General features: G+C 40.3%; 2 protein-coding genes across 2 annotated transcripts; both read right to left on the bottom strand.

Annotated features, from left to right (window-relative positions):
* Positions 1 to 4,299: 4,299 nt before the first annotated feature.
* On the bottom strand, positions 4,300 to 16,354 carry trarg1a (trafficking regulator of GLUT4 (SLC2A4) 1a). Its single transcript, XM_085370118.1, has 3 exons — positions 15,950 to 16,354; positions 4,928 to 5,054; positions 4,300 to 4,310 (listed from the first exon to the last, which is right to left on the bottom strand). The coding sequence occupies exons 1-3, from the start codon at positions 16,352 to 16,354 to the stop codon at positions 4,300 to 4,302; spliced, it is 543 nt and encodes a 180-aa protein (XP_085226244.1).
* Positions 16,355 to 23,447: 7,093 nt separating this feature from the next.
* On the bottom strand, positions 23,448 to 29,243 carry aipl1 (aryl hydrocarbon receptor interacting protein-like 1). The gene is made up of 6 exons (XM_085371212.1): positions 29,139 to 29,243; positions 26,567 to 26,746; positions 24,906 to 25,094; positions 24,278 to 24,454; positions 24,032 to 24,173; positions 23,448 to 23,647 (listed from the first exon to the last, which is right to left on the bottom strand). The coding sequence occupies exons 1-6, from the start codon at positions 29,241 to 29,243 to the stop codon at positions 23,448 to 23,450; spliced, it is 993 nt and encodes a 330-aa protein (XP_085227338.1).
* Positions 29,244 to 54,296: the final 25,053 nt, after the last annotated feature.

Below are 54,296 nucleotides of genomic sequence, written 5' to 3'. Positions count from 1 at the left end.
AACCATGGCGACACATGTAAACAGGCCGGTGACCATGGCGACGCATGTAAACGCATGCCAACGGATCGGTAACCATGGCAATGCATGTAAACGCATGCCAACTTACCGGTAACCATGTGTTACAACCCGGCTCAAAAGCCGCAACATAAAAAAAAGGAGATGAATAACAGAGTGTGGGTGAGAAGAGGTTTCATCCTAAAATGGAAAACCAGGTTGGCTAAAATGGCTGGTGCCACCAAGGCAAAGACTAGTGCACTGCCGGAAAGCTTGCCTCAGGTATGCTTTTATCCACACCTGACTAGGTGTGGCCAATTAGCACCAGCTGAAAACACTGAGACGATTAAAAGCTGCAGAGGGACGTAACACCATGGCAATGCACAAACAAGGGCAGTTAAGCTAAGTTCAAGTCAGCAGACAACGGAGCTAACTAGCAGCAGCTAGCTAGCCCAACTCAGCAGAGGTGTTCTCAGCGAGGTGAAGAGCGCAAGAACTGAAGGATGACTGTGATGACAGCGGCTATATGGGCAGGCGGGGCCGTCCGCGTGTCATCACACGTCATCTGCTTTAAAGGCGTGAATAAAGGTTTCTTTAGCCAGAACACGCGAGGGCGTGATATCCCATACTTATGTGTTGTACCGAGTGAATCGACTGAAAGGGAACTGTTTACATTCTGCTATCCCAGTATGAGTTCTTTGCAAAAAAAGAAAGAAAGAAAGGAAAACAGTGTACGGTTATACAGTTTATGTATGTATATTGTGAATTCTGTAGAAAGGAATGCTGTGTGTGTGTGTGTGTGTGTGTGTGTGTGAGAGACCCCCACAGCAGGAGGCCCTTCAATTAGCATCCGCCCTCGTTAGCACCGCGCTTTCATTTGAGGCCCAATCCCGCTGGTTTAATGGCCACGACGCCTCTCCCTTTCCACTGCATTCTTTCCAAATCACTTCCACCACCAGCAGGAAAAGACAGAGCACTGCAAACAACAACACACACACACACACACACACACACACACACACACACACACACACACACACACACACACACAGAGAGAAACAAACACACAGGAATAGTTGTCTGAGTGTTTCAACATGTGAGCGTCCATAATAACAACGGTACCAGACATAGGCTGTGTTTGTCTTTGTAGGGGGTAATGAGTGTGTGTTTGCTTGTTGACAGTGTATTTACACTCACTGAGAGAGAAAGCAGGAAGGATCAGAGGCTTTTATGTGCTGAATGGGTGGTTTTTCTTTGTTTTGGACTGCAGGTTACCCTGCAGCATCTTGAGCAGTGTTGGCCAACAATTATGTACAATCTGTGGCGCATACTGTGTGTTCTGAAGCAGCTTGTGGATTTCACACTTTGGTTCTATTTGTACTTTTTTTCTGATTCATATGCTTCATGATGCTTTCGCAACTCTGTGAAATTCTGCAATGTTTTTCTTTTTATTGTTGTAACATTGATTTTAAATCTAGGCAATGTGAGAAGCGTGTAGATCAACCTTTTTAGATCAACCCCAACCTTTTTTGCGCCACGAACCGGTTTGTGCCCGACAATATTTTCACGTACCGGCCTTTAAGGTGTCGCGGATGAATACAACAAAACAAAACTAGTACCGGTACCGAAAAAAAAGAAGATTTATTCATAGCACACGTGAAAAGACCCAGGAAAACAGAGTTAACGAAATAACTGCTTATTTAAGCAGTTATTTAACAAACGCAGGCAGACAAGGAAAATCTGAACTTGAGCTCTTTTATCTTCATTCAGTTGTCATCAGTTTCACACTGTACGTGTCTGTGTGTGTGTGTGTATATATACATCAATAGTGAATCTGTTCACATTGACAGACAGTAGGATGATTGTGAAAGGGTTTGGGAAGTTGGATCTGCTGAAGTCTCTGCATACAAAGTCTTGCTGCCCTACCGCAGTGATGACATGCATGTGTGTAGTGTTTGTGTGACCGAAACACAACTCCTTCCAAAAACGTGTGTGAGCTCGACACCTCCTGTGGTCCTCACCATGTAGGCAAACTGGGGTCTGACCCATAAAGGTCTAAGTGACAAATGGCCTGTATTTGTATAGCGCTTTACTTAGTCCCTAAGGACCCCAAAGTGCTTTACACTACATTCAGTCATTCACACACTGGTGATGGCAAGCTACATTGTAGCCACAGCTGCCCTGGGGTGCACTGACAGAGGCGAGGCTAACGGACACTGGCGCCACCGGGTCCTCTGACCACCTCCAGTAGGCAACGGGTGAAGTGTCTTGCCCAAGGACACAACGACCGAGACTGTCCGAACCGGGGCTCGAACCGGCAACCTTCCGATTACAAGACGAACTGCCAACTCTTGAGCCACGATCGCCGTTGCGATCAACATGTTGGTGTTTTTATTGATATAATTATTGGAATATTTACATTTATTTGAAACAACATGCTATCTATAGACTACAGACTCAGAAAGTTGCTAGCATGGCTGTGGTCAACACAATTCCTTGTGAATTGGAAGTTACCATGAGAAGGCACAACTTGGACCATGCATGGTAATGTTTATTCCTGACATGCAAAATGTACACCACAGAGAGGTGAACTGGCACATACAATATACTGGAAAGGAAACACATTAATACACGGAAATGAAGTGGAAAAGTTTGAACTGTTTTACTGACAGTTGGCTTCTGCTCGCCAATTGTTCCAGATGAAAAATGTAGATGTAAGAAAAACAGTAGGGCTGTCGCCTGCACTACGTAAACAGTAGGGCATCTTTGGATTTTGCTGCTTTCGGATGTTTTGCTAAAGTGACTTTTTGTACAACCACGAGTATGAACGGGGACTTGAAAGTCTGTTAACTCGACAGTTAGCAGTTGTACATCCTTTCACTGATGATGATGACTTGGTAGTATCACTTTAGCAGCATAATATAGCTATAAGGTTTCACTTGTTTGAACTGTATGAGCAAGTGAAAACAAGCACTGCAACTTATCAAAATGAAAATGATACAAAATGTAAATTAACCCCGCCATCCAAATAACATTATTGCCCCCAAAATCTATCCAAATGATCTGAATAATGCAACATAGTGTTACTGAATTTTATCTCTGCTCACAAGCCTGGTACATGTCACTGTAACATACTTGTTATATGTATCCACAGGCAGAACAATAAACTGCATCTCTTCGATAAAATTATGAATACAGACAATTTGTCAGGCTTGAACTTTACAGAATGCTTGTGTTTTTTGTTTAAATGCTTTTCATTGTTACTAAGTTAAACTTATAGACCCGCTCGTTGTTTAAAAAAAAAGAAGCATGCGTACATATTGCATATATATTTTCCTATATAAATACATTTTATACCAATACAACAAGCTGGAAAAAACATTCAGTGAAATAATCAGTGACATTTAACAGTCATTGTATAACAATGCCAATGGTGTAGAAAGGCAGCAAACACACGTGCACACGCACGCGTGCACGCACACACGTAAAATTAATTATAAGGGAATATGGTGAGGAGAAACAACACCTGAAGGTGTAGCTGAGACTAAGTCATGTTTGTGGTAAATAATTAGATGTACACAAAACAGTCTCACATGTGCAAACCTGCTAGTCTCTCAGACTCCTGGAAAAGGTAAGAAACATGGAAATAACAGTCAAAATGAAGGCAGAGGTTCGGTGATCTACATTCAGGCATGCACTTGGTCTTGTTTTTTTTTGTTTTCAATGAAAAATTATAATAAATAAAAACAATTATGTCCCCTGCCCACTTTCACAAACCTTTGAGTTTCCACTGAGCATCCAGGTACTGACAAAGCAGCCACTATGACAGCCTTAGCAAACCCAGCACCGCTTGGCATACAAACATATAAAATGTACATATACAATGTATATATGTAATTTTTTTCTATCCACATTTCAAATATATTTGTAACTGTATATGCTTTGAATGCAAAAGATTCGATGAGGAATATATGAGGATTATATGCAGCTGTCCAAAGTTTGGCGACCAAACCCCAAATCCATTTTTCGAAAGAAGCTCCATCTCATACAGAGAAAGTCGCTCTCTCCTCATACACAGATTATTGTCTTCATTGAGAGAAGTCCATGTTCCACACTGGGAAACACACGGGGTTCCTTCTGACCACAAACAAATCTGCATTTTCTTCCTCCTCTGTTTTAACCTGACAGATTTACATCAGGATTTTCATTATTTTTGTCAAGCAAATGCTAACCAGATTCTAATACATGCATCTCTGAATGGTGTTTTTCATTTGTTTACTTGCTGAAAGATCATCTCTCGCGAGTTCATTTGGTAACTGTAAAAAAGGGAAAGAGAAGAAGTATGTTACACACTTATGATTGCAGCAAAAGTAAATGTAACACACACACAGATGTTGGCAAAGTTGAAAACAGGAAACACATCTGAAGCATGTCATTCTTTCTGTCTGTAAACAAGATCGCTTGAAAAATTTTGGATTCTGATTTCGATAAAACTTTGAGTGTAGAGGGGCCTTATCTTCAAGGTCAACTTAATGATTTATTGGTTGAAAATTGACAAAAAGCCTTATAAGAATTTAAAAGTTTTAGCGTTTGACCTCTGACCTCTCCTTCAAGATTGATATAAAAGTCAAAATGACAATAATGTAATCAATGTAAACATCTGTCATGCTACTCTTATCTCATTTTTACTGCACTACAAACTTCTTAACGTATGTTTAAAAAGAAGAAAGTAAACAAAATGAGTTACCAGGAACATTCTGCCGAGAGAGTGAGCTGCCTTGGCAGATGTTTCTTGGACTACCCTTCTGAGTAGATAGTTCCTCCTACAGCTACACTTTAAACCTCAATCTAAATCTCGGTGCAGCACACTGGACACCATCATGATAACATCACTGTCCTCAAAAATTTGTCCTGCTTGATTCAATGAATGTACCTGAAACTGAGACGTAGACTGTGATCATGACCACGCCCAAGACAATGGAGACGATACTGAGCAGACGAGCCAGTTTACCCAGCCTCTTGGCCCCGTCTATGTCCCCCGCCTGGAGACTGTTTCTGGACTGAGGACACACAAAAGCAGCAAGACTATTAAACAAATTTAATATATTAGGTAGTAGACCAAACATTTTTAGGAAGATCTGTCGAACCAGCCAAACCAAGGATACACTTAGGGTGGAGATTTTCATCTACATATTTATGAGTTCTTGGATAAAGCTAGAGATGCAAACAGTGATGTAGCAGGAACCCTATAAAGTATTATTTGTAATTAATCCAGTTCTTCCTCTAATTTCTTTATTTTTCCAGTTTGTGTAGGAAAAACTAATAAGACCAAACAGCACTAAGACTTTGTGACTGCCCCAAAACCTGAGTTATTGCACCTGCACCTGAAGAACTCCAAATTGTTTGATTATTATCAATTTTGAACACCCTGAAACTACTGAACTAATCATCCTGGATCAGTCAGGCTCATCGATGGATTTTGCTGATCTGGTGTAATGTGATTTAACATTTAAAAAAAGAAATAGGTGATTAAAAAAAACCTTTATTAACTCACGAACATACACAAGTCTTCACACACATTGAGTGTAAGGTGTGAAATTCAAGATACATATAAACCATTGCTCACTGAGCTTATGTACTAAAGTGCAATGCTTTTCCCATTTATGGGTGAAACAAATGTGAAAAGTTCTTGAAAAATGTCCAGATTAGTACATATTTTACACTGAAAACATAAAACACCCGTATGTTCTCCAGAGCTGGTTTTTCTTTCGGCATATACACTGAAGCGCTGAGGTGTACCAATAATTATTCACACTCTAACCTGTGGCTCTTTGAAAAGTCTAACCCTCAAAAGTTTTCATGGGGACAATGTAGTTAGGCAGCATCAGATGGTAGTCTGTAGAATGACTTTGGACACCAAGAACAAGTAGAAGTGAGTTGAGACAAGCTCTGGGTGGTGGGGAAAAGTTACTGGTGTTTGGGGTATCTTCTGGGCAGACGACACAGGACAAAGAGACTTGGTGGTGGAAAGAGGAAGTGCAAGAAAACACTCAAAGGTTAGTGAAGAAACAGTGGGATAGTCAGGAAGATGAATGAAGTGCACAGAGTACTGGAGGCTAATAATATAAAAAAGAGAGGTGGCAAAGCCAAAGGAAAGCAGGCAGGGGTCTCTGTGGACTCTGTGGAGCCTGGACAGGTGGAGGTATGCTCTGGAGAGAAAAGGAATGAAAGTCAGTAGTAGCAAACAGAATACGTGTGTGTGAATGAGAGAGTGGCAGGTGGAAAGATGAAAATGTAAAGAGTATCAAAGTCAAAGGGAAAGTTTACAAGATGGTAGTGAGACCTGCTGTGGCACTGACAAAGAGACCATGATGGACAGGGTTAGAAATGATTATGTCAGAGTGACATCTCACAGTGCTTTGGAAACAATGTTAGAGGCAAAGCTGTGATGGTTTTGACATGTGCAGAGAAGGGATCGTGGCTTTACTGGACAAATGATGAAGTTCCTGGCCGGAGGAAAATACTGAAGCAGCTCTTCAAGAGTTACACTTTAAAATATTTATCATATAGTTAATCAATACTTATTTTAAAAAGAAATTGATAAACATGCAGCACAGTAATGTTGACTTGTGAAATGCAGAGAGTAATTTATTTCAACTGTAAACGGGCAAATCTCATGCCGGCAGATTGGGACTGATGGAAGAATGTGACTTGCAGAGCCAATTGGATGGAGTCGGTGAGTGCAGCAGTATGAAGGGGTTGTATATCATTTTAATGCTGAACGTATATTGCTTTGCTTGTACACTGCAGATACGGAGACAGAGTGATTCATGCGTATGTGTGAAAGGTGTGATGGATGGGAATTCTCAGCCTTCTGCATTGCTTTTATGTGAGTCACCCCAAAGATCAAATCTCCCGTTACTGATGTCTCAGGCTTTTCATTGGATTGGCAGGGTTTTTTAACAGTGTATGTTTTTATTTTGTGAAAGGGAATCCACACAAAGGAACACTGCTCTTCACGGTATTGCAGCATGTACATGCACACATCAGATAAAAAATCTTATGTTGCTGTTTTTCATTTATTTAGTCATAAAACAAAATTTCATCATGTGTGTGTTTTGCCTATAGTTTACATATATCACTCCAAGTATTTGCTCTATAACTTAACAAGTTTCACTTGAGTACTAGAGCAACTAAACAACCTGATCAACCTGAATGGAGATGGCGTTTAAATACTTCAGCAGGTGTCCAGGATGAGTCTTTTCAAAGCAGAGGTGATAAAACAGAAATTGGAACTCTCACCAAAACTTATCTGGTATTAGAAGAAAGAAAGTGCTGCCCTACTGTCCTAAGACTAAAATACATATAAGCTCCACACAGGTTGGAGTTACAGATATAAAAATATGAAAAGTTAAAAAACAAAAACAAAACAAAGAAATTCATCAGTTTGACAGTTTAACTACACTATCGTATTCCTCAAAAGATTTTTCCCCATTTTACATATGAAAGTTCAAATGCTTTAAATATAAACGGCATTGTGTGTATGAAAGTGTTAATAAAACAAATATAATTAACACTGACTGAAATTAAAAGCATTTTCATCAGAATTAAAAGTAAGAGGTGATTTGCAGGTAGAAGAAGGATCATGACTCAGTCCATGTGTGACTGCAGCAATGAAACCTGCCTACACCTGAGTTTAGCAGCGATTGAGAACTTCATGCTTCATAAGAGAATTTCAGGAAGTAATCCACTATTCTTAATTTCACATTACCCTCACAATTTAGTTTGAAATCATGCTATGGTGTCTCTGTTTTCTTGCTTCATTCAGTCACTGAATACTGAAGAAATAGAGTGTTGGGGGTTAGGTGGGAACTGCCTCAAATTCAGATTGAATTACAGAGTAGTTCCCCTGATTACTAACTTGTTACTCCATCGTCTCACTCCCGTGAGATGCTCTGCCTCCAGGCTGTCTGGTAGTAAGATACTACTGTGCACTAGTACACGTGGGTTTGGGACAGTGCAACCTTAGGATAGAGTGGAAAACTACTTTTAAATATGGCATTCATCTCTTCTTTTAATAATGCCTGATGTTTGGGAAATAATAACAACAACCGAGCTCATGATATACTTTCAAAGCAGAATGTCTTCACATTCTTGCATGATAAAGGATTTCAGCTGCCCAGTGCATAATGAACTCAATATTAAGAAGATGAGGAAGTGGTACTAGGCATGGGTGAAATATGAATGTTTTGGATTATTAAAGATGCAGGAAAAAAAGGAGAAATAAATTAAATACACAGCGCTTAACAAATTTATTAGGCCAAAACAGCTGCTCTAAGTTAACAGCTCTGGTAATTATGAAAATTATGTTTTTCTTAGTTGTAGATGCAAAGATGAAATGCACTGATGGTAGTTTTTTGAGATCTTTCTGAGAAAAGCTCACGTCTGCTTTTAAGGAGGACCTTGGGACCATGTGATGAAAAATGTACATTTGTCAGAATTTTACATTGACAAATATTCTTCTTACCCCTTCAAACTTGAACCGTTAAATAATTGCCAATAAATGGAGAATTTATTAAATCTCCTGACATTTATAAAAAGATGAAATTTGCAATAATTTGCAAAAAACAAAGTTTAGCAAATATGATAGCTACACCTGGCAAAGAATTACTTCTTAAAAGTGTATTATCCAATATATTTGTATTTTTTAGGGAAAAAAAAAATCACACTGAAATGTTGAAGTCTCAAAAACTGTATGTATCAAATATAATACACTAGTCTGTTATGGGGTTAAATTACTGACTGATTTGCTCACACAGTTTATCGCAGCTTCACAAACGCCTCCCAATTTTTAATTCTAAAAGGCTCAAACTCAACTTTTGACAGATGCTGCATCGCAATTAAAACAAAGATATTTCAATATAATGCAATTGCTTTAAAACAGTCACCTAATATAATGTACTCCTATATCCTGCATGGTAAGAAACGTAATCACAAAAACTATTTAACTGGACGATTATTTCTAGGATTTATTTAAATTTGATCTAAATCTAAATATCTACTACATGCAATGTCTCATCCCACAATCCAGGCTCATGACAGTAAAACAAAAACATTACTTTTTTTTTTTTTTTTAACTCTCACTCACTCACTCTTTCACAGGGACACACTCCATCTTCTTGCTCTGAGGACTGCAATGTGAAGCTATGGTGCAAAGTCCCGCTGGAGCCTGTATTGATCTTTTCTCATAGAGAAAAGCAGCATCAGCACCTTAAATCAATGGAAGTCCCTTTCAGAAAACACAGCCTATTTGGCCAGCTTGGAGAGAAACCATCAATGGAGAATGGAGGTGATTTAAAAAGATGATATTTTACTTGCATAATGATAATAAGAAAGTAAAAAGAAACAAAGGAAGGCAATGTCAGCACTCTCATTTGGACCTAGTCTTGTTGGATGTTACCTTTGAGACCTGCGAGAGGTTTTCATTTGTGTTTGTGAATATCTGTGTGTAGTGAAAGGGAGGCACCCTTTGCTTCACTGAATCACGCCTGTATTGATTCACAGCACGACTACGGGTCATATTTGTTTTCAGAATGGGAAATTCTACCCTAATTGTAGTGTTCATTGTGCTACCTTTGTACACACACACACGCACACTCGTTCTCTCTAATGTGTTCAAATGTTCAGCAGACAAGTGTGGGTGGTAGTAAGTCAGTAAGTGCTTCTTTTCTCACTTGCCATTAATAATGGAGAACCAACAGCAGCCATGGTGGAACGCAGAAGTGTACAGTGAGAGGATGTTTTCTTCTATGAGCAAATCTGTCGTTTTCCAGGTTTATACATTATGTCTTTCAAAACTTTTAGATTATAATCCCCAAATGAATTTGTACGAGGCTTTTGCAGGGTTTTTTGTTTTGGTATGTTAAGTTAAATCACATTGGTCCGGTGAGGGATAAAGAACATCGCAGTCTCTCGGAAGCGGCTAGCAAGGCTTTTAGACTTTTTACAGAAAATGCCCATTAAAATTTCAAACCACCCATGCGACCAAATGATCAAACCTTCCAGAGCTATGATGGCACAATACCTATTCTAGCTATAAAATGCATTGTAGCTGATGGTTACATACGATTTTACTTGTGTTTATATATTTGCTTGTGAATTCAAACAAACTAACAGAGTGCTAATGCTTTTAAAGACTAGACCATCATAGTATAAACCTTTATCCATTGGCAGATCATTTATAAGTGAACCACTGCCAGGCATATTTAAATAACTCAGAGTCAGGTTTCATCGTTTAGTTCATAGCACAGTGCACTATCATCGGGATAATGTATGCTATTATTAGCAATCTGTTTGTTAAACCAAACACAGTTTATCGATATACAATTCAACTACAAAAACAAAACAGAAATGGGCTATTTGTACTAAAAAAGGGCAAACACTAAGAAACGCTTTCACCACAGGTGAGATTTCTAAAGCAAAGAGTTGTCTAGTTACACCGCTGTCATTATCTAATGTGATGCAAATCACACAATGAAAAGTAAGTTTAGCATCTGTTACTTAGCAATTGGAATGCACAGCTTAAGCTGGTGCAAATGCCATTATTACAACTTTTTTTTTGCAGGTAGTTAATCACAAATTAATGTGCTGAAGCGATTTCTGTTGCATTTGTCCAGATTTTGCTAATAAAATGAAGAATAGGTTTTACTGAAACATTTGTAAGCTCACATGCAAATACGATATATAAGGACAATATGAAGGTCCATTGAAAATATTTGGGTGTTGGCTGCCTTTTATTCCATTGTCTGTCGAGATGATCCCACACTGCTTCAGTAGTGTTGCAGTTGGAACTCTAGGGGAAGGTTAGTCCATGACTGATAGAGTTCCAATGTGTGTTTTTCTATCCAGGTATGATTTTACTGCACTGGAAGTGTTTGCGACCATTGTCATGCTGAAAATTGAAGCTATCACCAATCAGATGATTTGCAGATGGTATTGCATTAGGTATTAACATCTGATGGCACTTCTCTGTGTTTACAATTGTATCAATTAAGCACCTTGAGGCAACAGTTGTTGTCATTTATATAAATAAAAATAAATGTAATCAATTTTGTCAAGATTTCCAACACCACTGGCTGATAGGCAGCTCCAAACCATGACAGAACCTCCACCATGTTTTACAGATGGCTGTAGACACTCACTGTCGTATCTCTCTCCTGACCTCTTCTGCACATCCTGATTTCACATTTGGATTCACCACTCCACTCCACTGTTGCCACTGATTTTTCAGTACAGTTTTTGTACAATTTGGCATACCTCAGCCCTTTGTCCCAGTATCCCTTCATCAACAATGCCTTCTTGCCAGAAGAAGACAGTCCCTTCCACTGAGACCATCTCGTGAGTCTTCAGTGAACATCTGGGCCTTCAGATCAACTGGAGGGCCAGATGCATCTCTCAGGTCCTGTCAGGCTGGATCTTTTCCCCTATTAAGGACATGGCATTCAGATAACTTTATCTTCTGAAGATTCTTATTCTTTTGTTCTCCACTTCAAAATACAATTTATGTGTGTTGTCGCAGGCTGCTAGTAACAAAGTGCCTGAAGATACAGTTCTTTGCGTAGAGACAACACTGATTCATCCCCTAACTTATCATGTCTTTTTATGTTTGAATGAGTCATAGGTCAGTGTTAAGTGGCCTAACAAAAACATTGCTCTCAATATAGTGAGGTAGAAGCACTGGAATGAAAATGAATGGAAAAACAGCTAAAGAAACTTCTGGACCTTCTGGAAGGCTGGAGAACTATCATACGAGAAAGTCTTGTTCTTTGGAGGCAAAATAGAAAGAAAAGAGGGGTGGCTCAAGATTTCTGTACAATATTGTAAATAAAATGTCCCAATATTATAATTAAAACAAGTGAAGATGCATTCATTTTTAATATTAAATCATCGAGTAGTGGGATTTGAAGATTTTAAAAGCTCCTATATTATCAAATAAGCCACTCATATAGCTAGTGGCCCTTATGCTGGTAAGTGCTCTGTACTATACTTGTACTCAAAACATGACTTTCTATGCATTCAGTTGTATTATTCAGTGGATGATCACATTGTAGCATTCATTGATTTAAAATGATAAATGAGTTGTAGCACACGGCTTTTCTTTTTTCTCTGTAACACTCTGATGAGCTCACATTGGGTAAGAACAGTGTTAAATGCTCTCTGATGGTGACTGCAGCACTTGACTGCTAATAAGATCTCATTTACCTACACACACACACACACACACACACACACACACACACATACACACACAAACAAAGCCATCCCGCCAGTGCAGCATTGTGAGACCATATTTTACAGGCAAATCTGCAGCACATGCAGTAATGCTCCTGCAGTTTGGGCATTCCCATTACTGGGATAGGCTAGTGCGCACTGTAAAAACCTATTACCCCAACCTCTCCAGTAACCATAATTGACTGCGTATCTTCAACGTTTGCCAGCCGCAAGTCCTTCCCACCAAGCATCTGTCAGAGATCTTTGGCGGCAGCCAGCTGGAAGTTGGCTTTTATGTGCTCCTACTGCTGAAAGTAGTGGGAGATGATGATGGATGTAACTGTTCCTGCTGTTAGCAATGCACCATCTACAGTGTGGAAAGATGCTGACGCTTTTACAAGGGTAAATGGGACCAACACAGATGGATACTTTTACCTGTTTAAGCGATTAAAAGATGGATATACATCTTACTTAATGTTTGCACTGTCTACATACACAAAAATGTGTATTTTCTTAAATTCTGTGATATAGTTTATGTTTTGCATAATAGCAGAATCTACTGAAGTCTGCATTTACAGTTAGACACAGACAATTACACGAGTTTTGATTGTATTTAAAGCTGGAGCTGGAGACAGGTGTGTGATCTAAAAACAAAACACCTGGATATATTTGTATCCACTCCTATATTTGCGTTTCTTTCCAGCTCTGTTTGAGGTTTGAAAGATTCCTGGGGTAAATATTTGGGTCTGTTGCAGCTCAGTTTTGTGTCGAACAGGCTGGAATACTGTGGATTTGTCAAAGCTTTGTTGCTTGAATCTGCTGCTAAAAACAGCTGTATTTCTGAAGAACTAAAGCAATGAGCTGAAACAGGCTTAAATGCCACTTAGAGCTACGGGACAGTGCCACAGATACTGCTGCTTATCACTCTGATCACATTACACAGCCATTTTTGAGCCATTGCTTAGCTACAAATGTTGATTGCGTACTATACTTATAAAACAAAAGCTATATGGTTTACATCAGGTTTTAATTGAATACACAGCACACAGCACAGTTAATGTTACATAATAGCACGACTGTTAAGCACAAACCCTCTTGGCATGAAATGAAGTCTGAATCCAGATCACTGGAAGCTAAAGGCTCATCAATAATGCAAGTGACCACCAACTGTGGCATTTCATATCAGGCTACCCCTTAAGATGGTCTTTTTTGATCTTTCTGTCTTTCTGTGAATGAATTTCTAAAGTCTGTTCAGCTTCCTCTGACACCTCCCCATTGATACCATTTTAAAAGTTGCTCTTTTTTTTTTATCTGACTTTCCAGCAATATCCATTTCACAGTGGATGATGAGTAGCGAATACTGGCACTTAGCACTAATCTGGCACTCCAAAGCTGTATCGTGTGGTATCAACCACATTACTTTTGATTCATCTGCTCACAAGTGAGCGTTGTACACCTCTGTTTTTCCTGTTCTGACTCACTCGCACTTATCTGACTGTGCTATCTGATTCAGCTTCTTCTAATCAAGTGATAGGAACTACTTTATGGCTATTTGCTGTCTCTCTCATGCCCATCTGCCCTTGTAGCGAATGATGTTTTGATCTTCTTTGGGAGGCCCATATCCCCTTTCCTTACCCCCCAGGAAAGAGAGAGGATGTTGATCGCTGCTACTGAGCTGGCTAACTGCTGCAATCTGCCCTCTGCAGAGAAACTAAATTGACTTCACTCGCCTTCTATTGAGTTAGTGGCCAGCTCCAGTTTCTTCCTCCTTCGCTTTTCTCTCTTCTGCCCTCTGTGAAAACCTCCCTCTGCCACACTTTCTCTCTCTCTCTCTCTCTCTCTCTCTCACACACACACACACACACACACACTCACTCACTCACTCACTCACTCACTCACTCACTCACTCACTCACTCACTCACTCTCTCTCTCAATGCCATTAGCCAGCAACCGACTTGTGAATGTCAGTGGGTTCGTGATGATGGCTCAGGGAAGTACAGGCTGTCTTGTGGATACCGTCTGATATTCCCCTTGGTGTGTAGTCCCCGCAAGAGTGATATTACAGAACTAATGGCTTACTGCATTTCCTCTGCTTTGTTTCTCTGTAGATCTGAGAATTGGCTACTGGACAGTGTCAGAAGTAAAGTGCGCTGAAAAACACAAATGGCTTGAAACTAAGGAGCCGTCAGCCACCAGGAGTTAAAATCGTGACACAGGGAAGTTATGACTGATGGCGCTAAAAGAGTTCTGCTAGAATGGTTCCAGATACTTACTGCAAAGGTCCGTCATAGGCTGTTTGTGTCTGTACTGCTCAAGAACAGCAGTTTGCCTTTCTCTACACTTACAGTGCAGAACACATTAGATATTATGGCTAACAACACACTTTGCTAAGCTCTATTGTGGCTGTTACAGAGCTTGAAGAGCCTATATACATACGATTTGTAGTTTACAAGCCTTTTTCTTATTTTAGATGTTTTATTGTAAATGTGGAAAAGAGTAAAAATATAGTAAATATAGCTGTGGTAATTTAGGCATGAATTTGATACAGTTTCAACATATTGGTAGAGAAGAATATATACATACATAAAATTTTTGACCTTCACACTATGTTCTGTTTATGAATTACTTTATTTCAAAAGTTGTGTGTGTATATCACATGGAGGCAAATTTACATACGTGATTTAAATATACCAAGCTTTTTGAAATGTGTGTAAACACTGGACTTCCTGCTGATTGCCAGACAAATTATGTGAATGATGCCATTTTTAAATAAACACAAGCATCTTTCTTTGCATTATGCATTATGCACTTTTATAAGCTCATATGTGCAGCACACACTGGTACTGATGTATCTTTGAGAGATATAGGCATAGTATTGTGTAAAAAAACAATACTAAAAAGCAGAGCCTCAAACAACAGCTCCACCATCTTCGCTCCAGACCTCACTGCAGAGGGAGACAGCAGGAAAGTGCATCCTCAGCATCACAGATCAGTTACATGTGCTGCGTTTTGGAATGCAGCCCATACAAAGGTCTATCTGCAAAAACACAACATTTTATTTACAATTCTGTAATGCCATATCTGACTGAAGTAGCTTTAGTGTCTTAGCTGCACCCTTAAATTTCCTGTGAAGGGATACATCAAGTATCAGCCCCTCTGAAGCAGACCATCTGGCAGCTGAGTGGAAGCAGCCAGCGTGAGATCATTTAAAGCCTCAGCAATAGTGAAAGATAATGAGGCACTGAGTGTTCTGTGTGTATAAGTCAGTTTTTCACATACATTTGCACTTCTGTTATTTATATATATATTCAAAAATTTAAAACCTTTAAGTGTAAAAGTGTCAGAAACTCTTTTAAATTGTCATCCAAGCTCTGCTAAATGGTCTTTCTGTCTAAAATTAATATGACCATTCACCCAAACGCAAATGTGGTTCTTAGTTAGGGATAATAGCCATACTTAAAAAAAAAGCTTCCTTCATATATCAAAAGGCTGTAAAGGTAAAGGGCATTCTCAAATATAAAGTGAGCCTTAACTGCAAGAAGCAGTGATGGAATCTCAAGAGCCCAGTCCTCTTTTGTTCCAAGATCTTAATTTACTTAGCCTAATAGCACTGTCCCATCATGTGCACCAGCAATAACATATTTAGGGGTTTTAACACTTTTGACGAGGCAACAAGATGCTCACCATGATGGAGTACACCAGTGCCACGATGCTGATGGGCCAAACGGGGCAAATGCAGGAGATGATGACCAGGATGAGGTAATCCCGGGGCTTCGGGGTCTCCTGGACTGCGTTGCCGGTGGAGGAGCGGCTCAGACTCGCCTTGGAAGGGGAGAGAGGGGCGGAGGCGGCCAGCTGCCCGGTGGAGCCCGATCTCACGGAGACGCTGTGGCCGTTCTCCTCGGCTTCCAGACCCTTGTCGCTGCCCACGTTGACCGTGAAGGAGGTGGACATGTTCATCTGGTTCCCTCCAGGCTCAGTGGTCACTGCAAGTAGTTTCTCAGTTTCCTGGAAGTCTGGCGGCGGAGCGCCTCCTCCGCCCTCACCCAAACTGGATCTCTGGAAGTTGGCATCCGTGTTGATCGCCATGTTCACCTCTCAGTTAGAAAGATATATTTATATATTTATAAATTTGTGAAAATAAATATCTGTTAAAAATGTCTTAAGATTGATTACAAAACAGTGAATGACGGCACTTTGACTAGTCAAATTTTCGTTTTTACAACAAATCTCTAAAGCTGAGATCAACTTTGATAACGAAGAAGCTGACACGCCGAGGTGCGGTGGACGGCTTCAAATTAGATTATCTGAAAGGCGGAGAGATTTGATGGAAAAACTTCCTAAAAGCAACGAATAAAATCAGATGAAAGCAGCCTGACTCCTGTAAACATCATTTTCCTCCTTCGATCACTTGTCTTGTGTTCACACCCGACACTTGAGTCATTTCAAAAGGAGCTCACAGCACAAACCGTCCCTCCTCTTTGACACATCCAGATCAGTGAGAGGAGCTTCTGTCACCCATGCAGATCTAGATCCAGTCCCACCACTTGAGCCTGTGTCTGTTTGTTCTTGCAGAAGTAGCTTCAAGGGTTTCCTTCTCCTTTCATAAAAAAGAAAGATCAAAGTCAGACGTGATTTTCGAAGCAGACCCCCCCAAAATCGGACACTTTCTCCTCCTCTGTCTCCAGGAACACAGCCACTGCACTCTACTTGGGACCAGTGTCATGTTAACGCATTTAAACAGGGCACTTCCGGCGACGATGCACAAATAAAACTCGAGCGTTCTCAACAAAAAGCCAGTAAGGGAAAATAAACGAGTTCATCCTAACTGGTTGTACTGGCATCATGTAGGTTATTTATTTATTTTACTACGTCAGTAACAGACAAAAAAAACCCTTTTTTGTCTTTTGTTTTTTTGCACACACAGTACTGTGCAAAAGTCTTGAGCCACCCCTAAGACTTTCATTAGCCCACGTATCTGTGGAAAAATAGAAAACAGGTGCAGCAATTTACTGAAACCTGAAAACATAAATGAAAGAACAGTAGATAAGGAAAAAATATAGTTTACACAACCTAATGAAAATGAAAGTCAATATTTGGCATGATCACCTTCATCCTTCAACACAGCCTGAACTCTTTCTGGAAGCTTTCTTATAATATCTTTAAGTAGTCTTCAGGAACAGTTCTCCAGGCTTCTCGAAGGTCATTCAGAGCTCTCCTTTGAATCCTGGATGGCTTTTGTTCTTTTCTAGGTGGAGGCAAAAATTCATGATTGATAGTGTGTGTGTGTTATTAGGTCCAGGTATGCTTTGAATGCACTGGTAGAACAACTACAGGCCGATCTCAAATCTCCCATTTTTAAGTAAGATCATTGAAAAAGCAGTTTCTCAACAGCTCAATTACTTCTTAACACAGAATAACTGCTATGATGCCTTCCAGTCAGGTTTTAGACAGAACCACAGCACTGAAACCGCTCTGACAAAAGTGTTTAATGACATATGTCTGAATACAGACAGTGGAAAAATGTCAGTCCTAGTTTTACTGGATCTCAGTGCAGCATTTGATACAGTTGACCACAACATATTACTCAAACGACTGGAGAACTGGGCAGGTCTTTCAGGAACTGTACTAAACTGGTTCAAAACATACTTAGAAAACAGGAAATACTTTGTATCAATAGGTAACTTCACATCTGAGCAGACAAGTATCACATGTGGAGTTCCCCAAGGTTCCATCTTGGGACCCCCTCTGTTTAACATTTACATGCTCCCACTGGCACAGATTATAAAGAACAACAAAATAAACTACCACAGCTATGCAGATGACACACAAATATATATCACAATGTCACCAGGAGACCGAGGCCCTGTACAGGCTCTTGGTAAATGCATTGAGGAAATCAATGACTGGTTGTGCCACAATTTTCTCCAACTAAACAAAAACAAAACTGAAGTAATAGTCTTTGGCGCCAAAGAAAAACGATTACAGGTCACCAGAGAACTTCAATCTATACATCTAAAAACCACAAACCAGGCGAGAAATCTGGGTGTAGTGATGGATGCAGACCTAAACTTAGAAAAACACATTAAGACAATAACAAAGTCAGCTTACTATCACCTCAAGAATATATCAAGGATAAAAGATCTGATGTCTCAACAGGACCTGGAAAAACTAGTCCATGCATTCATCTTTAGTAGGCTTGATTACTGTAACAGCATCTTTACAGGTCTACCTAAAAAATCAGTCAGACAACTACAGCTCATTCAGAACTCTGCTGCTCGAGTCCTCACTAAGACCAAAAAAGTGGACCACATCAGTCCAGCTCTGAGGTCCTTACACTGGCTACCTGTCCGTCAGAGGATAGACTTTAAAGTTCTGATGCTGGTCTATAAAGCTCTGAATGGTTTAGGACCAAAATACATCAGTGACCTCCTGACCCAGTATGAACCTTCCAGATCCCTCAGGTCATCTGGATCCGGTCTTTTATCAGTTCCCAGAGTCAGAACCAGACACGGAGAAGCTGCATTCAGCTTTTATGCTCCTTATATCTGGAACAAACTCCCAGAAAGCCTCAGATCAGCTGAAACACTCAGTTTATTTAAATCCAGGTTGAAGACGCACCTGTTCTCAGCTGCATTTGAATAAAGCACCAAATCCACACTTTTAAGCTTAAATTTCAAAACTTACACTAACTACTGATCTTATCTATTTCTAATTTTATCTGTTTTGGTTTTATATACTGTTTTGTTTGTTTGTTAAGCTTAAATTTCAAAACTTACATTAACTACTGATTTTATCTACTGTTCTGATTTTATCTGTTTTGATTTTATATACTGTTTTGTTTGTTTGTTTGTTTGTTTGTTTGTTTGTTAAGTGGGTTTAGAGCTCTGGGTAGCTCCCCAGCTGGGTCTAGACTGGGTCTAGAGAGTATTTTAAATTCAGGGAATTTAAAATAGAAAGTAGCTCGTCCACAGAAGGACTGGTAGCTCCCCTTACGATAAGGGTTCAGATCGCGCGAACAGGTGTGAAATGTGTGTGTTTAGTTAGTTTGTTTGTTTGCTTGTTTTAATTAATTTTAAATCATGCTTTTTATTTGTTTTTGTTTCTAATGTCTCTGTAAAGCACTTTGAATCACCTTGTTGTTGAATTGTGCTATACAAATAAATTTGCCTTGCCTTGCCTTGCCTAGTGTGTTTGTGATCACTGCCATGCTGAGAAATAAAGCTGTCATCAATCACATGCTTAGATAGCATTGCATGTTGAATCAAAAGTCTGAGAATACCAATTCTGACAAGATCACCAACACCACTGGTCAATGGCTGTTCACGTTCACTGTTGTACCTCTCTCATTAAAGAGAGGCCCCGAAGGGCCAGATGCATCTCTCAGGTCCTGTGTTGGATGTTTGCTGGATTTTTTCCTACTTCTTAACAGTTTGTGTGTTTTTGTGAGCACTTGCTAGTAACACATTGCCTAAAGATAATATTTGAAATGGATTCTTTGATAAGTTGTCTGGTAAGTGTCAACACTGATTCATTGGTTGAGTTCGAATGACTCATCATTAAGTGACTTAACAAACAAGCAAGACCATTTCAAAAAAAGTCTGGCTAAAGACTTTTGCACAGATCTGTGTAACTCATGATAAATTATAATGGGCCATACTAATGTCCTTTGGCACAACCCCAAACTCATGAACACATGCCTTTACCAAGTTACTGCAACATAAGTATAAAAAATAAGAGACAACAACTTTTTTGGATACGTTAGCTACACAGTACGAAGCAGCCTACGTTCTAAAATAAAGTAAAATAAATACAAAAATCTCAGAAATCATGCTTTCATGTACTTCTCCTATAATGTGACATTCTCAGCGTTTTATTTTGCCTACATGATCGCTGTACTTCCGCCGTGTAACTAGCTCTCTGTGGCTAACTTGGCGCATTGCACTGTTGAAAGCGGGCGAAGCAGGGCTGTCGAGCCCCCTCCCTTCTACCTCCTTCCACTCCTCCTCCTCCCTTCCCTGCCCCGCTCCCAACATCAGCACCAGCGCTTTATGGACGAGAGCCAATGGCGAGTTGTGCTGCTATGCAGAATTTGCTGTTGTGGCATGTTTGGGCAGCAGTTCAGTGACACAATTCACCATAAATCAAATCTTTATAAATCAAAGTTTGCGAACAGATTTAGATACATATATTATTTATTTATTTGGAAAATACGTTGTTAGATGTGTGAAGAGGATCCTCTTGAGATAGACAGCATCCGGTTTCTAATGGGCTCTCTATTAAACCACCATGTTATTCTACTTGTTTACTTGCGTTAAACCAGGCAAACCTCCCGAAAAACAAATGCATAAAGGGGGTGATAATGGCCTGTGTTGAATGTCATGTGTGTGTGTGTGTGTGTGTGTGTGTGTGTGTGTGTGTGTGTGTGTGTGTTTCTTAATACATTTCTATTGATTTTCATCATCATTTGATGGTGCATTAGCATTCAGCGGTGACCTGTTATAGGGATGCTGGGTGGAAAGCACTGATAAACGGGGATTCCCTGAATTAAACCCAGCTCTCAGTATGATGTCATGCTATTGAGCTAGTATATTATCTCAGTGTACACGCAGAGGCACGTCTGCTTTCAGTGTATTTTCTTCTTAAAGCATTTACTTAAAATCAGTTGTGTCGTTCACGAGTGTTTCTCTCCTATTCAGTTTATGTTCAGCTTACAGCACATTTGTAAATATATGAAGGGACTAAGGAGTAGTTTTCAGTGCCCACACTCCTGTGACAGATGTGAATGCTGCTGAGACAGAGTAATTTTCCCATCAGGGATCAGGTTGCTGCAGAGGTATAGCTACAGTTAGAGCTCCATCTTGTGGACGTTCAGCGTTTCTGCAAGACTAAGAAAGTAATTTCTCAGTTTTTGACAGGACGACTTGATAATATTTAAAATTTTCCACAACATTCACACAACTCAGGTCATTGCCTCTTAGTTAAATTACTGGCACATTTAGTATTTAGTATTTATTTAGTATTTATTTATTTATTGTCATTGTCAAGAACAATGAAATTGCGTTTGGGGCTTCCATACAACCCCAAAAAAAAAAGAAGAAAATAATAAATACCCCTTAAAACCCAAGTGTACATATTTAACCCAGTGTGACTCCAATGCAATAAGACAATCCTTAGCAATAATGTTCGTAGAAATTCAGACAAAGACCTGAGAAACATGACAAAATACAACAATGCAACCCATTCAATATTATTGTACTGTGAGATATGATATCAGATATGATAGTTATCTATTTAAGAAAGAGGGGGGGGGGGGCAGGAGGGGGAAGAGAATAAAGATATGATGCACCAATGCAGACCAGTTCATTGCTATTAAGAAGTTGGATATGGTTATTGTCCGTGAGAGGGGGGCAGAGAGTTCAGGAGCCTCACAGCCTGTGGATACAGGCTGTTGGCCAGTCTGGATGTTCTGGCCTGTATAGACCTGTACCTTCTCCCTGAGGGCAGCAGATGGAAAAGGTGGCGCGCAGGGTGATGTTGGTCCCGCAGGATACTGTGCACCCTCCTCAGACAGCGAGTGGGGAAGATATTACTGATCTCTGGCAGACTTGTTCCAATAATTCTGCCAGCTTCTTTCACCACCCGCTGGAGTGCTTGCTGATCGGCCTTGGTGCAGCTGGGGAACCACACTAGAAATCCATACGTCAGAACGCTGCTGATGGCACAGTTGTAGAAGTTCAACATCAGAGATCTGGGAATGTGTGCGCTCCGCAGTCTCCTCAGGTAGTAGAGGCGCTGTTGGGCCTTCCGTACAACTGAGGTGATATGGTTGCCCCAGGACAGGTCCTCGGTCACAGTTACCCCCAAGAATTTAAAACTGCTCACCCTCTCCACCGCCTCACTGCCAATGAAGAGAGGCAGATGGTTGTTATGACCCCTCTTCCGGAAATCTACAATGATCTCCTTGGTCTTTTTGGTGTTTAAGACCAAGTTATTGTCGTGGCACCATGACTCTAGTTGTTGCACCTCTGTCCTATAGTTTGTCTCATCATTGTTGGATATAAGTCCGAGCACTGTAGTGTCATCTGCAAACTTAACAATGAGATTGGACGCGCAGGAGGAAATACAGTCATGGGTGAAGAGAGTGTATAGCAGAGGGCTCAGAACACACCCCTGAGGGGCACCGGTGTTGACCACAAGGGTGGAAGAGGTGTTCTTACCCACTCTGACACTCTGTCTACGGTTAGTGAGGAAGTCCACAATCCAGTTGCACAGAGAGGAGTTAAGTCCCAGTTGGTGGAGTTTGGGACGGAGTTTGTATGGCCGGATGGTATTAAAAGCCGAGCTGTAGTCTACAAAGAGGAGCCGTGCATAGGTGTTCCTGTGTTCCAAGTGCTTCATTCATAATGAGCATCTGGTCCCGAATCGAGTCAGTTAATGGAAAAATAAGTTCGATGAGTCAACAACGTTGCAAACCGGAACAGTAGTTTTAAAAATATTTTAATTTGTGGAAAATAAATGTACTCCCTTTCTTTGTGGCCTTTAAAAACTAAGATAACCACAACCGTGTCTCCATAGTATAGAGAGCAAATGCCAAGTTATTATAACCAGCAAATGGTTGGAATATAAATGACAGGAAAATGGTTAAAAAACAACCAGGTTAGTCCAAAGGTCACAAATTATAACCAAAGTTTTTCCGTTTTGCTGGAAGATGTCTCTTCCTTCCCAGGCTTTATGCTAAATGGCTTCTGGCTTCAGGGATATACAGTTTGGTCCACAAGGTTTTGTAATTTTGTACACCAACACAATGGAGTTTAAATCAAATAATCAAGATATGACTAAAGTACAGACTTTCAGACTTTAATCTGACTTATAGCATTTGGGTACATATTTTGGCCATGCTTAATAATGGAGTCAAAATACAAACAAATATTAATTACAATTTAATCATAATGCACATCCACAACATATAAACCACAATAAGTCAGGTTTTAACAGTGAAAAGTTCTTCGTTTCATTTTTACACACGTTGTCAGCTATAATTTGGAGTTTGATACAATCTTGCAGTTTATAAGATGGATCATTTTATCAGATACTCTCATGTAGGTGAGTATCCTGTGCAGAGGTTTGATATTTAACAGCTGAATTCTTCTTTAGTCGATCAGCTCTCAGTCTCATCAGGTCAAAACATGCCTTTGTATTTGAGCTTGTCTTCTTCGTTCTTCTCTTCCATACGCATGTTAAGTATGGCCAGTTCCTTCTTAACAGCCTTTTTCATGCCCGGGTTCAGGTCCAGCACCCTGCTGAAATCCTGCCGGGCCTCCGCCTCGTTCCACACCTCCACGTGGGCCTTCCCTCGCTGGTAGTAGGCCTTAACTATGCCTGCAGGACAAATATAAGCTTGTTTGTTTATGCATTTGCAAGCAGGCAGTCATGCGATAGAAATATGCAGCTCTGCAGTGAGAGAAGACATAACTGACATAACCGTTTAGGTCTATGAATGATAAAAACACGCACAGGCACCAGGATCAGACTTTAACGGGACTATGCAACCTGCAATTACAAGCGTCATAAAAAAATTCACACGCTCATTCTCACAGTATGAAAACATGCCCGGCATATAAAAAAGCCTGAATAAACTGTAAACCATGTGACAGTCTTTCACAACTGGCTGGAAAGTGTGATAATACTCTTGGCAGAGAATTCTCCCCCTGCTTTAAGATCCCTCGCTTGCTCGAGTTAAAAAGCTTGTGATGAGTGACAAACCTGGGTGCTGATTGATAATGTCGGTTGTGTGCTCAATGACCTCGTAGTACTCCTCCATGCGGAGCAAACATTGGCAGTAGTTAAGTGTTAAAGTGTTGGCCATCTTCTCCAGCTTCATCCATGGGACATCCCATGCTTTCTCCTGATATGGGAGGAAGAGGTTCAAAGTCATGCCTATATATATAATGGCAAATCAGTGCTTTGTAAAGGAATTTCTGCCTTGGATCAATTTTTTCAAGTATTAACCTTGGTCTGAACATTTTTAATGCAGATGATGGCCTCCTTGTATTTCTGTGTGGCTTCTTGGTAACGTCCCTGTTTGTAGAGTTTGTTTCCCTGGCCGTGCAGCACAGGAACGGCCTTCAGCCTCTCCTCATCACTCAGAGCCCACGTCTCCCTGTCGTACTCTCTGGGCTGCTGCACCTGTCAGCCACACATGCACATACACGGACTTCAGTTTTCCATCAATTATACTACAGAGCCGGGATGTCAAACATAAGGCCAGAGGGCCAAAATAGACCTGGCAAAGGCTCCAATCCCGGCTACCAGAACTTGTTCCCTAATTTTAAATATTTATTTCTCACAACTCACAAGAGTCATACTGACAGATTTCTTTCATTTGCTACAGCAGTGTTTCTTTGTTATGCAGAAAAACTGAGATATACTTTGAAATCTTTTTCTAATACTCAGACATCTCAGGGATTAAGTGTGAAATGAAACTTCTTTATACTGACAGCCCATTTATGATTAAAGTGTACAGTGAGTTTGACATCCCCGTCTAGATATGCTAAACCCCTTTAATGCAAATATATTCCTAATTTAAAAAGCATTTATTTGGTAGGCGAGCTTGCAGGTTGTCTTTCTTCTTTCTCACCTTGAGCAGCTCCAGGACGAAGTAGAGCGGCTTCGGTTCCTTCATCAGCTCATCCAGGTCTTCATAGCCAAGGCTGTGGTAGGCAAACATGTTGGCCATGCCGCATGTATGGATGTGCCAGTCGACTGGGTCTTTGCCCTCAGCGATGCGTCGCATGCTTTTGGACACCAGTGGATAGACACCAGTGTGCTGGAAAGGAGGATCACAAGGTGATACAAGACTTAAAGTGACTGAGGTGGATCACGAAACAGTCCATGACTTTTAGTCTGTGCCTCATGAGTTTGGTGTCTTTGAAATGGCTGTCTGTTAAATATTTATATGTTTTATGGCGATATGGCATCACTCAGCAACTAAAAAAACACTGTTATCGTGCTGACTGAACATTGCTCATTCATTACATAATTTACACCAAATGAACAGGTTTAAAGATGCTTAGAAGCTGAACTGTGATCACACTGATATTAATTGTGACACTATTAATTCTGCTCTAATAATCCAGCACAGAGATATAATTTTATTGCTTGAAAAGTAACAGGACAACCCTTTGCAACATTCCATACATATTACTTTTAATTGTTTCCCTATTGATCTGTCCAGGGTGTGCCCCGCCTCTCGCCCTGTGGTAGCTGGAATGAGCTCCAGGATGTTTGCCTATTTAATGTGTGTTTCTGTTTTAAATCTTGCCTGTTTTAAGCTGACACTTAAACACAAAGAATTTCATTATGTGACTGCATAATTACAATAAAGAATCTTGAAGCTTTGCACTAAACATTTTACATTGAGTTACTCAGCATTCCCTGGAGCTTGTTTTTTTCTTAACAAGTTATGTTTGCCCTCTGCTGGGTGAAGAGTGGCAGCGCACGACACAGCCAGTGGAGCAGGCTATGTCGTGCAGACGTGTTGTTCGGAGTGAATAAAAGCTCTAAGCCCCATCAAATCTAATCAGAGTGGAGGGGAGTCAGTAGTGCTGATTCAGCAGGAGTCAGAGCCGATTAGGGAAAAGTGAGGCTGCTGCGGATTAATGACAGTATGCCTCGATCCATCTGTCTCTTACACACACACACACACACACACACACACACACACACACACACACACACACACACACACACACGCTAGCATAAAAAGTTATGGATTACATAACATGTGACAACATATTCTGAGGTAGCATGTCTATATTATAAAGCCTGTTGCAGGGATCGATCTGTTTATCTGTTAGTTTTTATCTGTCTTTGTTTATCTGTATGAGATGACAATTATTCATAAAAACAATCATATATTCAGTGAATTAAAAGTAAAACTTTAGCCGGTACCCGACTTGTTATTATTGCTGCATGAATGTTTGTTTAAAACCACAAAATGATGATTTAGTTTTTCTTCTAACCCAAAAGTTATGAAGACTTGTGTGTCCCATATATACCTTAACCTTCAACCTCTATATCTGGAACACATCTCATCCTGTGTTAGTTTGTTTCCTTGTTATTTAAAGCATTGTTTATAACTCACACATCTGCAGCATGATGTCATTCTGTCTGCACGGACACACTTTTCAGACTAAGTTTGGATCAACAGGATGTAATCCACTTTGAGTTAGACGAGTGAGAAAATTAGGGAGCGTGCAATCAAATAAATACAAAACCAAAGCTTTTATTAGCACTTACAACGGTGTCACACCAGAACTCCGCCACTTCACCGATCCTCATAGAGGACAACAGGGTCTCCCAGATGTCCAGCTTAAACATGTTGCCAATCACTATCTCCATGGGTGTTCCAACCGCTTTGCTGTCATCTATCACCGTGCGCTCGTCGTCACACAGCTGCGTGCGGAAGTGGAAGGTCACCTGGATAAATAGTAAGGAGAAAAAGGCCCATGCTGTGTGAATCTGCTACATACAGTAGAGTCGCCTGTTATTTTTTCATATTTGCTAGGAAAATAGGAAATAGTTAAGTGTTTTATTGAAAACGTAATGGAAAAACACAATATAGAAGGTTTGTACAAAAATGAAACCACTGTCAATCAAATGCTTTCCTGATGGTGCTGCATGATGGATCAAAATCTGCCTGAACTCATCTGCATTCATAATTTCACCAATTTTAACAAGATCCCCAACACCCTTAAACCACTAAAGAGCCTCTGTGTTCTCCTGAGCTGAACCAAAAATGTCAAATTTGAATTCATCACTCCATCAAACCTGTTGGACCTGATTTTCAGTCCAGTTCTTGTGCAGTTTTGCACCCCTCAGCCTTTTCCCCACCTCTTTCCTTTCTATAAGAATAGCTTATTAACAGCCACCCTTCCACTGATTTCAGATGAGGCTTCAGATTTTCTCCTATTCTTAAAGACTGTTTATGTTATCCGGTGTCTTTAAAGTCTTTCAGGGACACATTGTATACCACGAGGAGATATACCAAGTTTTCAGCTAACAGCTCTTTGGCAATCACCTGTTGGTGCAAAAATAAAATTTTATGTCTGTCAAACTGTGTTATCTTTGGCATTTTCCATAGATTCAACAAAAGAAATGGGAACAAATCATTTGCTTTTGCATCCGGCTGCTGGTAAAAAAGTGCCTAAAGACACAATTTAAAATAGTCTCTTTGCTACGTTGACTGTTGTGTGTAGCCACAACACTGGTTGATCTCTTGACTTAGGTGCCTTTTTATATGATGAGGACTGGGCTGAAAATGTAAAAGCAGCCGATGTCCAAAGGAACAGTTTTAAAAGAGCTTCAGAAAGCTTCAAGACCACTTTAAAAATGACAAAAAAGTCTGACTCCTTGGAAGCAAAAGATAAAGAAATTAAGGTTGACTCAAGATTTGCGACAGACTGGCGACCTGTCCAGGGTGTACCCCGCCTTTCGCCCTATGACAGCTGGGATAGGCTCCAGCGCCCCCCGCGACCCTGAAAAGGATAAGCGGAAGCGAATGGATGGATCAAGATTTTTACACAGTACTCTACAGAATGGACAAACTGGAGAAAATGATGGCAGTACCTCCCCAAACAGGTTAGTTTACATAACATAGCGATAGCATGAGTGTAAATACCAGAAGAATAAAGTGGAAGAGGAAGTGCAAACGTATTCAAACCTCAGTGATGGGAAAAGATATTATGGTGAAATATGGGTCTGAATAACAGTGAAATTTGAGCATCTCAGCAAAAATGTTACGTCACGAGCTTCACACAGCTCAGTTACTCAACAAAGGAGACAGACAGGAGGAAGGTCACACATGCCAAGGTTGTCTGGTTCTGTAATATCCAAGGAATGGAAACCTTTTAAAAGAACTGTGTGCAAGCTGTAGTAACAAAGAAAAACCAGTTCTTTAATGCGCAGCACCAGTAAAATTCATCAATGAGTTCATGACCCTTGTGAAAGGCTTCAGTGGCACATGAGAAACGAGTAGTAAACATTATTAGGAAAACACAAGAACAGGGTATGAGACAGTCAGTTAGCCTCGATCAGTAGTGACACATAATGTAACTGAGATAAGGAGAACTTCATACGTCTTTAACGTCCAAGCCATTTTTTCAAATTCAGTTCTCATTTGAAGAATGTTCTTATAATTTATATTGTCATAAAATAAAATAAAAATCTCATTAAAATGTTATAAACCGCTACATCTTCTATCGACCTCTACTGGCAATAACTTGGGAACTACAGTAACTTGAGCATGCTCATCCCTCTTTGCCCCTCCTGCGGCAAATTATTAAATAATAAGCACACAGTATGGAGATAAAATCCACAAATATTTAAAAAGCTAAATATATGAACTTCTGTACTCTGTTGTTCAACTTTCTGAACTGTGTTCCTTTATTGTTAATTTTGTGTATATTAAAATACTACTTCAAGGAAGTGCAACACACAGTTAGCTCCTGAGCTCATTGTGCAGACAGTCATTCTGTTCCTTTGTAATTAAAAAAAGGTACATCTGCTCTGCTTAAAATCAAAATTAGCCACAGACAACAGTGTTATAACACAGAGTCGCTGCCTTTCTTCTTCTGCATGGTCTTGTGATGCTGATGACATTATGATAATTAAGTGCACATATTAAAACTGCAGTTTTAGTATGAGTTATATTTCTCGCTTTGTGAGTTATAGTTTTAATTTAACCTATCACATGAAAAATGGTCAAATACGATTAATTTTGGGCTCCGGAGACAATATGAAGTCAAATGTTTTTTTATGCCTATCCGTGGTAGAATAATCCAAAAGTTTAAATGAAGTCGGCCTACAGTACCTTCACTCCTGTGACAAACTTTGGAATGTCTCCACTCCCTCCATGCAGGATGGTTTTCTTAATTCCTTCTGATCCCAGCAGGAGTGCGTCTTTCATATCCGACATCTTTACCTCACCTTAAATTACAAAGCATATATCTCACACAGAGGTTTGTGTCTGTGTTGTGATGGGTACAATATATGTAAAAGCTTGTTGATGATTTGGCGGTATCGATTGTGGTGGATTAGTTTAGGCAGAGATAATGAGATTAGAAACTTCTCCTCCTCTCCTTATGTCCCATCATCCCTCTGTAGCACTCATCCCCAGCACTTTCTCTAAACACAAAGAGGACGATAACAAATGAAACAACAATCCAGGACTAGATTTAATTGGGATGGATTTAAGTTTCTTTAGATTTAATGTCAACATTTGCCTGGATGAAAAGTCCTAATGTGCATGTTTGTGTGTGTGTTTGTGCTAGAGATAAAACATGAAAAGAAAACTCTGTACAGGTCTACAAGAGCAAAACTGGAATGGTTTCCATTCCAGAGGAAATTTCCAGGATTTATGTGGATGTGGTGATCCAAACAATGCAGAGAATACTGAGAAATGGTGGAGCAGACAATTACTCTATGGACTCCTTGACCTTGTCTATGAAACATCTGTCTCCCATCTGTGCAGTGCCTGTGTGCATGTGTGCGGGTGTGTTATCCAAGTGCCCCGTACTGTTTGCTAACAAAGTCTGCAAGCAGTTTGAGGGGGCAATTATTCCCAAGCATTACCCAGTGTTAATGTCTTATTCCATACTAATAGCACAAATAGAAAACCCAATAACTGCACCTTGGCAACGCTCACAATTGTGTAACTTTATAGGCTTGTGTTTCCTCTGTGCAACAACATGGAAAAGTTAGTGTTTCGCATTGAATTATCAAGCGAGACAGCTGTCTAATCTCTGTTCAAATAAGACCTCTATATCCCTGGAAAATGCTGCAACCTTCTATCAGGTTTGCCTTTTCCCCCCCACTGATGTGACAAACAGGATTGGGCAATAGTTCGGTATGTACTTGGCAGCTGCTCAAGGTAAAGGAAGAGTTCACCCCCTCTTGTGGAAGAGCTGGGCAGTGCAGCAGGAGTTTGCCTGCTTCTAGATCGTATTGCCTCTGATTTGAAAGTAAAGCTCTTAGAGGGAATCACGTGTAAAGCTGGCCTTTACAAACAAACTATTTACACAGTCTTGTGGCACAGAGGTGCTTATGTTAACTAAAACCTTCACAAACACATTTAAATGCCAGTTACAAAAAAATAAATAAATAAATTTCTCCTTCTTCTACATTCTCCCTGCCCTGTCTTCTCTCCTTTTCGAAAGTGAAATGCTGAAAATGCAACATGGGTACATGGCAGAGTGCCTCCCTCGGATGGCAGATTTGTGTTGCTATAGTTACAGCCTTTTGCATCATCATATCTCTGAGTTTAGAGGAACAATCTATCGCTAGAGTCCTATAATTACTCATAAACCTGATAGCATGTCCCAAGAAAGGTTTCAGATTTAAAGTCATGTGTATCACCATTTCTGGTCATTTCTTAAATAAAAAAAACAAACAAAAAACAACAACAACAAAAAACATCTGACCTGCTGGAGAGGTAATACTATCACAGCAGTTTCTGTTATAACCGCTTTGTGTCAGAGTGACTCATATTTCTTGCGTCACAACGCCTACACCTTGTTCTATTGCTCTGCCTATGGTCCATTTGTGTGTGTGTGTGTGTGTATGTGTGTGCGTGCAAGCACGTCAGAATTTTCTGCATGTACATTGTAGCGTGGGAAATTGAATGCGCCACTTTGATGAACCACATGCTTGCATAGCTTTGAGAATGGGTTCATCTACAAGTAGTCCTTCCAACAGGCAGCACAACCCAGTCTCTGCCATATTTGGATTCTTCTGGAAACTAATTGGTGATGCAGTAGTTCCACCTTAAGTAAGTAATACTCTATTTCTGGAAAGCACAGTCATGGATTTCCTGGGGTGGAGCTGTTCACTTTGTAAAAAGCCTTTCATTCATATACATAACACACGTGGGAGGACTTCCTCCATGACGCACACTATATACGCACATAGAATAATGTTTATGGATGTGTACACCATTTGTGCTTCTGCTGCTGCTGGGAACAAAGCACAAAGAGTAAACAGGAGACAGACGAGCGATAGCTCGATTACCCTTTCTTTCTCTTTGAGATTGACACTTAGAGCTCATCAGGCAGATGCAAAAGGAGGAGGAACAGACACTGAGGGGAGGTTTGGAGCCAGCACACAAGAGCAGGAGACATCAAACATATGCATGCACATACACATATGTTTTATAGAATGGTCACTTTGAAAGTGCACCGAAGTGCTGAAACACAGAACAAAAAGAAAGGGTTTAAATAAAAAATAAAACACAAAGTGAGTAAAAATAAAACCAAATGACACCCAGTGTAAGGAAGTGTAAGGAAGCAAATATGGGGGACATGAGGGCTTGTTTGTATGTGCCAATTAACAGCCATGCCTCTGGGTTTTGGATCTAGTTAAAGTTGACTATGTAAGCAATGACACCTGGACAACTGTTACAAAAAATGAAGTCGAGATGAAACTGAGGAATGGATTACCATCTGAAAGTCTCTGAAGCTCAGAAATGGCTTTACTTTTGCAGGTAGCTGAAAAAAGCTAACTTTAACGAGAGCATTTATGTATTTATTTACGTGTTTATTTTAAAAAATATAAATCCTCAAAAGGCAGAGATTGTGGAGGTTAGGAGTTCCAGTCACAATGATTAACAAAATTATGTGTTAACATCATGGGCCACAACAACCAACTTTGATCCTAAGTGGGCTGGAACGAACTATGTGATTACATAAAACGTTCTCTTAGTTCATTGCTCACATCGTACTGTAATTATGAAATATAACGTTTTTCTTAATTCACAGAAAATGTAATTGTTTATCTATTACTTTGGTGTAGTATGAATGGCAATGGCAGGGTTGGTCTTTATCAATAGAAACAGCTTTAAAACTGTGAAAACGCAGGTAAAAATCTATGCAGTTGTTCACATTTTCCAAAGGTGTCCAGTGGGCTGGATTGGAGTCTTTGCCAGGCCAGTTCTGGCCCCCAGGCTGTAAATTTGACACCCCTGCTTTACACAGTCCACTGAGGCCCTTGGAGGAGTCATGGATTTACGTTTCAGTAGCTGGTAAATCAGTGAGTCATCTGCATAACAATGAAACAATGATATGCATGCTGGGTCAAGGATGGACTGTGATAAAAAACAAATCTTTAAGTAAACTGACCTACTTTACAAATTTAATAGTAATTTTAATGTCAGACATCCTCGTTTACCTGATAAGTGCTTTCACTTTTGAAACAATGGTTTGATTTTGCCACCAAAAGATTGTCTCATTTTACTGAAACCTATCATCCCATTTTCTCCTGCTTACCCAATTCAACTCCTCACTGCAGGCATGTCATGTGCCTGCCTGCTTCAAGTCCTCTACCATAATCCCTGTCCCCAAGAAACCTAGGATCACTGGACTAAATGACTACAGACCCATGGCTCTGACATCTGTGGTCATGAAGTCATTTGAGCGCCTAGTTCGCTCCCATCTCAAGACCCTCACGGCCCCCCTCCTGGACCCCCTGCAGTTTGCATATAGAGCCAACAGGTCTGTAGACGACGCCATCAACATGGCCCTACACTTCATCCTGCAGCATCTGGACTCCCCAGGAACCTACGCCAGGATCCTGTTTGTGGACTTCAGCTCTGCCTTCAACACCATCCTTCCAGACCATCTCCGAGGCAAGCTTTCCCAGATGAATGTGCCTGATCCCATCTGCCGGTGGATCACTGACTTCCTGACGGACAGGAAGCAGCACGTGAGGCTGGGAAAGAATGTCTCGGACTCCCGGACCATCAGCACCGGCTCCCCTCAGGGCTGTGTTCTTTCTCCTCTGCTCTTCTCCCTGTACACCAACTGCTGCACCTCCACCCACCAGTCTGTCAAGCTAATCAAGTTCGCAGATGACACCACCGTCATTGGGCTCATCTCGGACGGGGACGAGTCTGCCTACAGGAGAGAGGTTGAACGTCTGGTGTCTTGGTGCAGCCACAACAACCTGGTGCTGAATGCCCAGAAGACAGTGGAGATTATTGTGGACTTCAGGAAGCACACAGCCCCACTCCCCCCCATCATCCTGACTGACACCCCCATCACCTCTGTGGACTCATTCCGCTTCCTGGGTACCACCATCACCCAGGACCTGAAGTGGGAGCCCACCATCACCTCCGTCATCAAGAAAGCCCAGCAGAGGATGTACTTCCTGAGGCAGCTGAAGAAATTCAACCTGCCAACACGGACGATGATGCAATTCTACACTGCAATCATCGAGTCCATCCTCACCTCCTCCATCACCGTGTGGTACGCTGGAGCCACTATCAGGGACAAACAGAGACTGCAGCGTGTTGTGCGCTCTGCTGAGAAGGTGATTAGCTGCAGACTCCCATCTCTGCAGGACCTGTACACTTCCAGGACACTGCGGCGTGCAGCCCGGATCTCAGCTGACCCTTCTCACCCTGGACACAGTCTGTTTGACCTGCTCCCCTCAGGCAGGAGGCTCCGGTCCATTCGCACCAGAACCTCTCGCCACAAGAACAGTTTCTTCCCCTCTGCTGTTGGACACATGAACAATAACCACATGATTGTCCCCGCCACTAACACATGACCCTACGCTGTGTCACTGCATCATTTCATGTTTGGCACTGATCACCACCTGCACTCATGTATATATCTTTCTACGTAGCACTCATAATTCTTATTCTCATGTATATATCTCATGTATATCTCATGCACATATCTTTCTTTCTACATAGCACTTTAATTCTTATTGTCTGCACTGAAGCACCGCAGCAATTTCCTAATGTTGTAAACCTCAACATCTGGCAATAAACCCATTCTGGTCTTGGGGGGGCTGGAGACTATCCCAGCTGCCATGGGTTGAGAGGTGAGGCACAGCCTAGACAGGTTGTCAGTCTGTCGGAGGGCTAACACAGAGACACAGACAACCACTGAGGCTCACATTCACACCCATGGTCAATACAGCCGGAGAACGCACAGGGAGAAGGTAGAATGGCCTCTGCTGGCCTTTGACACAGCAGACATGAAGCATTAGAAGTTATTTAGTCAGGTGTATTTTCACCTCAGAGTCAGTTCAGTATTCAGTTATTTTAATTCTGTTATATTATATTACTGAAGGAGTTATCTGAAGGAAATATCTGAGACTTCTTGAAAAAAATATATTTAAAAATATTTTGCTATGCTTTAAGATTTAACGACATACAGCAAAAGCAGCCATACACTGTATGCATGCAAAGCTTGTACTTTTTGGTGAAGGATCGAAATAGTTCTCCCACTGCTGACAATACAGAGCGGGTTCATGGGACTGCGTCACAGACCGTCTATCGCTTCTGTGTTTATGCATGTGCACATCTCTCAGGTTTAGGAGAAGTGACAGAATCGATGGTTACGTGGCGAATCACAGCCTCCCTGGTCACTTCCACAGAAATGCTTCCTCGAATCGCCAGAGAAAAACTGATCGAGTGTAAACCTCTCTGCAAAGCACATGCAAGCGTCCCGTTCAGCCCAGAGTCAGTAACCTCAACTGGAAGTCTTGATCATACACAAATGCGAAGGCTCATGCACACTAGTGTTTTGAGGTTTGATCTGCTTTGACTTTGAAAGGAAAACTTTCAACCTACCCTTTTTCCTACTTAGTTGAATAGATGAATGTTTTTTTATTATTTCATTATTTCTTTTGGAAAGCTAATTGCATAAGAGATGTCTTACATTTAGAATCTAGGTTAGAGAACCTCAACCTTTTTGTTTAGATTAATGATAATTTGAGACCTGCCAAATACTTATGTAAAGAATGACTTTGTTCAGGCCAGTGCATTGGCCAACCCCAGCAAAAACAATGATTAAGAGGAGGAGAGAGGAGAATACATCTGTCCATACAGTGTAAGTCAATGTGTTGCCTGAACAGGTAAAGAGGCAAATGTCTGAATAACTGATGGAATAATAGTGTTTGCACCACAATCCACAATAACACCTTAGGTCAAAAGCACATACAGTGGGGCAAAAAAGTATTTAGTCAGCCACCGATTGTGCAAGTTCCCCCACTTAAAATGATGACAGAGGTCAGTAATTTGCACCTGAGGTACACTTCAACTGTGAGAGACAGAATGTGAAAAAAAAATCCATGAATTCACATGGTAGGATTTGTAAAGAATTTATTCGTAAATTAGGGTGGAAAAGAAGTATTTGGTCACCTCAAACAAGGAAAATCTCTGGCTCTCACAGACCTGTAACGTCTTCTGTAAGAAGCTTTTCTGTCCCCCACTCGTTACCTGTATGAATGGCACCTGTTTGAACTCATCATCTGTATAAAAGACACCTGTCCACAGCCTCAAACAGTCAGACTCCAAACTCCGCCATGGCCAAGACCAAAGAGCTTTCGAAGGACACCAGGAAAAGTATTGTAGACCTGCACCAGACTGGGAAGAGTGAATCTACTATAGGCAAGCAGCTTGGTGTGAAAAAATCAACTGTGGGAGCAATCATCAGAAAATGGAAGACATACAAGACCACTGATAATCTCCCTCGATCTGGGGCTCCACGCAAGATCTCATCCCGTGGGGTCAAAATGATCATGAGAACGGTGAGCAAAGATCCCAGAACCACACGGGGGGACCTGGTGAATGACCTGCAGAGAGCTGGGACCAAAGTAACAAAGGTCACCATCAGTAACACACTACAACGGCAGGGAATCAAATCCCGCAGTGCCAGACGTGTTCCGCTGCTGAAGCCAGTGCATGTCCAGGCCCGTCTGAAGTTTGCCAGAGAGCACATGGATGATACAGCAGAGGATTGGGAGAATGTCATGTGGTCAGATGAAACCAAAGTAGAACTTTTTGGTATAAACTCAACTCGTCGTGTTTGGAGGAAGAAGAATACTGAGTTGCATCCCAAGAACACCATACCTACTGTGAAGCATGGGGGTGGAAACATCATGCTATGGGGCTGTTTTTCTGCCAAGGGGACAGGACGACTGATCCGTGTTAAGGACAGAATGAATGGGGCCATGTATCGTGAGATTTTGAGCCAAAACCTCCTTCCATCAGTGAGAACTTTGAAGATGAAACGAGGCTGGGTCTTCCAACATGACAATGATCCAAAACACACCGCCCGGGCAACAAAGGAGTGGCTCCGTAAGAAGCATTTGAAAGTCCTGGAGTGGCCTAGCCAGTCTCCAGACCTCAACCCCATAGAAAATCTGTGGCGGGAGTTGAAAGTCCGTGTTGCTCGGCGACAGCCCCAAAACATCACTGCTCTCGAGAAGATCTGCATGGAGGAATGGGCCAAAATACCAGCTACTGTGTGTGCAAACCTGGTAAAGACCTATAGTAAACGTTTGACCTCTGTTATTGCCAACAAAGGTTATGTTACAAAGTATTGAGTTGTATTTTTGTTATTGACCAAATACTTATTTTCCACCCTGATTTACGAATAAATTCTTTACAAATCCTACCATGTGAATTCATGGATTTTTTTTTTCACATTCTGTCTCTCACAGTTGAAGTGTACCTCTGGTGCAAATTACTGACCTCTGTCATCATTTTAAGTGGGGGAACTTGCACAATCGGTGGCTGACTAAATACTTTTTTGCCCCACTGTAATAATAATGGATTGGATTTATATAGTGCTTTTCTAGGCACCCAAAGCGCTTTACAATACCACTATTCATTCACTCACACATTCATACACTGGTGGAGGCAGCTACAGTTGTAGCCACAGCTGCCCTGGGGCAGACTGACAGAAGCCAGGCTGCCATATCGCGCCATCGGCCCCTCTGGCCAACACCAGTAGGCAAGTAGGGTAAAGTGTCTTGCCCAAGGACACAACGACCAGGACAGAGAGCCCGGGGATCGAACCGGCGACCTTCTGGTTACAGATGCGATTCCCAACCCCCTGAGCCACGGTCGCCCATATGTTGCATTAGATCATCCAAATATGTGGTGCAAAAAGTTAGCATAAAAAAATAGGGGCAATTATGTGCTTTAATACCCTTTTAGGTTCCTACCATTTGCAGCCTTTTTAGTGCCTTTGCTTTGTGCTAGCAGATGATGGTGCACGTGAATCTACAATGGTACATTTTAGTCTGTGTAAGGTTACTAATCACTCAAGTGCTACTTAAGCAGAATAAATGTGCGGGCTTTCTTGTGTGTGAATTCAAAACTGCTGTTAAAAATAATGGCATATTTCCTTAGATTAGAACTGTTAAGATTCCCAATGCATCGCTCATATTTCCTCTAAAGATTTCAAAAGGATAAGTAAGATGGCAGCAGTTCAACCAAGCCAGTCAAATCCTTCAGCCACAAGGGATTTCATATTTGGATCTCATATTGAATGTGTTTTTAAAACTGCGTGTACACTATATTTACCAAATGGAGGAAAGCTGTGGACAAAAATGACATTCATAGATTACAGATGACTGTGGAATTCAAGCAATCATGTTCAGGACTAAAGCTGTGGATAAATTGCTTCCAGTCCTTACTTCCATATATTTTTCCACATATTTCTAAACTCCAAGTGTTTTAAAAGGATTGTCACAAATCTAAAAAGACTGTGTAACTTCCAACTAGCCTTACAAAATGTAGCTTTGAGTCAATAAGAAGGGGAAACAAAAACAAAACAAAAGCCAAAAGTAATATTTGTTTTTCCATATTTAACGAATAAGGAAATTATATGAGAGATACGTTTTTGTCTCTTGTTTAAATCCACTCATGGAGCAGAAGATTCTTGTGACTGTGGCGTCTTGTCATGCAGAGAAGACAAAATCAGAGGTGACTGCTTTCTAAACCACTGAGACAGAGGACTTTTGGCCCTGCAGTACCTTTTCCGACCAACAGGAGGACTTCTAGGTTGCTGGCTGTGTGTGTGTTTGCATGTGTGTACATTTTGTGCAGTAGCTGTCTTGACTTGCAAATTTCTCAGGAACAGCCTGCACTGGAGTCTTGTGAAGTCATGCAGCGGGTAACGAGAGGTGAGAAGTTTCTAGAATATCACATTTGCTGAGATTCGTGAGGTGCACACATCAGTACCTGCACTTTGATGACACCTCAGTTTACATGGAGGAAATTAAATACACAGTGCTCACTAACTGATTATTTCCTCACACGAGCTATATTTTGTACATAAATGTGTGTATTGTTTTGCTCTGATATTCACGGCTCCATCCTAATCTCTGCTCTCGTCAGTGCAGCTGGACTTCGGCCCTGCAGCTCTTCCCAGCCTCAGCTCCCCCTGAGAGGGCCCCTGCTGTCCTGCTTGCTGCCTGGCCCCGACCTTTAGCTACATACCAGAACACATAGCAGCAAGGACAAAGGGCAAATGCACATGACACATAAATACACTCTTACAGTACATGCAGGCTCTTGCTTTCTTCTATAATGCAAAGGTGACTATGTGGCACAGGAAATATTGGATATCAGAGTCTGTGATTAGAATCTATGATAAAAATAAACACACACATATATAATAAATAATACATGCAATTTAATTCCATCCCTTTATCTATCCATCCTCGTCTGCTGATCTAATTCACCAATGAGGGGGAGGGGGCCTGGTGCCCATCCCAGCTGCCATGTGGGTACAAGGCCAGGTACACCCTTGGGCAGGTAACATGTCTACCACAGGCCTAACACATAGAGACAGACACCTTTCACGCGCACATTAATACCTGCGGCCAATTTATAATCACTAGTAAACCAAAGATTGATGTCTTTGGACTGTGGGAGGAAGCTGGAGTACCCGGAGAAGTCCCCAAGTGAAAAGCACTTTCAAAATGCCACATGCACTACCTGCCAATCCAGGGCCTTAGTCAGACACTAAGACTTAATAATTTGGTATTTCTGTGTTTTTCATTGTTTTTTGGGCATTTTGTCCACACGTTTACTATGTTTTAAGCCACTAAAGGCACTAGAGCTTTTGTAGAAAGCTTTTACGTGTGGATACGGAAAACAAATATTTTGCCTTGCAACATCAGAGGTGTCCTGTGTTATTGTTCATAGGCTTTAGGGTTGCCAACTTTTTAGCTATCAAATACAGGACACTCTGGCGTGCCAGTGGCACAGTGTACAACCAGCTGGGCATAGTGTAAATATGCACTGTATGTTCATATTCTTATAATAAAAATGCAGCAATGTGTTGGGATTCAGTTTAATCAATACCTCATCTAAAAGAAAGAAAACTACAGTAAATGATAACTGAAATCACATGGGCATTTCCTTTGTAAAATAAGCAAATACTGTAAATATGGGCTTCAATTACCCAGTTTATTAACCTACACAGACCAAACAGCCCCTTATTTTTACGACTACTTTATTGTGTAATATGTTATTAGATTATACTTGATGGCTTGGGCCCCAGGAAGACTATTGTGGAAGCTAATGGGGTTCCTTATATATGAATAAACAAATAAATAAATCTGGTGAGCGTAACGTCAAAAAGTGCAGGTAATGGTCAATATACGGGACATTTAAGGATGTCCCGTATAAAACGGGACAGTTGGCAACCCTAATAGGCTTCAAACTGACCTGCCTTTCTAAGGCTTGAGTTGTATTACTAGCTGCTGCTTTGGCATGCTATGGATTGCACATGACACTGTTTTTCCCTTTTTCAGTTTGTGTGTACATAGCCTAGAAGGGTACTGAACTAAATATAGAAGAAAGTATGGAACAGCTGCCATTTTGTTTTTAGCTTACGCCAGTGCTTCCAGTCTTCCATAGTGGCATATGCTAGTCTAACCACAGTGTTGGGAAGATTACTTTTAAATTGCATTTCACTGCAGATTACAGAATACATGGCCCAAAATGTAGTTTGTAACTTATTCCATGAAGTTACTCAATGTTGAGTAATGTATTCTGAATACTTTGGATTACTTGATATATTGTCATGCTTTTTACAACTGCATCAATGTACTATTGCTGTGTGATTTATTACTATTACTGAAGGTTACTCACCACCGAGCTAACATTGTTAGCTGAAGGTAGTTCATAGACTGCAGACTTTTAGACTTGATGGATAGCATCAACAATCTGCTAGCTGCAAATAATCATGTGCAGTTCTGAAAGCAATACCAGCTAGATTTTAAAATCTTAATAAAAATGAGTAACAGTTTGTTGCAGTGATCTTGTATAGAAAACTATTTCTGTATCAGTAATATATTTTCTTTATGTCTACTTTCAGAACTGCACATGATTATTTGTAGCTAGCTGCTTGTAATGCAGCCTTCAGTAATAGTAATAAATAACACAGCAATAGTACATTGAAGATACTGAAGTGGCACATAACCCAGGTAGCTACCACTAAAACAAGGTAGTTGCAGTAGGCTAATGTTAGTTTTTTAAAAAGAAGTTACTTACAGATGTTTCTTTATGTTGCAGTCTTTTGACACTGAGAGCAGCTTGGTTGCTGGCAAACAGAGTTTGCGTTGGACGATCAGATCAGATTTCGCCCATTCCTTTCTTCTTTAAATGTGAAGTAGTGTTGGAATTTCCAAGTAAGAAATGCATTCCTGCCCTTGCACTGCTGGCTCTGTTGTGCTGGCTTTGAGTCCATTGTGTAACTGACGCCACCAACATTAACAGGGTGCTTACATTAGAGCCACTTTTTTTGTTTTGTTTTGTTTGGGTTTCCAGCAATATGTGGAATTACTAAAATTAGAGAGGGGATAGCCTAACATGAAACAGGAAAAGACCACCGCGTAATCCATTTATTTCAACAAAGTAATTGTATTCTAATGATCACCCATTTAAGTGGTAATACATAACGCTGGTACATGTATTCTGTTTCTCCCCAACTCTGTCTAGCCACTATAACTGTAAGCATTGTGGGATATCCTCTAACCTGGATGACAAGAGTGTTAGAATTGTACACCATAAAAAAAGACTGTCCCTGCTGCGGGCCTGGTTGGAGACAACGATTGGACACAACAGTGATTCAGAATTGCCCTTGAGGGACAAAGTGATATTACCAGATGATGTGAACCTATGCTAGCTGATTAGCATGCTAAATCTGGTAAATATCAGTACAACAAACCCCTAGGCATATTGAAAATTATCTATTAGTTATGTTTTTGATGTTTAAATATAAAAGTTTGACCCTTTTTCCCAGTAAACAAAGAATTTATACTTCTATGCAAAATCTATGCCACAGGTAGGTCATAACAGCAAACCCTTCACGTAGGCTACGTCATAGTTGCTCCATAGATTCACTGCAGAAATATAAATTAAGTGTAAATGCATTTTACCTTTTCCTTATTATTTAGGTTTAAGTGATTCTTTGCAGAGCATGTTAAAACTGACAATGATTTGGAAGAATTGTGGGATTGAGATAGAACTATAGCAAAAAATAAATAAATTAATGCATCAAAGGCTCTTTTAATCTAATTTCCTATCTCCCTTCATCTTAATTAGTTATCTCAAAAGTCCTCAAAAAACACTGGACCCTGCAGTTTCTTTTGACACAACTTGATTATTTCTACTAGCACATGGAATTTTTAAGCTCCAGTCATAGGATTTCCATTAACCAAAGTGTCTTAGTGCAAACCCAGATTCTGCCAATGGGTTATTTCTTCCTTTCTTTACAAAGCTCCTCCAAAGTCAGCAAAGACTTTACACAACTGAATAGGCTACTCTTTTCTGACTAGTAACTTTAACATTCAACTCAGTGGAGTTTTAATTTAAGAACAAAGCAGATTAAATGAGCCCTGTTATGAAATCCTACAATGAACATATCCTTGAGATTAGTGCTTGGTAAAATGAAGTTTAAGCATCATCTTTAAACTTAAACGAGCTTTAAAATACTCATTTATCTATTATTATTTATAATGGTTTTACTGAAAGTTTGTAATTCAAGTGGGTAACTTGTAGATCACACATCTGTACCTTTAACAACTCATAATAACTCATGATTGTAAATTGTCAAAGGTAACTGGCAGTACAGTTTTGATGAGACAAACACAAAGACATGGAAAATCCTCTTGTGCCATGCTGCGAGCTAATAGAGCTAATTGACCCGACAGATCTATACAGACCTAATCCTATTGCTTACTTTCAACAACAGCTTATTCGACTATTAAGATAAGCCACGCAGATCGCTTTCTCTACCTGCATGACATACAAAATGGAAAAAGAATCCCGTACACAGAGACATATAAGAGAAAAAAACAGTAATTACAGGATGTTTCTTGTGACAGAACAAAAGAACAAACAGGTCAGAACATTAAAAATTTTGTCCATACCATATATGTGTGAAGTGCGTCAGCAAAACTGAAGTTCTGGCTTCGCCTGTTGCTACAGTAGCATGGCAACAAACCCTGATTTCACTGACTGTTTTTCATTTAAGAGCACGCAAGGGCAGAAACATTAAAGGCAATTAAACACATTTTTTAATTTAACAACAAAATTCTTTGCTATAAACAGAGTTCTCCAAATGAGGCACATGCTAGATGCATGATGTTACTTTCCTACTTTTTCACTTATGGTACAAACATTTTTGATGCTATTAACGGCTACAAACAAATACAAAACAACAGATAATTTGTTTTCTACAGAAAACTATATCAATGGTACTTATGCACAATACTTTGTCTCTTTCTTTGCATATGTTTCAGATCATAGAAGAAAATTTTAATCTTAGACGAGGGCAACCAGTTTTTAAATGATAAATTTCATTTATTAAGGAAAAAAAAAACACTTACTTGGCTCTGTCTGAAAAATAGTATCCCCCTAAACCTAATATAACTGGCTGCGACAGCTTTGCAGCAAAAACCGCAATCAGCTGCTTGTGATAACTGAAATGAGTCTTTTAGTTGCTGGAGAGGAATTTTTGTTTTTGGACTTTTGGCCCACTCTTCAGAATTGTTTTATTTCAGCCACACTTTTCACACACACAGATTGATTTTCTGGTGTGTTTTGGATCATTGTCCTGTTGCATTACCTGTGTGTTTGAGTGTGTTTCAGGATTTTCTCGTAGAGATCAGAACTCATGGTTCCACCAATTACAGCAAGTCATCCAGGTCCTGAAGCAGCAAAACAGGCCCAGGCCATCACACTACCACCACCACGTTTGACTGCTGGTATGACCAAGTTTTTTCCGTTTGTGGAGAATGTCTCTTACTGTGGTTCACTGGAGTCCCAGAGCCTCAGAAATGGCTTTTTAACCCTTTCCAGATTAATAGATGTCAATGACTTTGGTTTTCAGCTTCTTCTATAGATTGTGGCATCATGTGTTGCTTTTTGCAATCTTTTAGCCTGCTTCACTTTGTCAGACAGGTTCTACTTCAGTAATTTCGACAGGTCTGGGAGTAATCATACTCGAAGAACTCCAAAGAATGTGGTTAATACTTAATTAATTAATTGGGGCAGGTAATTACTTTTTTCACATTGGGCCAGGTAGGTTTGGATTACGTTTCCCCCTCAGTTAATTAAATCACGATTTAAAAACTATATATTGTATTTGCTCATGAAAAATATGCAAAACTTAAGAAGGGGGATAAATACTTTTTCAAAGCACTGTAGTTGTTATAATTGCTATAACATCAAGTTTGGAACTGCTAATATTAGCAATCTTTATAATATTAAAAAAGGCAAAGCTAACTTTAGAGCTTTTTTTTTTTTTTTTAAATCTTGTGACTAACATCAGTTAGTCTCCTTCTGCAGTCTATCCAAATAGAAACTATAGTAAATTTGAAATCAATAAAAAAATATATGGCTTATATTTGTGATGCAGCCTCTTGCTGTAGCATTATTGTTTTGTTCTGGCTTGTGTTTTATTATATCTTTGTGTTGTCTGTGTAAGGTATTGTCTGCCCTTTTCTGGTTTAAATTACTTAATGCCATGAAGTCATCCGGTTACCAAGCCCTGCCTGTTCTGAGAGTTCTCTGCTGTGATCAAGCTATGCCATCATGACCTTTCCTTCTGGGTCAGTGAGAACATGGGAGAGAAAAGCAGAATATTGAATGCGATTGAAGTGAATCCAACAGAGAGCGACAGGATCGACCTGAGTATTTTCCCTCAACAAGCTGGTCTAATCTGTTGGTTAGACCAGGTCAAGGGATTAAATGGTTGCTGTCCGGTGGCCAACCTATCTGATCTCAACAAACTTAACCTGGCCCAGTCCTTACGACAAAAAGTCTGTCTTACTATCCAATAGAAAAGTGTGTTGTTAAAAACAAACAAATCAACCAAACAAATTAAAAAACAGGCAATAAGTGGGTGTTTGTAACACACCTAAATTTGATTAAAAGGTCTTGAAATGTGTATAATATTATTGTACTGTATGGACAAATAACAGGTGAAAGTAAACCTCTTTATTAAAAAAACAACAACAACTTTAACCTGTTGTATTCAGACAAATGCTACAAATGAGAAATCTCTAGTCTATTAGGTTTTGAAATGTGCAACCTGTAGATTGACTCCTACTGATTTTTAGTTTGAACAGCTTCAGGCCTACTACATATCTTTAAAAGGAGATTGAGCCTTGCTTTTGGAGCTCTGGAGCTAAACCAAGATATGTGAATAATGCATCGATCCCAGCCTTACAGTATCACAGTTCACTGGTACACTCTGCATGACTGAACACAAACCCAGTGAACTTGGAAGTGTCTGCACTGCCGGGAGAGATTATCCACTCAGAAGCTCCGTTTCAAACCCAGAGTCATTTCCTGACCGTGGAAGACCACTGAAATAGCCAGACATTGGACTGGAGAGCCTGATGGCAAGCACGCCCTTGTGGGAGTCTGCAGCATCTGACCGGCTTTAATGTGGACCATGTGCTCTCAGCTGGTCCTGGTCTTTATGAGCAACTATTGACAATTTCCTCAAGTATGCGTGAGATGCACACAAAGAGGGGCACTCCCTGACACACACGCACAATGTTTTCCATCTCAGTGATGATGCTGCATGCGGCTAGAATAAAAGCTCAGCCTGCTTGAAAATGGATGCTGCATCTAGCAAGCTAGCTAGCTAGCTTTACTTCTTCATGGCTGCTGAATTTGCTCACTTCAAACACCTAAAAGCTTCCTCTGGTAATGTGCACGCATCCAGAGGACACTAGAGGTTCTGGTACTTTACTTGCGTAAAAGTAGAGGAAGCAAGGAGGTGGCTTATATTCAATACTTACAGTAAGAGAGGAAAAAATGAAGCTACAGGCAGACAGCTGGCTTAGCATAAACACAGGAAATACACTGACACATATAGCTTGGCTCTATCTTATGATATAAGAGTACATCTCGATTCACTCATCAGCACCTCGTATATTATTTACTTAACAAAAACCCCCCAATATAATAAGCACGTTTTTCAAAATGTCAAACTATACTATAAAAAAACTATTAATGTGAGTGGAAAAATATAGCAGAACTATGTTCATCTTGCACATAAGTAAATGTGTCAGTGGTTTTCACTCGTGTAACACAAGCTGAGCTGTATCCAAAAAAACAAAAAACGAAACTTTGCTGTTCCTGTCTGAGTGCTAATAAGTAACAGTAGCTTGGAAATCCTAGACGGCCCCCACGTTCACCAATCTTCCTCTGTCTCCCTGTCTCTTACAAGGGATTAAGTTGTCAGGTTACATTGAACTCTGAGCGCCCTCCACCCAGACAAAACCGTCTTAAGGTGCAGGCCGTCCAGTTATTTATAACTCTGCTGATAAGCCTCCGCTCTCCACGGCCTACTTCAGCGCATAGACATGTATGGGCGTCTGAGCTCTAATTATGTGGATTCGAGGGTAACACATCATAGTGGTCGTTTTAGCGAGTGTGTTTAAAGTATGTTGGACTATATCTACATGCCTCATGCTGTGGCAGTGTGTGTGTGTGTGTGTGTGTGTGTGTCTGCACATCACAGCTATTTAATAAGATTGTCTAGCCACTACTGGTCAGACTTTCCAAAGAATTACATAATGGGTGCTTCGCTGAAGAGCACCAGACTGACAAGAGCACCGTTCCTTACGTCACTGCACACTAAAACTCACACACACACTAACACACGGTGAAATAGTAGTGCGGGCAGCAGATTTGAGACACACAATCCTGGTCTTTTCTTCTTTTGTTAAAATATCCTATGTCTCACTTCCTTTCCCACTTTCTCTCTCTTTTTCCCCCCTCACAGCCCACCTATCTGGAACTACCATCTATTTTCAGAGCTCAGTGCAAGCCAAGTATCTGCTGCAATGTGTAGAACACATCACAAGCAAAGGGGCCCTGTTGAGACAGGATGAGTCCTAGTTTGAGCTATGTGATGAGTGAGTGAGTGAGGCTACTTTTTAATATCTCACAATGCTTTCAGAATGCCTGACCTTACACCTTTTTACAACACATTTAATACACTCTGCACTTGATTGATTTACTCTTATAATATCATTGACGAATGCAGGATTTAAATCTGACTTTTTCTACACTATCCTTCCATTTTTAATTATCTCTGATTGGATTTACACCTGTTTGCTTCAACATTAACAGCATTCACAGAAAAAAATCAAACAACTGCTTTTACGTCTATATGAAAGGTGAGCTGTTTTGCTGAGATTGACGTTAGTGGTATTCTTCTTGTTCTGAGGGGCTTCAATAATTTATGGCCATCTCCTTTACTGGTACTAAAAGATGACAAAAAAAGCTCTAAAGACTGACTGTTTCAATAAGTATTCCCCCATAAAACAGCTGTCTGAGACAAAACAGAGCGCCATTGCGCCACATTCCCTGCATTCAAAAGAAGATGACCCCGAAGAAAGACAGCATGAGTAAAACCAGACCTCGCCACATTTCAGCTGCTGCCATTTCTACAATAATTCTTCAGTGTTTGGCTGACAGTGTCACGGTCCTGGGTCTCCTGACCCAGCGTTTTTAGTTCTTTGTGATTTTTGTATTATTGTACTTGTGTGTGATTTATTCTATGGCTTCTAGTTTTGATCCCTTGCCCTTCATGTCTCTCTGTGTCCCCTCTGTTCTGTGTAATTGTGTGTCTTTGCATGTTTGAGTTTCTTGTTTTCTGTCACTCTGCATTGTGCATTATGTTCTCATGGTTGGTTTTTTGTTACTCTCTCTAGTCTAGTCTCTTGTGTTCCCAGCTGAGTATTTCCCTGTGTATTTTGGTTCTTAGACCTCTGCCTTATGGTTTATGTCTCTGTATTTCTTAGTTGCTGTCTCCACTGTGTCAAGTTCGCGTCTCTGTGTGATACTTCCTGTTTTACTTTGATGGTCCGTGTCTCATGTGAATGCGTCCTGCTTTGCTTGTCTCGTCAGTCCTGATTTCTCCCAGCTGTGCCCTCCTTCTGTGTCTCATTCCCCTCGTTACTTCCCAGTGTATTTAAACCCTGTGTTTCTCTGAGTCAGTGTCGCGTCGTCCCTCATGCTGTGTGTGGATCTCCCTGTGTCTCCCTGTGAGTTCTTAGTTTATGGTTTCCCAGTTTAGTCTAGTTTTGTATGTTTGTTCTACCAGCAAATAAAGCTGTGTTTTGAGTTCACCTCCCCGAGTCTGTGAGTCCTGCATTTTGGGTCCAACTCCTGCCTGCCGCACAGCGATTCATGACAGACAGTTTATGCACACATCACAAATTTCACCCAAAATTTCATGACTCAGTTTAGAAAATCTTTTAAACAGTGTGGTAATTTCATATCTGCATTTTCTCCCAGATACATTAGGTAATTTCTGGAGCATGATCAGTAGTATAAATTTATAGCTTTAAAGTAGACAACTGACACTTTAAAAATTATCATTTTATTAGCAGTATATAGCCTGTGATCTAGAGTCTGTGGTTATCACTTCATGCAAATGTTACATATTAAATTACGCAAAAAAATGGGGAGCAATCCACCCGTGTCAAAAAAAAATCAAGGTCCTTTCACACATATTTAATGTTAATAATGAGTAATTTATTAATGTCTGACCCAGTTCCACAAACATCAAAGAAACAGCGATGCAGCAATACAGGAGTGGAAGTAGGGGCATGACTTTTATTTTTATTGCACAAAAGGACAAAAGCACAATGATAATGTGCAAACTGGATCCAGGAAAGGAACAACTGCAATATACTGCTAACTTCAGCTCTTTGCAAGCCTCTGCACAGACAGCATGCTAATGCAAAGCTAGTAAAGAACCCAGAATGATTTTAAAGCTAATTGTATTTGGACCCCACCCCAGAAGTCAGAGCCTGATCTTCAACAGGTTAAAAAAACAGAGATGAGCAGTCAGGCTTGTAGCCTTGGTTTCTACTGGTTGATGTTTCTACAGCAGAATCACTTTGGCAGTCTCCTGGGGCTGGTTTTCATCTGCTTTTTTGGGGGACTAATAAAATAAAAATCATAAATATACGAGCATCCTCATTAGCATAGGGATTTGTGTTGTTTTGTGGGACTATAGCCTAAGGTTTATATTGTTAACTGGTAATTATATGACAAGGTGTTTCAGGTCATCAAAGTAATTCAGCAAGTACAACAACAAATTACTTTCTCCAGGGTAGTTATTAAGTAACCTGTAATGTCACTACCTTATATGGGACCTTTATTTTGAAATACTCAGCATCAGAAAAATGTGTAATGAACATGTACGGTATGCTAGCTGGATGTAAGAATACGGATCTCGGTATCTAAAAAATAGTTGACATAAAACAATGTGGACCTGGATTTATTGGATGAACCGGAGGTCATATGAGGTCATATCATAACCTACCTCATTACTTAAAATAACGAGTGATATCTAATACGTTTCTTGAGAATTGACCCCACCACTGAGTGTCTTCCTCCCTCACCCCCAACTGTTTTGTGGTAGATTGCTGCCGCTACCCTGAGCTTGGTTCTGCTGGAGGTTTCTTCCTATTGAATAGGAGTTTTTCCTTCCCACTGTCGCCAAGTGTTAGCACATACAGGGTTATCTGAATATTGTGGATTTCTCTGTATTGTTGTAGGGTCATTGCCTTAGAATATAAAGTGCCTTGAGGCATTGTTATGCTTTACAGCGCTATACAGAGAACTTGTACAGCTGACATCTAAAACTATAAATTTGAAAATGTGATCTTAAGGAAAGACGATATGACGATGTGTTTTTTATTGTCCATCATCTCATCTGGCAGGAATGAACCAGTGACTTCCCATTTCTTCGCGTTTATGTGATTCCCTGCAGAAAATCTATATTTTTGTTTTCAAATCATAAACTACAGCTGTGGTCTAGACAGCCTGATGGTATATTTAGCTGCGGGTTGTGTAATCGACCCTGAAATTGTCGTTTTTCAAGAATTAAAAGTATTTCAGCAGCTTCAAGCTCCATGGTTTACCTCTGAATCAGCTGAAAGCGAAAATGTGTTTTCCAGTTTAGCATTGCTCTGCCGCTGGACATTGTGTTGCCTTCAACCAGACAAAGGCTTCTGTGTGAAGCTCAAGAAACTGAAGTCCCTTCACTGTTAACGAAAGTTGCCTTGGTGGCTGAGTGTGATAGGATGTGGATTTTATTGGAGCATTGTGTTTGCAGGAGGTGACAGCGCACCTGGGACCTCATTAAAATATACTTGGAGGGAGACCATTCTTCTACTAGACCTAATTTAGAAAAATGACTTTCCAGTACCTGACAAACATAAGCACACAAGACAAGCTTCACTCTTTAAGCAGATACCAACTCAATCAAAAGTTTTCATATACCAACATTATAGACTAAATATAGGGTATTGCTGTCTTGCTGTACAACAATGGCCAGCATCAAAAATTAAGTGACAGAAACTGTCAGAGCTGAAGACTATTATATTCTGTTAATAATACATATTTACATAGTCTCAACTGAATGTGACTAAGAAGACAACAACATTTGTTGTTGTAATATTAAAGTTTAATGTAGTAGTCAGTAGTTACTGCTGACTTTGTGAATGTGCACCTGCAATCTGAACTAACCACACCAAAAACACCAAACACACCAAATGGGCCATTTATCAGCGGGGAACCCTGCTGAGTATTGACCATGACTGATTTATGAGAGCGGCTAAAAAAATAAAATTTCTTTATAGAATACTTGTAACTGTTACTGGGTTTTTGCCAGAAAATGAATGCCTTTCTTCATTTCCATAAAAAATTGGATTGGAAGAACATCTGGTGCACTGGACTGACATTTTTATGGCACTTTTCTGTTTTTACTGCTCACTCAAAGTCCAGACAATTTGAATTCTATCCCTGACCATTTATATTAAGTTAATATAAGTTAAATGTTTTACATGGCACCACTCGATGACAAGATTTCAACCCCTTTTCTTCTTTTTACTAATCATGCAATCTAGTTGCTTAGAGCATATTCCTATACAATCAAATTAAATTATTGACCTGTTTTATTTGGGGCAGATTAAATATGGCTAGATTTTGTATAATCAGATGACTTGTGTGCTGATTATGGCATTAGTCTGCTTTCTGCCACAAGATACGATTCTCCCTTGGGGCTAAAGGTCATGGGGGATTGTTGGAACTCGCTGCGCCACAGGCTGTGGTTGCGTCACCACGAGTATTGAGTCAGGTGTACTCCCAAGAATCTCACTGCCAGCTGCCATCGAGGCAGGGATAATCTGCCTAAGCAGCTTTCATATGATTTCACCCACAGGGAAGAATTTAGGAGAGGTTTGTAAACCTCTTCAGACCTGGCCTTGGATCTTCTTCCTGCTTTGACTTAAGAGGTGATCCAAGGCTGCACAGCAGACACTACAACAGAGTACTTAGTGTAAAAAATACTTGGCTCATTTGTAATTTATACACGTGGACTTCAGGGACTTATCTTCACTTACCTAAAAGAATCCATATGAGCATCTTTTCTGTTAATGCTTTTTACCCAGACTTTATATATAGGTCTGCTAAAACACATCGTTCCATTAGCCATTACACTGGCATCATTACAATGAGAAGTGATAAGGAACAGAGATCAGATTTTACAGAGATGTCCTGAGAGGCGATATCTCTACAAAAAGATAGAGAGCAGAATCAGATTTGATCCCCGGAGAACTCTTCAGTTTCCGGAATTTTCTGTGACCTTTTCTGTTAGCAGCAGATGAACTGACGTTAATCTGCAAACAGCCAGGGGTGAAAGTCAATGCCCTGAAGTCTATACATGCTCTGCAAAAAGGATACATCTCTCAAAGTGCAGGGCTACCTTCATGCTTGAAGGAAAAACAAAACATTTCAGGAAGTCCTCTGTTTTCATGCACACAACGCAATTACACAGGTCGCCTGGTGGAAAGAAACTTGTCCTAACTGGACTCAGGTTGACTGCAGTCACTCTGATTTGCTCCATCAAATAATGAAAAATAGTGATTATCTGTACAGTGAAGGAGGCATGCTAGTGCTAAGAGTTGAAAATATGTGAAAATGATTTGGCTCTGTAAAGTGTTTTACAGCATCATGGACAGGTTTTGTGAGTTATGCAATGAATGACAGTCAGGTTCTGGTTGAGTTTTTCAGTCAGGGCTGGTGCTGTTCCTCTCCATCAGTCCATCACAGATGCTGCACCATCAGCTGCAAAGCCAGCAAAGCGTGTGTGGATTATTTCTTCAGAGACGCCCTTACAGCAAGGCTTTTTAACTGTATGGTGTGAGGCAAAGACCCAGTCTATTATTCCAATTTAGTTTCACACTGCAGAAAAAACCAAGAGATTCATGGATTTACGCACATGGCATAGGAACAGCATCTTCACTGAAGCAGTGATGGCTGGGATGTAACAGTAAATAATGTTTTGTAATCTTCTACACATTGTATTTGTGTGAGCTGTTTCAGGTTTACATGGAAGAAGAGTTTGCAATGTAGCCCCTTTCACTAGATAAATCAGGCTCCACCTGAGTCTAAGTTCTCAAGACCAGGAGGTTGCCAGGAGGACACGGTCAATTTCTAGGCCTTAATGACTGAGGCCTAAGGAGCAAAATTCACTGGTTATACAGCAAAACTGTCATGGCCGAGCGGCTAGTGCATGGTGTGAACCGAAAAGCAAACGCTCGAGGCAAGAAAGGACTTAACGTAAAGCAAGTAATTTATTTGAGGCTAATAAAAACATACAAAACAAAGGGCAGAAGGGAACTAAGACAGAGCTAACAATAAATTAAACTGGGAAAATAAAAACTAAACGCAGACCCAGACATGAAATACTTGAAAAGGAAAAATCTGAACATAAATACCTGGTCCATGGCACAAGATGAGCACAAACCTGGGAAGGAACAAAGGGAAACTCACACAATATAAACACACGAGGGTGACTGGGGAGAGAGGAAACACATGGAAACACATCTGAGGCGAATAGACAAAAAGACACAGGGGAAGCAAAACCAAACACACTGAACTCGGGACGAGAGATTGTCAAAATAAAACAGGAAACATGCTAAGATGCAGACTAAGACACATGGCTTGACACGGGAGCCAGAAGAAAGAAACAGACATGGGGACAAACAGGAACGTGGGGACAGTTAAAAGGAGATGAGACGCGGAGGGAGACCAAACACAGACATGACTGAGGAAACATAGAATGAAACACAAGGACAGGACTATGACACACAGAAGGTGAGGGAGACATAAACACAGATGACACAACACACTCACCCCTGTGTTACACACTACGTAAGACAAGAGGAACCTCACAGCCAATAAACCGTAAACTCCACCTTCATATTCATCACAAAACAGAGAAATTAAAAGTATTAATAAACCATTTATCATTAATTCTGTCGCATTCTGTTTTGGGTTTAAACATAATTACCGTACATATAATATAAAACAAGAGTACAACTGATTAGCGGAACATCCCACATAACTCATAATAAAAAGGTTAAGGCACTACATAATATGACCTGTTCTCCTAAAAGTACAGGGTTTTTACGATCCAAGATGTAATTTTGTTTGTTTTTATGCTAAAATAACAAGTGATTACCCACTATTTAAAACTACTTACGGTATAATTTGCGACTCGTTTCCTGTAAAATACCTGAAGTTACTTAAAATGTTTCTTTGTTCCTTTAAAAACTTGAATTATTAGCCCTTTATTCTGGTGTATTTAATTTAAGTATTTGTAAGTAAATATAATTACAATGTAATTACATGGTAAGATAAAATATATGAAAATGTAGTTTTAGATGGATTACGCTGTCAGTTGGAGGCCAGTAAAAAGATGTGATCAATAACATTAATTCTAGCTGTATTCAGTGGAGGTGTCGATTGAATAGATTGTGTGGTATCATCGATACTCAACTCACTGTGACATCAAATCAAGCCAGTGTTAATGCTATTAGTTTCATTTCTGCTCTTCTATATTATCAGTCAAAGTAAGCTAAGCTTGCTTTATGCTGTTGAAGTTAAGTGACAGTACTGTGGAGGAATCTGTGCAGGTGTGGACAAAAGAATGAAATCCAAACCAAATTATTGTTGATTTTAGCTCGTGCGCCAGCTGACTGAGCATTTTTCACTACTGTGAGACCACACTATGCTATATTGATAGTCAGTCCTCGGATACAGTAAATTGCTTGAGTAAGGGCTTGCTTTTACTGCTCATGGAGCAGCTCACACCTTAAGAAGATTATTGTTTATGTTCCCTCTGGCAGTATAATGTATGTCTACAGCAGGAAGTCTGCTAGCTAAGTCCATAAGCTTGGAGACGGGAACACTAATGTCCTGTGGTTCAGCTCCCAACATGTGAATCTGGCTCCCGGGCTTTGTGAGAGATAAAGTTAAAACAAAGCACTTACACAATATTAAAGTTTAATGTTAGAAATCTTAGTGAGAAGCTTGTAAGATACTTTTCAGGGAATTGTTAGACCCAGAACCTTAATGTCAATAATGGGTGTTAGTGGATGGTTTTTTTAACTACTACTTTTTGTGGTATTACTTGTCGACTTGAGCTTTGTTTTTTTATTGCCCTCAGATTTGTACTATTATGCATCCTTGAGAAAAACAAACAACAAGCAGAATTCCTTCATACGTTCTTTAATCAAACTGCAAAATGCTAAATGTCAGGGGCAGCAGTTTGCTCTATCTTCATCTGATTATGTTAAACTCCACGTTTGGGGTCCTTAACGCTGAGCTGCTCACTGA

The sequence above is a fragment of the Diplotaxodon limnothrissa genome, linkage group LG14 (assembly GCF_057381915.1).
Source record: "Diplotaxodon limnothrissa isolate DT_005_m linkage group LG14, D_limnothrissa_male_GT1.1, whole genome shotgun sequence".
Lineage (NCBI taxonomy): Eukaryota > Metazoa > Chordata > Actinopteri > Cichliformes > Cichlidae > Diplotaxodon > Diplotaxodon limnothrissa.
Note: the sequence above shows the minus strand (reverse complement) of the source record. Positions and strands in the feature narration are given on the sequence as shown.

What these genes read in the sequence shown, in the direction of transcription:
- trarg1a (XM_085370118.1), bottom strand. Translation starts at nt 16,354, where the DNA reads ATGGCGATCAACACGGATGCCAACTTCCAGAGATCCAGTTTGGGTGAG. An exon ending in CACTGGTGTACTCCATCATG is followed by an intron (nt 5,055 to 15,949) that starts GTGAGCATCTTG and finishes GTGTGTCCTCAG; the next exon opens with TCCAGAAACAGTCTCCAGGC.
- aipl1 (XM_085371212.1), bottom strand. Translation starts at nt 29,243, where the DNA reads ATGTCGGATATGAAAGACGCACTCCTGCTGGGATCAGAAGGAATTAAG. An exon ending in AGTTTGTCACAGGAGTGAAG is followed by an intron (nt 26,747 to 29,138) that starts GTACTGTAGGCC and finishes CTATTTATCCAG; the next exon opens with GTGACCTTCCACTTCCGCAC. An exon ending in AGTTCTGGTGTGACACCGTT is followed by an intron (nt 25,095 to 26,566) that starts GTAAGTGCTAAT and finishes CCTCCTTTCCAG; the next exon opens with CACACTGGTGTCTATCCACT.